The following is a 72089-nucleotide window of genomic DNA, read 5'->3' on the forward strand; positions in this document are numbered from 1 at the left end:
ATGTGTCACATTTCTTACTGAATACTTCATGCCATTGATAACTCTGAACCCCCCTCAGAGTTGAGTTGACATTCTCACACAGATGCAAGGTCATCTGTTGTCGTTGCTGAAGTCGATGTCGTCTTCCACAGACAAAACCATCAAACTATGGAAGATCAGCGAAAGGGACAAAAGGGCGGAGGGCTACAACTTGAAAGATGAGGACGGAAGACTGCGAGATCCATTTCGAATCACTTCATTACGGGTACGTCTCATTTTTACGGCCGTTTACTGGGGTGGGGGGGGGTCCATGTGTCGAGTTTAAGATCCCAATCAAGAAGATAAAACAGCATTTGGAGAGTCCTAACCCTTATCCCTTCTAACCATTTATATAGTGAATGTCTTTAGCTTCGACATATCTTCAACAAAGAGCTCCAGAGAGCGAAGCACTGATTGTGGGCCTAACTTATGTGATTTAGTTGTCTCTCTCTCTCTCTCTCTCAATCGCAGGTGCCTGTACTGATGCCCATGGACCTGATGGTGGAAGCGAGCCCGCGGCGGATATTTGCAAATGCACACACATATCACATCAATTCCATTTCAGTAAATAGTGATCACCAAACATACCTTTCCGCAGACGATCTTAGAATAAACCTATGGCACTTAGAAATCACAGATAGAAGTTTTAGTATCCTTTCCAGCAAAAGTCATTGATCAAGTTTTTTCCCCCATATGCCTATATAGCTATGTGTGTACTGTGTCTGTGCAGTGCCTATGTGTGTATTGCGACATCTACCGATGTGTGTATCTTTGTCAATGTGCTGTTCCTTGACCGTTTGACCTCCAGACATTGTAGACATAAAGCCAGCCAACATGGAGGAGTTGACAGAAGTCATCACAGCTGCCGAGTGCCACCCACACCAGTGCAATGTATTCGTCTACAGCAGTAGCAAGGGAACCATTCGCCTGTGTGACACGCGCGCTGCCGCCCTCTGCGATAGGCATAGCAAATGTAAGTCCACAATATTAGGTTATCGTAGATTGTGAGACAATGTTTTGGGTCCGAAAATGCCATTGTGTTGTGAGCTTTCATGTCTATTTTCACAATAGTTTTTGTCTGTTTAATGTCAGCAAGCTTATTACGTCACTGACAGAATTACATAATGAATCTCATGACCTTAGCTTTGCACTTTAAAACATGACAACTGTCATTGAGATATTTTAGGTCTGTTTTGCAATGGTACTGTTTTTTTGTGTGTTTTTTTTTTCTAGAATGTGTCTTATTCATTTTTAAAAATGATTTCATTTGTTTACTAGTCTTCGAGGAGCCAGAGGATCCAAGCAGCAGGTCTTTCTTCTCTGAAATCATCTCCTCCATATCTGATGTCAAGTTCAGCCACAGTGGGCGCTACATGATGACCAGAGACTATCTCTCTGTGAAGGTGTGGGATCTCAACATGGAGAACCGGCCCGTAGAGACCTACCAGGTACTGGTGTTGTTTCACCTCACGTTGTCCTTCCTAATCTGTCCCAGTTCCAATAACTTAGAAATGCGTCCTTCATTCCTCCATTCCTTGATATAATCACTGATCTAACATGAGTGGATTCGTCCATGCAAGTTTTTCATTGCATTGCTTTCATCTTTCAAGTCATGTCAGATCAGTTATTTCTTCCAAGGACGTGAGGAGGTAGGATACATTTCTTAAGTATTGGAATAGGGCCTATGTCTGTCTGTCAGCAGCAAATGTCATCCCCATTATCTACAGTTGAGTGAATATTGCTACTAATGGAAACAAACAGTGATTGTTTTCTAGAACAGTTACATTTACATCCTGTTTTACGTTTTTTGATTGGTTCATTTCCAGGTGCACGAATACCTACGTAGCAAGCTCTGCTCGCTGTATGAGAACGACTGCATCTTTGACAAGTTTGAGTGCTGCTGGAACGGTTCTGACAGGTCAGTTCAACAGCTCTGGCAACATCAACATGGAAAACATGCGTTTAAACTAGACGTAGTGCATCATGAAAGAACTCACCACAGAAGTAATGAACGATGATTCCCATCTGCAACCTCTGCACAGTTCAATTCAATGAGCTTCATTTAGTGCTACTCCAGACAACGATGAACGTACAGCATTAACAATCATCCCCCTGTGCTGTTTCATCACCCCTCTCTTCTGTTTCCTCCTCCAGTGCCATCATGACGGGCTCCTACAACAACTTCTTCCGAATGTTCGACAGGAACACGCGGCGGGACATCACACTGGAGGCGTCGCGGGAGAACAGTAAACCGCGCGCCATCCTGAAGCCGCGCAAGGTCTGCACCGGCGGCAAGAGGAAGAAGGACGAGATCAGCGTGGACAGCCTGGACTTCAACAAGAAGATCCTGCACACCGCCTGGCACCCCAAGGAGAACGTCATCGCCGTCGCCGCCACCAACAACCTGTATATATTCCAGGACAAGATCAACTAAAAGAAAAAAATAAATAAACCCCGACCCTATTTCCCCTCCCCTCCCCGCCACTGTACCGCGGACAGAAATCGTGTACTTTGCATAGTTAAAGGTAGACTCAGCAATGTGATCGTCGTCACGCGCAACGGGGCGTCTTCCCGCTTTAAGGCGTCAATGACGACAGAGTTTACGTCTGCCGCGGTTGCTGTCATTGGCTCTTTCTAACGTGGGGTGGTGCCTCAAGGGAGCGTGTGAGTTGGGATGAGCCGATGACGACGATCAACTTTAGCAATATTTGGTCTCCATCGTCGTTTACGTCTGTAAACAGGAAGCGGCCCTGTGGTGTGTGACAACGACATATCACAGAGTCTACCTTTAAGCCTAGTCGTTAAATCTGTTTTAAAGAAACAACGGCCTTGTTGTCCTCCTAATGAAGAAATTTGATGCACTTGTTTTCAATGTGTAGCCGACGGAGTCTCCAGACAGACAGCGTTTCTTTAGAGAGTACTATAAGGTGTTTGTTTTGAGTCCTCGTCACGAGGACGGAGGCCAGAGCCCTCCCAGTTCCCGGACAGGGCCCTAACTGCAGCAGAATTGATGGACAGCACTCAACAAAAGAGGCCAAAAAAAATGTCAAAAAAGTTTAGTGTATTTATTTCAAGTCTGAGCCTTTTTTTTTTTTTCTTTTTTTTTCTTCTTTTTTTTTTATGATTTGACGACCAAAATTATGGAATCCCGAGGAATGACAATTTTGTTGTCAGAAATGTAGAAAATGTCTCTTTACTGTAAATCTGGGCCTTTTGAGAAACATGAAATTTGCTTGTTGATGCCTGATAACATTCCTCCCCTCTGGCCTCTCGCTCAGGCCTCGGTGTTTTACCTTTTAAGCACTTAAAACAGGTCTCCATGTTTGGTCAGTGGACAGTTGTTTTTGTTTAGTTTTTTTCTCCTTTTTTTTTTTTCTCATGCATAATAACATTTACTCACTGACTGTATCTATATAACCACACCGTCTGGTGTCAACCACTTAATAAAAGTAACAAAAACTACAAAGAGATGCGTTTTTACATTTTCAACTGTATCGGTTTCTTTCTTCCGTTCTATTTTGCATGTATTTACATTGAAGAGTCAAATGGCAATGATAAATGTGAAATGTCATTCTCCTGGCCACCTAAAGGCACCTGATTTGGCTGTGATTCTCTGTGATGTAGCTAACTCCTTTCAGCTTACAAGAATCATGTTATTGGCTATGCTAAGTCAGTACTGTAACATCCTGATCCAACAAATTGCAATCCAGTATGAAAATACATAGTATGTAGATGGTTTTAGAAGAAGATTCTACAGCCTACATACTCTCTTGACTCTTTTGGGGGGGGGGGGAACCTTGCAAGTGTAACATTGGTGGTTAAGTGATCTAGTACAGCACCCAAGATGTTTTTAAAGACCACTCTACTTTGTTGTTTATGTCCTTGTCCTTGTAAGTACTGCCACTGGTAGCTCTCTCTCTGGACCTCTCCAGTCAGGATCCTGTGGTTTGCAGCAAAGGATAAGTGAGATTGCTGCATCCTAAACCAACCCCTAACCCCCTACTCCACCATTGTGCACGTATAGATTTGAGAGGATTGGAATAGGTGTAAACAATATGGATCAAATTCCACCTGGCCAAATTAAGCCTTAACTACCATATCAAATACAGTACCCCACACACCTGTCCAAATCCATCTAGATCTACACAAAGTGCCCAGGCATTAGGGTAGGGTAGGGCCTAGGGGTTGATTTAGGATCGAAGGCGTTATACACTGTCTAGAGTCCCACACATGCTGAGTGCCTCCCTGCGAACAGAGCTGGATAACACGGGCATCCTCCCAGTCGACTTGAGCAGAAACGGCATCATGACATCCAAGAAGAAACTAGGTGTGTTCTGGCGCACTCAGTATGCTGTACACTATTCCCCAGCACTAAATGCTGAAGTCAAAAATCACAAAACATAATCTTAAGGTTGAAAAGTACAACAGTTGTATAGTTGGTTGTGATGCTCTTTAAAACCAGGAACTTAAATAGGGTTCAAATAAGTATTCTCGTTGACCCTTTTCCTTGTTGAATAATAATGCTAACGTTGTGCAAATGTATACATTTGTTTGATTATTTTTGACCAAAGTTAAATAAATTTTAATTGTGTTCACTGGAATAGGAGTGTTATTATTTATTTATTTTTGTGTATGGTGCATGTTTGTATGATTCATTTTATTGTTCAATGATTATGATGACTTCTAAACGTGTAGGAAAAAGTAAACCAAGCACAGTTAGCTATATGATATTTTAGACTATTAGTGGTCTTACCATTTCAGTGTTGCGTTTTGCCATGAATGATGACAAACAGCACAGATTATTTTCGCGAAGGAACAATTTAATGTTCAGTTACAGTTCACACTGTTCATACAAAACAGTTCACATACACTTGACATGCTTAGAAGCTCTACAATACATGCAGAAATGCTGGAATCTAAGAGTGGAAATATCTTTTTTCATTCAAACTCAAATTCATACTCTGAATATAAGTCATCGCAACACCAGAGAAGGCTCACTCAGTTGCTCTCTTCAGTCTTCAACAACATATTCTGTTACGCTCTGAGGATACTGAGAAGATCTGGAACATAATTTCGTGAGTTATAAGGCAAAATAATGTTTTTCTGTTTTTATGTGGTTTCTTGATTTGGATTTAATAGTCACCCGAAAATGTCTAATACACACAATATAAAACATGTAAGCAAACATGGAGCCTCATAAAGTGATGGTACAAAAGTGGTTAGTGTTTCATATTCTCATTAATACCATATGCCTATATGTCACAAGGCAAGCAATAGAACTTGCCACCAATTGTTTTGGTTTGTACTTGGTACCACTTTCTACAATACAGCATAACATCCAGACCCAGTGAATGTGTGACATTGTTGTCGCTGAAACCATGATCCTGAGAGAATAATACAACATGCAAACTGAAAATACAGGTGCCAACAGAAATAGAGCTTACACTTTTGTTTGAAATAATGTGAAGCAATCCAGGATCCACAAATGCACGATATAAGATATAATATCTTAATATTAATATATCTCCAATAGTTTTCTAGAAACTGGGCTCAACCAAAACCCTTTGATTTTCAACACCCTTTCCTTATAAGGCCTCGAGACCATCAGTCTGAACATTTTGATTGGATGCTCCCTTCGATACAGCAACCACTACTTGGAGTTGAAAGCGTGAGTGCACTCCAAGTACAACTTACAGTTTCCTTTCTTGCTTGCTTGCTTTCTTTCTTTCTTTCTTTTTCTGTTTTCATTCAGACACATGACATTGGCAAATCAACTGTACTTGTTTCTGAACATTCACTCATCTCAAAGACCTGTTCTGTCTCAATGAGAGAAAGACAAAATAGCCTGATAGTGACACAGTAACAGCTAGCTGATGACAATGGCTCTGGAACCTAAAATGGCCGCCTACTACCCAGAAACAGTGACACAGTGACACGGAGAACGCTGAGAATTTCAGAACTTTTCCCAGTGGAACACATTTTATAAGCAGCACTGAGGACTAGGCAGAGGGAACTGGGGGGAGAGAAGCCATCAGAATTCACAGGGGTATACAGGCAGCATGGTCGACTGCCAGGAAAAAAGGGGGACGGAGGGTCACGTGACCATGCTTATCTGCAACTACAAAGCGTCACTTCAAGCCCAGCAGCAGCGGTGGTGCAAAAACAGTGTTCTTCCAGTCTGTGTGTCCTTTAGAAGGTGCTGGTGGAGGTAGTAAGGCGTCTTCCAATATACACGCTATGCGGAGAAGGAGGAGGAACAACATCAAATATATTAGAACATCAATATCGGATTTCTTTATCTGTTGTAAAAAAAAAAGTTTCTTATTTCACTGTCTGGGGTGACATTTTGTTAAAAAAAAAAAAATCTGCAAATGACTCAGATTTTCCACTCCACATGACCTAGTGCATAAAGCAGAGCTCAGAGTTTGGGACTAGAGAGGATCAACCATTCTTTCAACAGCAGCAACCGTAAAAAGACATGCATCTGGGGCCACACTCTTATCTTGATTGGAGGATGCAAAGTCACTCAAATGTCAACTCTGACTGTGTGTGCTCTCCCGCACGTAGATATGGCGGAGATGGGTGGGAGGAAGGGGGAGCCAAAATAGGAGTCACAGATCCAAACTATATTTATATGTTACTATAATATCACTGTGGGGTGTCGATTTAGTCCCACACAGACAGACTGTGACCTATTTAATTAGCCAATCCTCTGGCCCTGAGGCAGGGTACAGTAGGTAGCATCAGACCCTGATTGGCATTCTGTCATTGACCTCACAAAGCACTGACACTCCAACTTTTCCTCAATGACTTACGTAAGGACACTACAATGCACTACATAAAAACAAGTTGATACAATGTTGTTACTACAGTTTACAATTACACTGTTACAACACATGCAGCTTCATGTTGTTTTTTACCAAAAGTAACTAGAGGTTTGGATTCAAAGAACCCCATTGGTCACATCATTATGGAAAACAGGATCACTACATGACATCCAACCATAAAAGAAGTAGAACACTTTAGGATATCAGTGGCATAGATTTCTTGATATAACCAGAGATTTTAGAATACTCTGATATATTTATATGCTCTGTGATATAACTGTGATCAGTAGAGTTTCATTCACCTCTCATTCACTTATCTTTGTAAAGCATCTTTGGGTCTTAGAAAAGCGCTGTATAAATTAGATGTATTATTATTATTATTATTATTATTACCACCTCCAGTCCTCTGGTACCTTTATCACAACATCAGAATGCATCACATGGTCATGACTCACCCAAGCCCGACTGCCAATACGTGAGATATGAGCAGAGAGGGGAGGAACACCTTGAGGAACTCTGCCGAGAAGATGCCTCCTTTCTTCATGACGCTGGTGTTTCTGATGCTGAGGGGGTTGGTGCGTTTGGGGTGCTTGAGCAGAAACTCCCTGGAACAGACACAACATTAGGATAGCGTCTCAGCAGGCCTTGTTCCATGTGTGGTGTCTGACCTTTGCAAGCGATTTATCTCCTTGGTTATTCCATCAATTTGATCGAAAATAGGGTGTCTGGAGCACTGAATTGAACCGAGCGTCATTGAGGCATGTTTAAATTGAGATGTTAGGAGCTGAAATGTTGATGGAATTATTGAACGCTACTCACTTGGGTGGAATGTTCTCAGGTCGACTGGACCAGTCCCAGATCCAGTCTGCGTTTTTCTTCATAAGATTCTCGACTTCGCGTCTCCTTTCAAGGTAGTCTTCTTCAGACTGAAATCAGAAATGTGATACTGAAGACCGTACTAGTTGAAGCACAGAAATGAGGTGCCCATGTCACATTTTATTTTGGTATTTGTTTGTAATTTAATGTTTTACTGTTTATTACTGTTGATGTTTATATTTGATCTATTATCCTTATTATATTATATTGTTGATGTTGATTGATGTTGTAGAGCTGCTCTGCCTCAGGCACTTTGTTACATTGAATACTTGTATAAACAAATAAACAAGACTTGAAATACAAGAAGAGTCAGCATTTATTCGGAAGCAGCACAGTAAGCTAGTTCATCATTGAGCAATAGCTTAGTTACAGAAAAGGGAACTTGGAAGGCACAATACAAATAAATGGAAGTGGCACTGACCAATGGCCAACTTCATTTGTTAAATTCACAAGAACTTTCTTTACTTAGTTGAAATATGAACACTATGTTAGAGGCTAACCTGCTAGAGCTGCTGACAGTGTTGACTGTTTTAAGACCTTGCTAAAAACCTACCTGGCTTTTAATAATTCTGTATGTTATGTTGTTATTTATGTTCTGTGACTGTCCTCCTATATTTTTATGTTCATATTTTTGACATGTACAGTGTTTTGAGTCCATGAGAAAGCGCTATACAAATGTATTATTATTATAATTATAAATAATAATAATAATAATAATAATAATAATAATAATAATAACCTTGTAGTGCCCAAGGACTTTGACATTGTGCCCCTCTTTACCTGTGAGCTGTTCTTCTCTCCAGAACTGTGCACCTCTGAACCTCGGCGTAGGTGCAAAGGAGTCTGGGGTCTTGGAGGACTAGTAGGGTGAGACACACAAGGAGAGTAACAACATAAGTATTGGGACGGAAACTGTGATGGGTCTTCCTGTTGTTATACTGACTTGTTAAAATCACCTAAAATGCTCCTAGGCTCCTTTACCAGAACACTAAGTCAAGGATACAGAAACGCTGGTGGTAGATCTTCGTCAATCAAAAACATGACACAGCATCTTTGAGTCTCACCACTGACATCTTTGAGTCTCACCACTGCTGCTAATAATAATCCTGCTGCTAGATTCATTTATATTATTATTATTGTTTTTATTACTTGTTGTTGTAAATTGTTGTAAACTAGTTTTTATTGTCTTATTGTCTTTATTACATTCTATTGTTGCTGTTGTGGATGTTGAGAGCTGCTCTGCCCAAAGGCATTTTGTTGCATTGTGTGCTACTATTTAATGTCATGACAAATACATGGAATTGTAACTTGAACATGTCTACTCTGATGACAATACTGATTTCAGGTGGAGGTACCTGTCACAGGGCACACTGCCCCTGGAGCTGCTCCTGCCTGACTCGTGCTGGGCATCCAGCAGCATTTTCTCTAGGTCTACCACTCCCTGGGTGGAGCCTGGCACCGTCTGCTGCTCTCCTCCCTGGGCAGAGGAGACGGGCACCTGCTCCTCGGCCCCCTGAGCAGCAGAACCGCCGCTGCCATTGTTAAAGTGCAGCTCCACCCACGAACCTTTCAGAAGGAGAAACACGAAAGCAAGGGCAAGGCTTAACAGGCTTCATGAGGTGGGGGAACAATGTTATTCATGTGCCTCTAATACATGGTGTGTGTGTGTGTGTGTGTGTGTGTGTGTGTGTGTGTGTGTGTGTGTGTGTGTGTGTGTGTGTGTGTGTGTGTGTGTGTGTGTGTGTGTGTGTGTGTGTGTGTGTGTGTGCCGCGCAGTTTAAACAGCCAGCCATTGCGAAACTAGGCGGCGTGCTTTAAATAGCATCCAACCAGCGTGTGTCCTCTCTTCACATCAATTTGGGTTTTTTTTCTGCAGTAACCATCCAATTGGGAAACGAACTGCTCAGCATCCTCCCCCTTATTACATAATCGAAAGCGTAGAGGCGAAGGGGCAGAATCTGTGTTTGTTTTGTCTCTTATCAGTACCGCATTGAGGAACACTATAAATAGATAAACAGAATTGAGAACATGTGTTTCGAACTTCTGATTACATTGCACCAAGGTCAGCACTGACCTATATTACTACATGATTACATCCTGATCTAGCATTGTTATTGGAGGCCCATGTTGTACGTACAGGCGAGACGATTCACCGAGTAACAGAATTTGCGTCATAACACCGCAGGCATATTTTGGTGGTACTGTACAATGTTATGATTTATCGGGTAACATTATTTATACAATTCATAATGGCAATCCATCGTATCGTAAAGATCATGATATAATAACATGTGAGCTGTGCACAGTTTATTTGCATTGTTATTGTGTCCGCTATGAGACAATTGACACCTTACCCTGCAAATTCTCCTCGGTGACACTGTTCTCCGTCGACATGCTGAAGACGTCAACAACGTCTATCGGATTGGATCCACTTCGCGAAATCCGTCAAATAATCAAACGTAAGAATCATGTACAGTAGACTTAAATAACGAACCAAACACGACTAAACGGTTGTGTGTTTGTATCTCAGAACGACAGAGAAGTTTATCGTTCAGATGAGACGCGCAGCACAGGCACAACAATAAGCATACGATACAATGTATCAAAACTGGGCCAGCTGTACGTACATAAACGCCCCATGAATAAAAAATCTGGACCATAATATCAGTGACGCAGCTTTGCTGTTGACCTGTAGTAACGCTCCGTGTGATTGGCCCAGACGCGGACTTGACGCGGCACAGCTGATTGGAACAAAACAATTGCATGCCCTGCTCTGCTCAGCAGGGTTGCCATGTTGGGACACAGTATTTGTCAGTCATTTTACTGGTTGATGTTGCTCCTTCTTCCAATGTAACACTCTATTCCATGTCAATAGGATCGACGTATTTACCCAATATCAGTCTCAATAGGTGAAAGCTATGTTGTTTTGTTTGTTTTTACGATCCTATATGCCTTTTCTACTCATTCAGGTGGCAGGTCTTAACGATGTCTGGAACCAAACGTGGTGACACAAATTGAAATGAACAATAAATAAAACTCCTAACCGTTCAGGAAAATGTACAGTGGTTCATTATCAAAGGTGATGAAGAGGAACTCGTTTTTTCATCTATCATTTGGAATGGCTGAAGTATTTCCAGAGCTGGCAACCCCCACTACCTTGCAACAGTGTTGTGCAACATTTGTTGTGTCCACTTGAGCCCGCCGTAAAGTACACGCCAAGTCTGTCAAAACAGATCCAGGCCAATATGGCGACTGGCCAATTAAACAAACCCATACATTGAGAATATTTACTTTAAGGTTTAATCTTTTATAGATTCTGAATGCTTGTGTGTACACACATCTGACATACAAGCATAACAACCCATTCACTTATATGTTGGGTTTGGGTGCAAACATCATGGTGCATGTGACCTGATATTGTCAAGACAGTGTCAAGGTATGTATTAAGTTATTAAGACAAAACTCATAATACATATGTTTATTATATCCTATATGTAATGTTTGTGTCAGTCATGGATTCATTGTTATGGCAGTGTGCCAGACAACTGCAGATGCAAGTAGAATCATACAAAAATATTGCCGGCTAAAAATTGCTGCGGCTGTTCTTGGCTAAGAATACCACAACTGACCAACTGACCTCTATTTAAAATGGCATGTGCTCAATTATCTCAATTAAAATGACGTGTGACAGTTAGGCACAATCTAGTTTCAGCCAATAGAGAGGCAGAAACACTTAATTATACGGAACTTTCGACCTATGGGCGAGCTAATGGGCTAGGTAGATCCCCTTAATAGACAGACAAGAAAGAAATGATCTGATTGGGCATGCAGGTGCACACCTCCCGTACCCATGCGCAAAAGGTTATTTGAATAACATGCATTTTGAAACACAGCTTCTTTCCACACAACATTGGTGCCTCCCATTGCACAGGGACTTGCTATCCCAATCGCAGGGCCAAATATTCCACCCGCACCCCGAGTTACTGGTTACAGGAGGGCTTGGGCCCCGAATGTGATTCAGCCACGATTCGGGGTGCTAGAGCTCCCTCCACAGCAAGTCTATACGACCTCAAGTGGAGGTCGTTCAAGGGTTGGTTTGAAAGGGGGTGTGTGGTGCCTTTACAGCCCTCCCCTTCTTATAGGACCTGTCATTAAAGGCTACCTGGCTGCCATCTGGCATGTCATGCTGGCCCCGGTGAAATGACTTTCGGGGCACACCCCATTGTCTGTCTTTTGTGAAGGGAGGGGGCCGCATCTGTCCGGTTTCTAGACCACCTGTCCTGTTGTGGGACTCATCGCTGGTTCTTAATGCGCTTACGAGGGCTCAATCCAGCCTTGGTGACCGTCGATTTAATTAATATTAGCTTAGCAAAAGCGCGAATGGATGTCCCTTGTACTCCGTACCTGACTTTAGAGTCTAGAGAGGCCCTCTTCAATGTTGATGACATGGTGAGTGCCCTACGCTGGTTGGTGTACCCCTGTATGGTTGATCTTGTGTCTTTTGTAATTGAATGAACCATGAGGTAGGTTTGTTTTCAGAACCGCCCCCAGCACTTTTCACTCTAACTAAAGGAGCATAGAACAACATGCCTTGCCCCAAATACAAAGTATGTGAGAACCAATCGTTGCGCTTTCTCAGAAGCTGTCACGAATATGGGCCCCTTACATGGGAGTTCATTAGAGTGAGGGAATGTGGATTCCTAGACAGCGTTCGCTGTGCCACATCAGTTTAGCTTCAGCTAGGCTACACTAATAACATCAGGGTTTCATGTAGCAAAGAGTGAGATATCAAAATTCCAACGCCCACTCCCATTGAAAGTCTATACTTGTATTCCTGCTAACATCCTCGTATTTACACATTGATAACGCTTGTTGATTTCACATCTTATCATCCAAGTTAAAAATGATGATGATTTTGAAAGTTGTTGTGTCTTGTGTATATCTCACATATCTCTCATACCTTGGAAAAGACAAGACAAACAAATATCAGTGTTGATAACAAAAAAGGATTTACTGTGTGGAGGTCCAAAGCAATGTCACTTTATCTCTGGATTTATGACATTCTGTTCCAATTGAATTTGATCATAATAAGATATGTATGTAGTGTAGAGCTGTTTGGTTATTGTGAGCCTAACATTGCAGTGCAGATAAAATAACAGAGTGTAATTCAAAGTCATCGACAGTGCTTATCATAGCTCCAGGTGGTAAAGGCACTCATCTTTTCATTGATCAACCTAATATTGCTGCCCTTGCCTCTAAGCACCTAGACTGAACTGTATAACAGAATTCCTGAAAATAAAAGAGGTACTGTAGTGTATCTATTTCTGTTTCAAAGGGTTAGAAATGCAAGTTGTGGCATGTGAGTTGGTTTAATTGTGTGTCTCATGCTCAATGCGTGAGAGTTGGTGGCCCAGAAACATCAGATGCATTTTAAATATTAATAACACTCTGGAACACATCTTGAAAGATGAACTCACTGCTGCACGTTTCTGTCTCCTTTCAAATCATTCCTGTAACACCCTCTGAGATTAGTACCTTTGAATTATCTTTCTGGCTACGTTCTGCTGCTATGACGCTAGTCAGCTGTCACTCTCTACTTGTGCCACCGACTCGCGCTGGCTAAAGCAAGTGTCCGGAATTATAGAGTATTTCATTTGGGGGCCCTTAAACCATTGTAGAGCTCTAGGTTATGACCTACTCCACCTATGCTTCAGGCTGGCCCTCCTAGTACCCAATATTCATACAGGGTAGCTAGCTACACATGTGCCATATCAAATTTCAATTTAACTGAGCTGCTAACTGTCTGTTTTGTTAGGTATCGATGACTGTGAAATGAATTAGCACAGATTAATCTCTCTGACTGGAATCTGGTCAGTGTATGGAGCATAACTAGTGATGATGTTTTGTTTTTTTAATTTCACATGTTCACAGTTTCATGTGGAGATATGCTCGCTGATGGCCAGAGTTTTCTCTCCCTCTCAGAATCGGGTGTCTCAGCTCAGCCTCCATTACAATGTCACCCTGCCCTAAAAATACTGTGGAGATTAACATAAAAGATCATCCACTCTCCAAATAAACCCTGACAGCCCAGATGCACTCACAGCAATGTTGCAATGCTTTTTATATTGCACAGTCTGTTCAGTCTACAGTATATGGTCAAATGCAAGACTGTTATTGTATTAATACTGTTATTTTTGGGGGATGTAGAATTTGTTTCCCCTGTATTATTCAGGGTGGATCCCCCTGTGTCTGTGTGTCTGTGTGTCTGTGTGTGTGTGTGTGTGTGTGTGTGTGTGTGTGTGTGTGTGTGTGTGTGTGTGTGTGTGTGTGTGTGTGTGTGTTATGTCTGAGCTGCAGTGACACTGTAGTGGCCAGGGGGTGGCTGAGGGGCGGCTGGTGGATGCTGGCAGTGAACTCATTCTCCCAGGAGGGGAGCCAAGCTCACAGCGCATCGCATCACTGGGCATGCAACAGCAGCAGTAGCGCACAGCCCCCTGCTGTGGATGCGCATGCACACACACACACACACACATACACACATGCACCCAGGCAGGCAGGCACGCATGTACGGCGTGTGAGTGTCAGGCGCCCGTGCGCTTGCGCTTGCACATGCAGCAGCGACATCCTCCACTACCACCGCCACCACCGCCCCCTCCTCCTCCTCCTCCTCCTCCTCCTCTGCTTCCTCTCGCCTGCCGGGCTCGTTGCTCTCCTCTCTTCGTCGGGGAGGGGGGTGTGTTCACGGTAAGTACACAAGTCTGTTCTCTCTCTCTCTCTCTCTCTCCTCGTCTCTCAAACGCTCCTCTGAGCCGGTTTTTCTCCCCTCCTTCTGCTTCTGCCTCCTCCTTTTTTTTTTCTTTTTTTTTTGATGAATCATTCTCCAATCCAGGGCTTGTGTTATTTTCAGGGATTGTAGCGAGCCAGCCAGGGACTGCATGCAGCCTCCTCATCTCGTTCCTTTCTGGTTTTTGCAGTGTGATGAGGTGCTGTGAGGATGCTGAACTGAACTGAGCTGAGCTGAGCTGAGCTGTAGGCCAGAGGATATAGAGGGGACATGCACACAGATCTGGGTTAATTTTTTTACAGCATGTGCCACAGCTCACAGTCTCAGGAAATGGTTCTGGGCATGATGATGCTAGGACAACTCCCCAGCTAAAAGCAGCCTGACAACGTAGACATCACAAACCGGCATCATGAGCTTAAGGTTGGTTTCACCCCCCCGTTCTTTCGTACGTGTTATTTTTTTCTGTCGGGTTTTTGAGTCAGAAATGCATGCCCAAGGGGCCGGTGATGTCGCATAGCGGATTTGTTGAGATTTCATTGGAGCAGATCTGCAGCGAAATGTGAATACCTGTGAATGATACCGGGCCTGGCTATTGCTGTTGGGTAGAAGCTGCAGCATCCCTATGCGAAAAAATATGGATCCAGGGATCCTCACCGGCCCCTTAAATGTTCCGTCAGGCAGAGACATGATGTAATTGTTTGACCATGTGCAAAGACACTCTTTGATGCATGAAATGTTTCTCACATCATGTTGTGGGAGACATGTTTCAGATTTCTTTTCCCGTGTGTTGATGTGCATAGTAGTGAAGTCATGTTGTCTCTGAAGCAACTGTGTCACTGCAGTGTGTCCTATCCCTAGAGGCTGTTGTGTGTCTTGTTACTTTGTGAAGCTCATACATTCTGTTGAAATCCCTCCCTCCTCAGGGGCTACTTTTCTCACTGTCATATGAATCACTATATGCTGGCCTTTCAGTCCCTCATTTGTTAGATGATCATGTAACAGCGTGCTCATCCAGTACCGGTAGAGTAATTACAGTGTTAGTAGCCATATGAGCAACTTATTGCTTAAGTGTTACAAATATATGCAATGTTTAGATCTTGACAGTCATTTAGATGCTTTAGATGGGAGGAGGAAATCGACACAGACTTCATCAAGTTTGGCCACAGGATGCTTGGTTGTATGAGCACATATTCGTTCAAACCTTGTTATATTTGTTCTCTGGAAATAATCAATTCATTTGGGGGAAGAATGAATTGTTGAGGTCAGAAAAGTCAACAAAAGTGATCACAAGATGTGCAGGTTGAATTGATATTGATACTGGATAATGATGATTCATTCTTCATATTGGGCGACCGTTATGGCTTGGTTATGCCTTCCATTGAAAATGCCAAATTGTTATCGCTAATTTCTCAGCCGTTTGACCACCGATTTGTATGCCATTTCGTATGTCTGCTCACCGTGCCGATGACTACACATCCCCTGAATATTTAACATGTAACAATTAGCATGTAACAATTAGCATCAATCCTGGAGGCTGATTGGGGGCTTCTGTGCCCCAGCTTTAGACTAAAGGCTAAGGAAACACTATTGCAGGTACTGTATATGTTTGGTGGTTTACACACATCATGTATTTGTATGTAATATAATTGAAGTCTATCCATATTCTAATTGTAACACGACCAGACTTAGTGTGAAACAGACACACATACAAACACTATGACTACACAGGCATTATTAGCCTACTTGACACAGAAGTGATGTCTATCCAATGATCTGAAAAAGTACTTGGGTAATTATATTTACAGACCATGTTTCTTCTTTGTTACACAGTGACTGATATAACAGGTCCAGGAAACCTTTACACGATCTATGGATAATTACTGTAATCTTTGGTAGTGAGCTTGATATCACATATGAACACATACTGTATGTAAAGCTTCTATAACCTTATACTGTGACAAAGGCATGTGACTGTACCCAAAACATTACCACGTAACAGTGACCAATGAGAGGAAAAGGATCCTGTGTTACATGGAGGGCAATTTACAGTGCATTAGACTATATTGAGTTGTCTGTCTTCTATTCATTGTAGTTTATGTCAATGACTGTAGAGTTCTCCACCATGCTGTACTGAAAAACAATTCCACCAACCTAGGTTGTGTGGCAATAAAAGGAACTAGTATCTTGTCATGCAACATATACATTACTATCTTGGAGAAAACACACTCTAAGAGGATGAATTAGACTGTTTGAGAGAAGCTTTGAATCTGAGCTTTGAATTTGAACTTCTCACTTAAAACATAGTTTTTGGTCATTAATACACTATAGGGCTTGAAATTGATTTAAAGGGATTTGGAAGAACATATGGATGTTTTGCTTGGTATTTTTTTAGATTGTCTCATTCAACCTGAATACTGTCATTTTTAGCTGGGTATTAGCTGGGTTTTGTATGATTCAAATCCACATTAATTCAATAATTCCCATTCCAATTCGCTGTCAGCAAGGGATTAACCACTGCAAGGCATTACTAAAAGAGAGTACTGTCTGTCTGTGCCTCTGCCTCAGATATGTACTGCAAATACAGAAAAAGATGCTTCCTGACAGTTATTTGTTGTGTTAGGAAATATAGGCTACTAGCTAGCTGATTCTTCTAGGGTTATTAGGTAATTGATATGCTTCCGGTTTCCATAATTTGAGTTAAATTGTACCTTTCACTTGTCATCTGAAATATTTCTTTATCGATGTCTTTCAATCATGCTCTGGAAAATAGCTATGGGGATAAAGCACAGTTTAAGATGATGATGCAGGTTCAAGTTAAGTGTAAAATGATGGCTTCATATATACCAGGAATATTGCAAGTCAGTGGTCTGCAAAATATATTCAGTGGGAATCTGATAGATTACATCATGATGTCATGTCCTTAAAATATGTTCTCGTAGGAAGTAGGGCTGTACTCAGGGCCAAACTGTGTGTTTCTCAATGTCTAACTTTATCCTCTACCATAATACTTCTCATCTATCTATATGTCTGTCTGTCTGTCTGTCTACAGCATCTATCTAGATTAGATAAACTGTATTCAACAATACAACCCTATCCAAAACAATAATTATCATCATCATAGTTACGGACTAAGATACGTCATGTAGTCTGATTTATGTCTGCTGGCACAAAAGACTGGCCTCAGAAAGCTCTCCTAAGGTCATTCAAAGTACCATGTAGGGTGACCATCATGTTGCATTATAGTTTGCACCTTCTTCCTAGTTCTCTGCTCTGTGGTGACCTGTAGGGTTCTGGGGTCAGAACAGACATAGTGTCCCTCCACTTTAGAATTCAGTTCAGGGAGTATGATTGGCCCTTATGGCCCTTACACAAGAGAGGATGGCGTTTAGGCGACATTAGATCTCTGCAATGTTTATAACAGAATGGCAGCTTTACATTGAGCTCATCAAACCAAATTCAGCAGTGTTCCATAAGGAGAATGGTAGGAATAGGGGCTCTTCTCAGCCCTCGACAGAAGCAGGAGACCATATGTGCTATCCATTACAAACTCACAGTGGATGCTCATGGGGTTCTCTCTGGAGAACTGACTACAGCGCAACAATGTTGTTGTCAGGATGTAAATCACTGTTGTACTTGTGTCTATAATTCATGAAATGTTGAGAAAGCTCTTTTTTGGATAGTTTATAAGCATAATACCCAGTATGTTACAGGGTATGGACTCAACCCTTCACCACCAGTCCTATGTCAGGCTAAAGATAAATGAGTCATAGACGCATTTGTCTATATCTACAGTAGGTCTAGTCTAGGCCTAGGCTTTCAGTTTTGAGAAGGGCCTGTGTGGGTCAGGATAACGCATTCATAGTTATTTCATCTGCAAACAAGCTCACAAGACTTCTTCATTTTGTATTTATGTACTCATCCAGGTAGTGTCATTGAGGACAAAATACCTCTTTCTCATAGGAGACCTGGCTCTCTGTAGTAGTCACCAACATTACCTATTACTTTATTAATGCTTGGTAGGCACCGGACATTTAGCTCCTTAATACGTTTAATGACAGATACATTTAATTAATTTACATCTAATGTTGCTGTTAGGGTAATTGGGGTATGTCTGTCTGTCTCTCTGTCTGTCATTTAGAAGTTTATCTTAGTTGGTTGCTTGCACAGCTGCCAGTGGTGGTAAGTGGATATAATACTAGCAGACTTGCCCCTCTGACTGTAACCCTGGGAGATATGGTCATTTAAAGAATGCTGCTTCAGCTTGTACAGGCCTGTGTCAGAAGAAAGTCTAGAAACATTACAATGCATCACATTGCCTGCGTATAGAAACCACCCGCACAAATCACATTTCTTATCACTCCTGGCGTCATTTCATGAACATTGTCATATTTTAACATTAACATTAACCCTTAAACATTTCTTTACAAAGCAACACAATGTTGAAATACTAGTCTGGTGGTGTTTATGATGAAGCTATTACAGATGTACGACTAGCACTTTTCTCTGGGAAGCTGTCGTCAAGGAAAGGTGGCTGTTCACACCGTCATTAATGTGCAGCTCACATTCTCTCTTTTCTTTGGAAAGAGAGCAGTCACATCTGTTTGAGGGCTAAATTATAGCAGCACTGGCCACTGAGACACAAAGTAGCCAAGCATAGGGAATATATTACAACTTTATTCGGTCCAAGAAAGACCGAATCGGTCCAAGAAAGGTTTCAGCTTAATTGTGCCATTGCATTGAATTGGTCTTGGCCGATTTCAAGTAGTTACTCTAATTGTTAGGGGGGAGGTGAAACTGCTTGTTCTTAGAAACAGACAGTCATTTCGGATTGATGCAACACATTTTGTTACATCACTACATTGAATATTCAGAAATATGGTTTCCTTGATGGTCAGTAGTACAGTGTTCTGCTGCTGTGACTTGAAAGATATTCCCAGTGGCACCCTTGCGCAGAGAAACGTTATCGCTCATATTGGCCTATATATTACACTATCATGGTTATTACAGCGTTTGAGGGTCACGCATAATTTCTCACTTGTCATGGCAAGGTTCTCAAGTGAATAATAAGTTGAAGCAGACATCTCTCTCTCCCCTGCCTTCCCTCCCTCTCCTTCTAAACTGCGCTCTCTCTGTCTCCATCTCTCCTCCCCTGTCTCTTTTTCTCTCTCGTCCTCCCTCTCTATCCCTCTCTCCTTCCCTTTATACACCCCGCCCTCCCTCTGTCCCTCCCCTGTTCCTGCTAGCTCTCAGTGATGGATGAGAGGCATTACTGCAAGGAGATGATCCAGAGAGAAGTACAGACCAGACTCTATTCACAGTTTTAACCCCTTACTTGTTCTTCACACCATGTTTACAGGGCAAAACAAATAGGATACACTTTGTTTATTTGTTGATTAGGCTGTGTCTTCAAGAGTTTGAAGGTGTATTGTGTTTTTTCATCATTTCATTCTCTGTTATGGTGTGATTTGATGTATGTAATTTGCCTAAACTGACTATATTGTATGTAATCAACGCTGTGATGCATACCAAACAAGCATGTACACTCACTGAACACTTTATTAGGAACACTATATTAATACTGCGTAGGGCCTCCCTTTGCTCTCAAAACAGCCTCAATTCTTTGTGGCATTGATTCCACAAGATGTTGGAAACATTCCTTTGAGATTCTGGTTCATGATGACATGATTGCATCACGCAATTCCTGCAGATTTTTCTGGTGCACTTTCAAGCTGTGAATCTCTCGTTCTACTACATCCCAAAGGTGTTCTATTGGATTTAGATCCGGTGACTGGGAAGGCCACTGAAGAACACTGAACTCATTGTCATGTTCATGAAACCACTTTGAGATGACTTTTGCTTTGTGACATGGTGCATTATCATGCTGGAAGTAGCCATTAGAAGATGGGTAAATTGTGGCCATGAAGGGATACACAATACTCAAATGGGCTGTGGCATTCAAGCGATGATTGATTGGTATTAACGGGCCCAAAGTGTGCCAAGAAAACATTCCCCACACCATTACACCACCTCCACCATGAGAAGGTGCACAGGTGTTCCTAATAAAGTGTTCAGTGAGTGTATATTCTTGACATTTGAACAGAATTGCACCTATCGTCTTGTGATTTATTTGGTAGAGGCTGGATCGGCCCATGTATAATTCAGACTGTGGGCTGTTCATTTGGAGAGTTGTGGCTCAAAAACATGTCACCGTATTAGATTTCTCCAACGCAAAACAAAGTGCCTGTGTTTCAGTAAGGCTACATTCAGCCTAGCGAGCAGTGTCCAGTAATCTAACCAAGAGGCTTGATAAGCTAAGCAAATGCATGCCACACACCTAGCTGGTCATACCTGGACATACTGTTGTTATATTATTGATATTTAAGATGTAAAGCGACTTGGCACAGCCTTGAAATATGCATTTAGCATTCCAATTCAAAATGGTAGTGTACTGCACTCTTAAAATCAAGAATGCGGGTGGAATTCACTGGACAGGGACGTCACAAGACAGGGACGTTTGTAGTGGAGCTTGAATATTTTACACTGACACCAGTGAATGTTACTCAGAGCTGACCAGGGGAAACCTGGAGAGTATGGGAGGCTTGGGTTTGACATACTGCAAGTTGACCATGTTAAAACAGGATTACAGTGTTCAGTGGTCGAATCCAAACATCTTCTAGTCTTGTCATTAAGAGCTGCTAGTTTTTACTCATGGTGTTTTCTTATGTCACACGGAAGCCATTTTCCTTCCCCTCTCTCTACACTTCATTAGACAAGAGATGCGTTTCTATCATTCATCATACCAAGTCCCAATGAGTGGGTGGCCTATCAATCTTAGGCAAGTAGGCAAGAGGCTCCTTCTGTCAAGCAGTGTGGGTCAAGTCTCATACACCTGACAAATATTAGCAATGTAGTGTTAGTGTGTTAGTGTTACACTGGAAATTATACAATGGGTTGATAAAATCAAACGTTGTGATTGGCTGAGAAGCATTTCAGCCATTCTGATACTCCGCTGCACTGAAAACCCACGAGCACCATTGCTTGTTGTTAGAATTGTTGCTGTCAGTGTAAACCTGTTGTATAAAAGCAACTCCCACGATGGTACAGCTGTTCTGATATCCATGGTACAGCACACTGTCTCGTGTGTAATTGCTTAATGATACCACATGTAGTGCAGTTCGGATAAAACATTGACAGAAAACTGTCTTTTAGGAACAGATAACAGAGCACAAAATACCAGTAACGAAAACGGAGACAGCAGCCAACAGGCAGCGCCATCAGGTAGGGATTGGAGCCCAATGATCGGACTCCTGCTTGTCTACATCTCCTCGCAAGATACAAGAGTGCTTTAGCAATGCCTCCTACCTTGAACATCCCTATCTACAACTCCATCTTAGTTTTGTCTGTTTGTTGTTGTTGATTCCAGGTGGGAAAGAAGATGTAGCTGAGGACCCCGAGGGTGACAGAAGGCTGACACTAGCAACGCTCAGGTCGTCCCTGCGGGGGGGCTGTGGTTGGGGCCCGTGGAGCAGGCTACTGCTTTACCATGTCCAAGAAGGGGCCAGGGGCACGGGGCAAGGGCGAGAGGGCCGACACCATGGCCGCCCTGCAAGCCGCTAACGAGGAGCTGAGGGCCAAACTCACTGACATCCAAATCGAATTGCAGCAGGAGAAAAGCAAGGTGGGCACTTCAGACGACAGGAAAGGCACTGGTTTTTGGTGTTAAATAGAAATATGACACATTGTAATTGCATATTGACGCGGGTAAGAGGTTATTGTTATTGCACAAATGGGAATGTTTCTTTTCCACTTGTGTAATAACAAAATCCATTCAACTCCTTCAAGGGGCAATCAGGGACTGGTACATCCATTGTTTTACTTATAAATTAATAATATATAGACACTGATTCTTTAAGAATATGAATTATAAATGCATCATGAGCTTAGTTCAACGATCTTCCTTGAGAAGAACCCAAAATATTAGCTTGTTTCTAAGCAATGGAATTGTAAACAAACATGGTATAGCATGACAATTGCTTAAAACTATCATTTTGATCTCATGGATGGTCAAGTCTTGGATCCATCGCTCTGTCTATGAATTTGAGATTGGTTAAATTTCTCCAGCCCCATCCCTCAATTGTTTAACCAAAAAAGGGTGTTTGAATCCCAGATTGCCCTTTTACGAATGCAATTACAAATCAGTCACTATTGTACTATGATACAACATGTTAATGCAATGTTGTTACTAGAGTAATTACAGCATTGTTACACAGATATACAGCAACTTGTACACATCACAGAGCAATAAGAGAGACACAGGGGCAAGCAAGTCTGTGATTTTCCATACACGATAAAGAATTGAGTTCAAATTCGAATTCAACTAACCTCAGTTATGTGGCAATGAAATAATCTTGCAAGAGGATCTTGTGAATTCAGTCACATGATAGGAAATTTGGCAATAAATTATGAGTAATAATATAATATATAAGTAAAACCTCTAAATGCCTCCCATAAGCTGACATTCCATTCACTGTAGATAATGACTCCTCTCTATGTAAACGTTCTGCTATGAATGGTCTCCTGCATGTTTCAGTTCCACATGAGTCAGTAGGAGACATGAACATGCCATCACATCACAGATTGCCTATACATATCCCTGTCAGTTGAATCGCTGTATGATAGCCTGGTTCAATGTCAGTTAACTCTGCTGAATGACAGCTCCAGGAGCTAATGGTGTAGCTGGTCCATTACTGACATGTATGTGTGATTGTCTATGTGGTTAGAACCTTGCCCCAGGGGAGGTCTCACAGATCACAGAGCTGGATGGGCTGTACCCTGTCCATCCAGCTGTCAAAGTGACTGACATAGCTATTTTAAGAGATGAGAGCTGTTGGTGCAGGGTTCATGTTAATGTCATTTACTGTATGTACAGTCACCATAGACCGGCAGGAATTGGAGTTGTTGGATAATCCAACATGCCACTAGAATTGCCTTGTTTGTTTTGAGGACCATGCAGGGAAAATTACTCATCATTATTGAGCAATTTAAAGTGTATCATATTTATGTTTGGTTGATTAAGACACAAAACTCTTTTATCTGTGTTGCTATCCTACATGTTGCTATCCTACACTTGTACTGTCAACCCATGCACAGAAGAAGAAAATGACCGTATACCACGATATTTTAGACTACAGTGACTGCCTGCTAATAGTCAAAAAAGAGATTCAGACACAGGTAGATTTTCATGTATCCAATTAAAGCTGAGCAGGTGGTAGGTTTGTGAAGTACAAGGTGGGAGGACAGGACATTGTTGTGTGATTGAGTGGGTGGGGTGTAAGTCTGATATTCTATTGTTTGCACCCTGGTACCCTGTTAGGTGTGGGTGGTACCCATTATCAGGTTATTAGCACTAGCACTGCCTTGTGTGTTTGCTTTGATATGACCTGTGATGAATTTTATTCTCGACCAATCATCCTGAGTTATGAACTCAGCTTGGCTCTTGCACATCATTATTGACATGGGATATACCAGTGCTAATATGCTGTTATTTACACTTAATTTTACATGATATCATACATGTATCACGTATCTCTCCCAGTAGAGTGGTCGCTGGTTGTATGTGGTTGGAGGTGGGTTGGTTTTCAGTCGTTATCCCAATGTTATCCCTCAGAGCCCCAGTGTCTCTCAGAACTGGTCTCTGTAGACCTGGATCAATCAGGATAGACCAATGAAGACAGAGAGAGCCTCGGCAAAGATGTGAGCACTTGTATGGAATAGTCTATAGAGAACAGGCGTAGCCAAATGTAGAATGTAGGTTGAACAGGTGTTCAGAATATTTGATATTGGTTGCACTCTGCATTGTATCTGTATTCTGTGAGTTGTTTTGGAAGGTGGAGACCATGATTGGCTGGATTTTGAGGCTATAGTATACATCAGGGGTGCCCACACTTTTTCGGCTTGCGAGTTACTTTCAAAATGACCCGGTCAAAATGATCTACCTTCATTAAAAAATGCTAAATATATATTGCGAAATATATACATGCGAATGCATGGTGACACGTGACCCGTAGAAGAGAAGCGATCTCAGACTGGCCGCATTGTACGTCAATCAAGTGAAAAAAAGAAAATCAATGTCACGCGATCGACCCGCACTACTCTCGCGATCGACCGGTCAATCGTAATCGACGTATTGGGCACCCCTGGTATACATGGACAATACATCAACTACATGCAGTACCTATAGTTTAGATGTATCTTTACATGACCTTGGTCTCTCTTGGCTTTCTGCTTTTGGGTCTTACAGAATACAATGTAACTGTTGAATTTCTAAGTGAAGGGCAAATTATCCGGAATAATGTCTTTTTCTTTTCTGCGACTGCATGTCCTTGCGGTAATTGGGCAATTTTATTCTAAAAGGTTGACCACTGCTCAGCAGGAATCTCATTCGCTTCCCATTCTGGTTAATGGCTGGAAGACAAGAGCATTGGGTAACTTTGATCTGTCTGAGATGTTGTTTTTGCAGAAATGGCATATAGTGTATTCACTGGTGTATCTTCAGGGGTGAAAGGAGAGCACTATGCACATTGTAAAAAAAAAAGAAGAAGAAGAAATGTTGCTCCCAAACTTGATCTTTTCATAAAGAATGATGGTTACCTGACGAAGACCATGTCATACGACGAAGAAAATGTTGGTCGATACGTATACGTTTGTATCATTAATATTTATTGAAAGATCACGTTTGTGAGCAGCAAACAGGGAGTGTAGATATTACTTCTTTGTTATCTACTTCCAAATCACCAATGGCAACCAGAAATGGAAACCCAGAGTGCTGCAAAGACTGCTGGCACTTTACATTATGGCTCAGAAAAGGTGGGTAATAACATGGTAATAAACTACAGTCCACCATCCCGTTACATTACATTTACAGTGAAGTTATTTAGCTTTTATCCAAAGCGACTTACAATAAATACATTTGTCTAAGTAAGTGAATAAACTATAAGTAAAACCTTTGATAAGAACAAAGTAATTGTCTTTCTTGTTACTACTAACTACTGGTAACTATTGATAGTTAGCATGGTTATTACCATGTTACTACCCACTGAATCAGAGCTGTAATGTGAAGTGCTGCCTTGATGATAAAGGACAAAATGCATTGAAATGTGTGTTGACTCAAATAATAGCCCTGTGAAGATACCTGCGATGAACAAAACAATCGATTCCACACTAGCTTAGCTGGTGCTGGTTGGTGATTAATGTTTGTGTTCAGGGCTGGGCAGCACAGCAGAGACATCAGTGTGACTCAGGGGTTTTGCCCAGTCCTGCTGTGCACTACAGATGTTCTGTTACCCCCAGAAACACTACCATGTCAATGAGGCCATTGTAATGTCTAATGTTAGACTCACTGTCTGTGGAGGCAACGGGTTCTACTCCTTGTTGTTTCCCTTCAATGAACAATACTCTGCATGTATGACACAAGTTTTTGAACTCGGTGACATCCACGGGTTAACTCCATGTTAGTCAGCTATTATAGTACATAGCTAGCATTTTCTACGGTTTTACTAGCCTGTGTGTTTCATTCCTCGAGGTAAAATACCTACTGTGGACATCGCTGTTTCCACCATGTTATCTTCCATGTAGTTACTGTGTAGGCTTTTCAAATGTGTGTGGCTTTTTCTTTTGGCTCTAATTAACGTTACAGATGACTGGGTCACCGTCGGACACACATGGGATACTTACCCTCTGGCTTGCTGTACTGAATGACTCCAGCCCCCTGTGCTAGTTATAACTCACAGTGCATCTGGCACCTCATCTGTAATCTCATTTAACCCTAACCCCTCCAGAGGGCTGAAAATGGTTGTGTGTATGTACATGGTATACCTGAATTTTTCAGGTAAATCAACACTAATGAATATACAGCAACATTAGGAGTGGCCAAATCAACAGTTTGGTATATTCTGAGAGAAAAAGAATGCACTGTTGAGCTCGGCAACACAAAAAGGCCTGAATGTCCACAGAAGACAACAGTGGTGGATGATCGCAGGATCCTTCACATGGTAAAGAAAAACCCCTTCACAACATCTAGCCAAGTGAAGAGCACTCTCCAGGAGGTAGGCATATCATTATCCAAGTCTACCATAAAGAGAAGACTTCATGAGAGCAAATACAGAGGGTTCACCACAAGGTGCAAACCATTCATAAGCCTCAAGAATAGAAAGGCCAGATTAGACTTTGCCAAAAAACATCTAAAAAAGCCAGCCCAGTTCTGGAACAGCATTCTTTGGACAGATGAAACTAAGATCAACCTGTACCAGCATGATGGGAAGAAAAAAGTATGGAGAAGGCTTGGACCTGCTCATGGTCCGAAGCAGATCACATCATCCATAAAACACAGTGGAGGCAGTGTGATGGCATGGGCATACATGGCTTCCAATGGCACTGGGTCACTAGTGTTTATGATGTGACATAAGACAGAAGCAGCCGAATTAATTCTGAAGTGTTTAGGGATATACTGTCTGCTCAGATTCAGCCAAATTCAGCAAAGTTGATTGGAACGCACTTCACAGTACTGATGGACAATGACCCAAAACATACTGCGAAAGCAACCCAGGAGTTTTTTAAGGCAAAGAAGTGGAATATCACCTGATCTCAACCCAATCGAGCATGCATTTCACTTGCTGAAGACAAAACTAAAGGCAGAAAGACCCACGAACAAACAACAACTGAAAACAGCTGCAATAAAAGCCTGGCAAAGGAGGAAACCCAGCATTTGGTGATGTCCATGGGTTCCAGACTTCAGGCAGTCATTGCCTGCAAAGGATTCTCAACAAAGTATTACAAATTAACATTTTATTTATAATTGTTAATTTGTCCAATTATATTTGAGCCCCTGAAAATAGGGGACTGTGTATAAAAATGGTTGCAATTCCTAAACGTTTCATACAATATTTTTGTTCAACCCCTTAAATTAAAGCTGACAGTCTGCACTTCAATTGCATCTCGATTGTTTCATTTCAAATCCATTGTGGTGGCGTACAGAGCCAAAATTATGAAAATTGTGTCACTGTCCAAATATTTCCGGACCTAACTGCATAAGACAGTGGGCAGCAACGACCACCCATCCATAGTCAGTGGAACAATGGCCAACAGAGACAGAGCAGCTCTAACACCAACAGCATTGATGTAGACAGAGCAGTATGGAGTTTGATAGCTGCCAAAAGGTTGAACGAACATAATATTACGATCGTAAATAATTCCACACGTAAACCATGAAGTGCAGATGTAAAATCAGCACTGTAAACGTAAAAACTGCTTTGTAATCTTATTTCTGCAAATACAACCCCTCTGTTACGATTACTAACTTTTGTCAGTTATGTGGCACCTGCAAACAACACAAATCGTATGTACATACAAAGCTAGCAACATTAAGTGACTATTCTAAGCCAAAAGTAAGACATCTTCTCTCTCTAATTTCCAAAATAAAAGTCCAAGATTGTAGGCTACATCCAATTTAATGTCAGCAGCGTAGGCCTATGTAACACAGCAAAGGACTGTCGCTCTGAAAAAGGGGTAATGGGTAATCTGTAAATTAATATCATTAGCAGTGTTGTGTTTTTTTTTTTTAAAGGTTATTTTTTGGAGTGTGGTAGTCCCACACTCGTATTTTCCAGTTTTTATTGGATAGAGAAAGTAGAGAAAGACAGGAAAGGAAGGAGGAGAGGGTATGTCAGCAGGGCATGGGCCAGATTTGAATCCATGCCGACACAGGCATATGTGTGCACTGTAGGCCATGGTGGTAGACCACTGGCCATGTTGTATTGTATAGTACTCTACCTAACAACAAAGGGTGAGCTATACAGGGGAAGGGAGAAGATTGACACTATTTTCTATATGAAAGGAAGCCATCGAGGGAATAATGGAAGAAAGCTTAATGAATAGAAGGATTACAGAGTTAGGAGAGAGAGAGAAGAGTTTCAGGTGCAAGCAGAAGACGGCCAAACTCATATGGTAAAACCTGTACCAAGAGCCTGCATTTCCCCAAATCCTATCACAAACGAGGTTGGAAGGGTGTAGTGAAATATCTTGCCACAAAATTTGTATAGCATATACAGTATAGAGGTTTTTGTCTACACTACTTTAATTCATAATTTCATAACAAGCTGTATACCCAACAGGGTAGCCCTGCGTAAGTAATGGGATAGTGAAGCATTTTTCTTCTTTTTGCAAAAGTTCGGATTTGAAATCAAACAATTACTATATGGTTAAGATTCTCATGTATTTGTGTACATATTGGTTTTACCATTCAGAAATTACACCACTTTTTATGCGTAGTATTATCCTATTTCAGGGTCAGACAGGGACAGATTCAGGAAATATTCAAATTAAGCACTCATGTTTAGTATTTGGTCGACAATCCTTTACACGCAATAACTGCCTGAAGTCTGCGACCCACTAATGCTCTGCCAGGCCTGTACTGCAGTACTGCAGTCTCTTTGCCTAAAATCTTACAGAAAATGAAATGCATGTTCACTTGGATTTAAAACTGAAGATTGACTTGGCCAGTCAAGGACTTTCTGCTTTTTGGCCCAGAAAAACTCCCTGGTTGCTATGGCAGTATGTTTGGGGTCATTATCTTAGTGTATGATGAAGCGCATTTTTTGGAGGAATTTGCTTGTACTCGAGCAGACAAGATGTTTCTGTACGCTTCAGAATACATTCTGCTGCTGCTTTCAGCAGTAACATCAGTTAGCCAGTTATTATGGCAGCCATACATGCCCAAACCATAGCACTGCTTCCACCATGTTTCACAGATGAGGTGGTATGCTGTAAATCTTGGGCATGTCCTTTTTTCTCCAAACGTTCCTCTTGCAATCACTCTGGTCCATGATAATATTCGTCTTATCGTCCACAAGACCGTTGTTTGCCGATGTATTCTGCGGATGGTACTGTAGTCTTCGACACATTCACGCCTTCCTTCTGGAGAGGGTTCTTGATCTGTTGTTTTGGGGGGTTCTTCATTAGCATTTAATGAGCATTCTTTTGGTCATCCACTGTAGAAGTCTTCCGCGGCTTACCAGCCTGTTTGCAATTGCTGAGCTCACCAGTGCTATTTTTTCTTTTTAATAATGTCTCAAACTGTTGACTTTGGCAAGCCTAAGGTTTTGGCTATGTTTCTGTTATTTTCTGATTTTTCAGACTAATAATGGCTTCCTTGACTTTCATTGACACCTCTTAGGTCCTCATGTTGACAGATACCAATAGCAGACTCGAAAGGCAAACTCAAAGCCTACAGTCAATGCTAGACAGCTCTCTTATGCCTACACAAATGATGTGACGGAACACACCTAGCCAGAAACATCTGTCAAGTCAATTTTCCAATGCTTTTGGTGCCCTGAAATAGGGAAGTATGTATACAAATGGTTGTAATTTCTAAATGGTGAAACCAATCTGGAAAAAGAAAACATTGAATTCAAGCTGAGAATCTCTACTTTAACCTCGGGTATAGAGCTAAAAGAAGACAAAATGCATCCTCTTTCCAATACTTATGGAGGGCACTGTATCTACAGTCCAACACTTATCCCATTTAACTTGTTATTACTGCTATAGTAATGCAACAGCGAATAGAATACACAACATATTGTGAAGCTGTACCCTAGCCAAGTTAAAATGGTGACCTCAGAGAGTGTATGCAGTTGTTCAATGGGGAGTGTTTATAGGTCTATTTGATCTGGAAAGTCCACTCTCTTTCTCTTTCTCTGCAGCATTCTATAACCTTTTGTTTCTGGTGGCCGTACCCAGAGCAGAGTGATACAGCCTTGGTAGTCACGGTCAAAAAACAGGCTATTTGCGGTCAGCTCGGGGCTACACATGTCAGGTTTTGTTATGACACAGTATGACCCCAAATAAACCTGTGTGAGTTACTAGGGTGACACATACAATGTGCATTGGCTGCCGCGAGCCTAGCTGGAATTCCACTGCATATGACCCACGGTCTGAACAACCTCACCATGTATTTTCCTTATGTCGATTGACAGTAATGTGTAGATTGAAGGCCTGTGGGGACTTTAAGTTGAAGTTAATCCGACTGCATTTGTTGCATTTGATGTCTCGTGCTGCTCTCTGGTGTACAGCACTAGGAGACTGAAGATAAGGAAGGAGAGGAGAGGATTAGTGAGAGAGAGAGGTTAGGGAGGGGGGAGGGAGAGAGGGAAGGAGACAGTGACAGAAGAGGAGATGGATGAAGTCAGACAGATAGAATAGAGGGAACGAGACAGAGAGAGACAGAGAGAGAGAGAGAGAGAGAGACAGACAGACAGACGGACGGACAGACAGACGGACAGACAGACAGACAGACTCAGTCTTACGGGAAGGAGACAGAGAGGTGAAGAGAGGGAAGATGAGTTTTGTGATGTGTCATACAGGACTCTCTCTCTCTCTCTCTCTCTCTCTCTCGTGTGTGTGTGTGTGCGCGCACGCATCTGATTTGTCTTATGCTTGCTCTCTCCTATCGGTCTTGTCTCCTCTCTCTCCCCAGGGCGGAGTGAGTTCCCAAAAGCTTCATAGCACTACAATCATCTTAAGTGGGTTACGGGAGAAAGACGATCTTAGTTCTCTGAAGCTTTCAGGAATCTCATCCCAGATCATTAAGCTAGTGTGTCTGTGTCTGTGTGTGTGTGTGTGTGTGTGTGTGTGTGTGTGTCAACCTAAACCCCTTGTTACATCTCCCCCCCCCCCCCCCCCCCCCCCCCCCCCCCTAGGTAAGTAAGCTGGAGCGGGAGAAAACCCAGGAGGTGCGTCACGAGCAGCACCGGACCACAGTGGCGGTGACGGAGCTGAGGGCCAAGCTCCACGAGGAGAAGGTCAAGGAGGTGCACGGCGTTCGCGAGAACCTCCTACGCCAGCACGAGTCGGAGCTGATGCGCGTCATCAAGATCAAGGACGGCGAGATCCAGCGGCTGCAGGGGCTGGTCTATGCACTGCGCGACGGCTCTGCCGACAAGGTCAGAACGTACGGAGAACACAACGCCATTCTTAACAGAGAGAGATTACTGCCGATATGATCGTCAATAAACAGAGTACGACTCACAAATGTGTACCATGATCCGCAAACAAAAAACACAAAGCACACATATAATTGAAGACCTACCTCTTAACTGTCCCTCCTAAAGACCTCTTCACCCCCACTACCCCCTTGTACAAGTTTCTCTCTTGTTAATAATAATTTATTGACTGATGGATAGATGATTCACTTACTTAAACAAATGTATTTGACAAACATCTTTGCAAAGTTATAAATAAAAGGGTAATACTTTACGTTAAGGTCCCATTTGGGTTTATAAATGGTTTATAATTTGTTAATAAATCACTTATAACCAGTTTATTATTCAATTATAAACCATTTACAAACAGTTATAACTCAATAGTTTAGATTGTTCAATATTCACTTGGTGCTTCCCAAATCGGGAGCTTGCTATCAGGAACCAGTTATTATTGCTTTATAAATGCACTTATAAATGCTTTGAAAACTAACCCTGCAAAATCATGCAACATTATTTGCAATGGTTGCACAGTTGGGAAATTGTATTTGCTAGTTTTTATACTGGATTTGTTTAATTATGGGTGTAATTACTCTTAATGAATGTAATCTATCTATCTATGCCTCTGTCCTAGCTTTTTCACTTTGACTTTGCATGATTACTTAAATGGTTAGGGTTTTAGAGTCAACCCAAGGATCTTGTCATCTACCTGTGGCATAGCTGTTATTCTGTGTTTATACTTTTTCATAACAAAGACGACCAAAATTGATGTCTTTGTGACTTCATGCCACCCTCTGAGTATAAACTGTAGTAAAACATCTATGGTATAAACCAATTTAACGAGAAAGGACGTTTTGCAGAAGCCTTTCCAGCCTTTAGCTTCTGCCAAGACATTCTCGTGAAATGGAGATAGTCAACTGAGATAAAGCCAATGCATTTGTGGATCATTTCTCTATAAACACTCAGAATGTTAGTGGCAAAATTCTGCTAAGAAATTAAAGCACATACGCGAATGCACAAATGCTAAAGTGTTGTATTGAAATTAGTGGATACCTACACAAATCAATGCTTTTGTTCATAACACTGTTTGTTACTGCTTTTGTTTCTATTTTATTCACAGATTATATTTATTCACAAATTTAGCCATATATACAAATTATTTTGCATGTATTAAAATAATGTTTGTGTGTGGATAGTCAATTATATTTGTGCTTTGTGTTTTTTTGTTTGCGGATTATGGTACACAATTTATTTACATAATAATATGGAGTTACTATTTATTTACAATAATATTTACATAAATCTATCTCCATAAGAAAGGGCATTTGTTTTTTTTCTCTGAAAAGTTCTGTCGCTGAACCCTGACTAGAGCTCATCTGACAAGATGCGTTTTGAGTAGCATAGTTGGTGATTTGTTTCTTTGGTGTGTGTGATGTGATGTCTCACTCTGCTATCTGGCGCTGTGTGTGTGTACATTTATGTGTTTCTGTGTGTGTGTGTGTGTGTGTGTGTGTGTGTGTGTGTGTGTGTGTGTCCACTTCGCTCCAACTCCAACAACAAAGGTGAAGACGGCGCTGTTGGCCGAGGCGCGGGAGGAGGCTCGGCGCGGGTTCGAGGGCGAGCGGAGCCGACTGCAGCAGGAGATCGGGGAGCTGAAGGGCGCCAGGCGGCAGGTGGAGGAGGCCCTGGGCGTGGCCGTGCAGGCCGACAAGACCAAGGCGGCGGAGATCCGCACCGTCTTCCACCTCCACCAGGAGGAGATCAGCCGCATCAAGAGGGAGTGTGAAAGAGAGGTCCGCCGACTGGTACGCTTCCTTCTAATCCCGTCCATGCTCACATCTCTAGATGTATCATTAAAGTGTACCTTTGAGTTCCCAATCAACCCCTAGCCCCTACACACTTGTTGTGATCCGAGAAGATTGTAAGTGAAATGGAAGTGGTTTAACCTCTTCTGCTGAATGCCCTATATGACTAATTTCCGCCTAAAAAACCAGACCCAAACTAACCTGCTGAGAACATTAGAAATATGATGATCAGATGCAAAAGCAGGATGCCATTTGATATCTAACACCAGTAGCCTTTCCTGAGATACAAAGACTTTGGTTAGCACCCTAAGCTAATGCCTAGGCTTTAGCTCTGTGGAGTTACATTGTATTGTGGAGCATAGAAGACCTGTCATTTATCCAACAGAGGAAAAGATCCAACAGAGGACAAGACAGAGCTCACTTCCATATTGCTTACACCTAACCCTAACCCTAACCCAATCCTCTCAGATGAACACAACTGCTATAGCGCTACTGTCTGATTGGGGACTCTCTAGCTAGGGTACATATCATTGACCCTGTCACATTGTGTACCCATTGGATGAATGAAGATGTAATGGGGGGTGGATGAGTGTCTGACGTGTGGCGGGTTTTATGGGAGTTGTAGTAAGTGGCGATGAGGCGACTGGCGATGAACGATGAGCAGTTTGCCCTTTCTCTTTCGTGTGAGCAGCCTGCGCAGGTCTACCTCCCCCCCCGGGCGGGGCATCACTCTGCCAGGTCAGTGGGTAGCAGTGGCAGCCATTCCTGCTGCCTGGTCAGTCATCCGTGGGGGTGAAATATGGATGTGTGCCCCTCTGAATTGCACTGCTGGCTCCAGCAGTGGTAGAGCTGCTCAAAGAGAGAGATGTACAGTAATCTTAGGCGACTCTAAGCCTGTCTGATGCAATGAAAAGCTTTTCTGTTGCTATGTTGGTATCTGGTAGCGTAGCAACCGTATCCTCAGCTTTAGCTCAGATCAGTTCTCCTTGGATCAGTTTATTAGTAGATTCAAGTCTGAATTATATTTCGGCTTCACCAGTGCAGACTGGATATGGGTGGAGGATGGGCTCGTTGTAATGCATGGAATGATGCGTCATGCTGAATTCAAAGACGGTTTAGAATCAACCTAGTACACATTGCAAGACTCTTTGGTGTGTTGAGTCTTTTCCCTGCAGACACTGTAAAACGTAGGTCTTTTTTTGTAGGGGTCGAAACACCTCTGTAGGAGTGCGGGTAGTCTGTTGTTTTTCGCTGACTACACGCGCACACAAAAATCGAGCAATTTAGTATGAAGTGATGGGATCTGTTAACAACGGATAAGGTCATAACACTGGATAATGTAATAACGTGTCATAATGTAATAACTTATTGTAACGTAAGGATGCAGTGTTATTATGTTGTACTATTATGCGCGTGTAGTGCCCCGACACAGCCTCAGAGTTTGCCGAGACAGCGAAACACCTGAATGAAATGGGCGGTCCTACTCGTGTTGTTCAGTGTGAAAGACCTATTGATCGGCCGGCTCCCTCTCCGTCCTGTATCTGCTGACAATAACAGCAAACAATGTCCCCTCATTGTTAGTCCTAATCATAGAACGGTGCTTAGCAGACAGGCTAGCAAGAGGTAGGGCACGCCAAGGTGAGGGCTACGCTAGTGTTGCCACGTGGGTTCTGCTGGCACGTGGGGAGGAAGGGAGGAGTGGGAGAGAGGTAGGGGAGTGCGAGATGAGGGGGGGGGTGAGAGGGAGAGGGAGAGGGGGGAGAGATGAAAGGTAGAGGAGGCGAAAGAGAGAGAGACAGAGAGAGGGAGGGCGAGAAGGGCGATGAGAGTGAGGGAGAGAGAAGGGGGGTAAGAAAGAGGGGAGGGGGTGGGGTGATGAGAAGGAGGAGATAGGGAGAGGAGGAGGAGAAGAGGGAGAGGAGGGTGGAGCTCTAGAGAGCGTGCTATGACATCACCACAGTCCAGAGATGAAAGAAAATGGAAATCACCAATTAAAGGAGAATGTTTTAAAAACTGAGATGCTTATTCTCTCCTATTGCTTTTAAACATGAATATTCACTCACTACAATGTGAATGGCATACTGAGGACAGTGGACAATGACTCTAAGGCAAATTGAATGGAGATAGACAAGACAGACATCTGTAGAATAATGCAGACTATTCTTGCCTTGATTTAGTGCTGTTCCTAATAGGGAGTTCTATTTGAGGGTATGAATGAATAGAAGCTTGGACTCCAAATAGACTGTGGATTTGTCTCTGCTAAGGAATGAGACTCCATATTCAGTGAGCAAACACAGAGCACAGTCCCGAGCAAGGAGAGGCATGGTGGTTTCCAATTGTCGAGGAACTCAAAGGATCTAGTCATAATGAATGGGCTTCAGAACATGACTTTCATCAGCGAAAACTGGCTAATTTGCATGTTTCATTATTTTTGTTGTGAAGACTTGGGCTCGGAAGCAGTGTTTTCCTGGGGGTGAAGGATGATGCACATCGGTAGTGAAGAGTTAGAAAGGCCCTGTCAGCAGTTAGGCTAGTGAGCGCCTAATTCTATTAGTTCTTCTGGACCTTGGGTATCTGAACGCTGCTGGATATCATACATATATTTAATGATGCTTCCCAACCATTTTGTGTCATGTAATACCATATTGAACTCTCTCTAATCTAAAGTACAACAATTATGTATTGTGTCTGAGAGATATTATTAATAACATGGAGTTTTAGCCATAGATCGATCAAGTATCATGGTCGTTAATTCACTTATTTTTCAAGTCTAGTTTTTAGTTTTTTTGTTTTTTTTAGAAATATTGATTTATGGCCATTTGTGGCTCATTCTTTTCAATTGGGAATGTTTCTAAATGTCAGACCAGCATGAATACTGGCAAGGCGCTCTCACCAGGCACTGGACCTGAATAGCAGATCTGCCGTATTCTCTGCAACGTTTCTGTACAGCCCTTCATCTGGCATGGAGTCAACGCAAGCAGCTTTCCTTGCAAACCAGCGAGCTCATTTCAGCGGGAGTTTCATTTCACATTTGATCAAGATTTACTTTGATATTCTAGAGGTGACACTGTATTTTCAAAAAGAAACGTACGTGTTATTTTCCATTTCAAATAAATAACACACACCAGCACGTATGACAGTTTGAGTTTGAATTTTTTTTTTGATTTCCCAAGAATGATTGTCGACATTATATTTTCTTCTGACACAGACTACATAACAAATTAATTAGTGGTTTTGACATGGTAATAGTTAAAAGCGTAGGAGAGCCAATACTGTCTGGACTTGAGATAAGAGCTGGAACAGGATTAGTTGCAGCGAGACCTCCTACCCTTGCTAGTCAAAGATAATGGAGCTGTGGAACAATTATGTCTGGGAATGTCGTTTGGTGTCTGGAAGTGTAGGCCTTCATAATGGCACACAATAGTGAACTGAACCCTTTCAATGACTTGAATTTGGAATTGTATTCATATTACACTTTTCATTAAAAGCAAAAATCTCAAAGTGCTGAGTGCTCATCCGGCGAGATGGAGGAGAGGCAAAGTGTCCTTTCATTGACAGAATCCTTCATCTAATAATGACCAAAAACGGCCTTTTAAGTCCGAAATTATGGCTTGGAAAGGACAAGAAATTCAAAATGAGCACCACCACCCATAACTTCACCTATGCACTAACAAGGTTTTCCAGCACAAAGCTTTGATACCTGCTCAGTGCTGTATGTTGGTCTACTGTTCTTCAAACAAGAGTACAGTACTCACCACTGGACAGGTTGCTTAGGATTCAAAGCTTCTCTCAAACAGCCTAATTCACACTCTTCAGAGTGATAATACAAACCCATAGAGGTCAGGCTGCATACAGAAGAATATGCAGGCCAGTAATCCATAGAATAGGTCTGTTGTGCCCTACCTAAAACCTCAGTCCTATACTCTATCAGTCCTAAAAGTCAACCCTGGATGCTGATTTAGGGGCTTCTGCACCGCTGTCTAAGACAAAAGGCTAAGGAAACACTGATGCAAGTCTCAGTTTGAGCTGCTTGTAAATGCCAAGCAGTACACAGAGCCACAGACAGGGAGATAAAAGCCTCTGAAAACTCTCATCTTGAGAGCCTGCAGATGGTTGCAGCAAATCAGATTTGTAAAGAACACAGTCGATGCCAGCTGGTGGAATCATCAGACTCCCAAGTCATATGTCAGTCTGCTGTGAAGTGTGTGGTGCTGTATGCCCATGTTACAGTGGCTGTTTGGAAATGTCAGCGCCAGGCTTTTATATCTGAACCAAGGATTAACCTCAAGATCACATCTCAGATCTGGAGCACCGGGCGTTGAGATTGATTTACTAAAATAGGCTTCACTGCAGTGTACTGTAGAAACAAGAGTGGTCAACCAATTGACAGCCTCTCTACCTGCAGTGTCCAGTAGCAGGCTAATCCCTTAAGTCACTCACAAAAAAAGGAATAGAAAGCACTCCAAATCTTGAAAATAAAGGACAAAAAAAGCCAACCCTAATTCATCACCTTTTGTGTTGTTGTTGTTGTTGTTGTTGTTGTTGTTGTTGTTGTTGTTGTTGTTTTCCTCTGCCGGTGATTGACGGCTCTCAGCATTAGCTCAACCTGCTAAGACTCAGAGGGGGAGAAGGCAGGTCGATGCGACAGTAGACACAACAGGATGGGGGGGGGATAGAGAGAGAGAGACAGAGAGGGAGGGGGGGGGGGGGGTGGGCGCCATTGATCCGTGCCAGAGGGCCTGTCTCCCTTCATCTAGAGCCCCTTCATGCAGGCCAGGCACAGTCTCCCGGGGCTACGCTGATCACCGTGGAAACGCCCTCCTCGCTCGTTGGTGCTGCTGGCAACGGCTCGTTGGGTATCATCTGGGGCATCATCGCCAGCGCGATGAGTCATGTTTTCACACCATGGCCCACCCAACGATTCATGGTCTATGTGGGTGGGATAAACACTTTGATACCCAGGGATGTTTTTTTACAATGTAATTCATACTGTGTGTGTGTGTGTGTGTGTGTGCGTGTATGTGTGTGTGTGTGTGTGTGTGTGTGCGCATTTTAGCTGTTGTCCAGTGTAGTTTCCAGTGTAGTTTAGTTGCTGTGCCAACAGTTTGAGTCTGGTATTGTTCCAGTGTCTAATCCTGATATATTTCACCTGTTACATTTCTGACAACAGTAATACTATTTTTGCTCTAACAGCGTGGGACAGCAGGGAGAGTTCTATCTCATTCAATAACTGCATGAATGACTGACGTCATCAGTTTAGACAAATAACAACGCAGTACTCTTTTTCTGTTCCACGTTCCATGGTGTCCTGTAGTCTCAGCTGTGGTGAGAGATGCATGGGTACATTGGTTCTTCCCTTTAGGTTTATTTATAGTGTGGCTTAGATCTTTATTGGTCCACGAAAACTTGATTAGAAAAGCAGTGAGGCTGTGCATTTGGCTTATTTACACATTCAGATCTGTCACCAAAATGCCATTTAGTTGGTCGTCATAGATTGTCCCTCTGAGGACTTCAATGAATAATTATCTTCTTGCCGTCTTGAATTCCGGGAAAAGCTCAGGCTAAAGATTGGAATGTTACTCATGTATAATACAGCGGCAGTAAGAAATAATGGTCTGTGTGGGAGATGAGGAAATGGAGAGTGTGAATGCGGGTGTAAAAAGATCCTGAGAGGTGCCTAGTTATCGAGGTGAGTACGTTATGGAGAGAGAGACGTGGGCGATAAAAGACTGGAGGTTATCGATGTCGCTCTCAGAGAGCTACCCACGGGGCACTCCTGTGGGATGTGTGTGTGTGTGCGCACGCATGTGTGTTTGCCTGCTTGTATGTTTGTGTGTGCTAGTCTGTGTGTGTGTGTGTGTGTGTGTGTGCCTGCCTGCTTGTTTGTGCGTGCATGTCTGTGTGTGTGTGTGTGTGTGTGTGTGTGTGTGTGTGTGTGTGTGTGTGTGTGTGTGTGCGTGTGTGCGTGCAGGCGTGTTTGGATTTTCAGCCATGAAAGGACTGTACCGAACCTCTGAGCAGAGTGTTACAGTTCAGAGCTGTGTTACAGTACTCTTCAGTCCCTGAATGGACAAGCAGACGGGATTTCATATTACCTGCAGTAATATTACCTGCATATTACCTCCACTCTGAAAGGTATGTGGGGAATACTGAGAAATGGCCGCTGTTCACTTTCTTATCTGTGTTACTGCACCGGCGTTGTGATTCTTGTCTCTGGTACTTCCACCGAAATAAGCATGAGTAAGTATTGCTGTTATATTCGTAAACTGTTTCATACTGAAGTATAGTCAACTCCTGATGCAGGGGTATGGAACTGTTGCGAATGTGTGCTTTAAACCTGAGCAGAGAAATAATCTGGAGCAAATACAGAGAATGTGTTGGAATTGGGACTGGGGAACTGAACTTCGTCAGTGTTTTCCATAATGCAAGAAGTTGAATGGAAGATGTTCAATGTACTTATACCATAACATGTGACTACAATGACAAAGTGGTGTTTGTTGCATGTGGTTACTTGCTGCGAGACTAACATTGGATATTTGTCCATCATTCGTCAGGAGAGACTCAGTAGGCCTAGATGTTGATGTTGTTGTTGTTGTTGTTGTTGTTATCGTTGTTATCGTTGTTATCGTTGTTATCTCAAGGTATCCTGATTGTGTTTCTGATCCTTAGAGAAAGGATGCAGGCAGCTGCTGCTGTGTGATAGTAAATCAATTTGGGCGGGGCATGCAGCTGGCCTTGCCGACAGGTTTCCATGGTGATGGCCGAAATGAACAGTTGCCTACGTGTGCGCGACGGTGTGCGTGTGCGTGTGTGTGTGTGTGTGCGCGTGTGTGTGCGCGTGTATGCTCGCTCGTGTGTGTATGTGTGCGCACATGTCTGACGGCGTATGCTCGCGCCCGTGTGTGTGTATGTGTGTGTGTGACTATACTCTGTTCCCCCTCCTTTGTAGATGGATGAGATTAAGGTAAAAGACAGAGCATTCTACATGCTGGAGAAGGCGTTGGGTATCCAAGCCGGCCACACTCAGAGGCTGCAGCTCCAAAAGGAGGCAGTGGATGTGCAGCTGGCCCAGTTCAGAGAGGCCGAGCGCCATCTCCAGGGCCCCAAACGAGAGAGCCCCTCTTATGCCAGTGGTGCAGGAGACCCTTCAGAGCGCACAGGAAGCCCTGTAAGAAACCTCTCCTCTACTTCCTCTTCCACTTCTCTCTCTTCCGCTTCTAGACACAGATGGAGCTCAACACTCTTAGAAAAAAAAAAGGGGTGCTTCGGCCACCCCCCTGTCGAAGGAGCCTTCGAAGAACCCTTTTCCGGCGGTATGCCACCTCCCTGTGGAAAGGGGGCTTCTGTTCCGCGGAACCGAAATATGGTTCTACTGTACATGGAACCGAAAAGGGTTTTTCAAAGGGTTCTCCGACAGGGACAGCGGTAGAAGAGTTTTTGGTTCACGGCCAAACCTTTTTTTTTTTCTTTTTTTTCTTTTTTTCTAAGAGTGCACTGGCTTCACCTGGCTGATTCTAGTAGATGTAGATTATAGTTGCTTCGCTTCCCCTTCTGTTCCACCCGGCTTGCACTTAGATGTAGCCTAGCTTCTCCCTAGCCTCGCTCGCCCTCTCCACTCTCATCTCTGCTGCGTGTACAGCGTACATGTAGCCTAGCCTCTCTCTCACCTGCTATCAACTGTAGCTGTTTCTAAACATAGATGTACTGCAGAGGAGGCTGGTGGAAGTAGAAATCGGAGGAGGGGCTCTTTGTAATGCATGGAATGGAATGAGGAATTCCATTCCAGTTTGATACCATTCCTCATTCTCATGCATTACAATGAGCCTGGCCTCCGATGTCTTCCTCCACCAGCTTTCACTAAATAACAGTACTGTAGATTAGCCTCTCTCTTATCTACCACCCAATTGCTTCTAGCCACTCCCTTCGCTTCCACCTACCTGCTTCTACTGTAGATGGGTAGATGCTAAGTGGGATCCTTGGGACGACCCTACCCTTAACCTCAACCCTAACCCTATCCCAAACCCTCACCCTAACCTTAAACTTTACCCATATCATAAGCCTAAACTTAACCATCACCCTTACCTAACCCTAACCTTAGCCGTTTTAAATCTTCATAACTTCAGTGGGATGACATCAGAATCGGGCCATCCCAGCGATCCCAGTGAGCGTTTACCATCTAGATGTGCATGCAGTAGCCTAGTCTCTTCCTGTCATTGTTTTTCTTTACTAACACTCCGTACATGGACTTGTTGATTTTTTTTACAGTCTGAAGTCTAAGTTATATAGATACACTTTACCGAATCTGCACAAACTTCTGGGCTCGAGCTTTTACCCCGTGCGCATGACATTAGTGTATTTGCCGCTTTGCAAGTCTTTTTTCGATACATTGTATGTATTTTCTTTGGTGTGCAGTTTTTTGTTTATGTCTTTGCAACATGCAATAATATAGAATGCAAAACAATACTGTGTGTTGGTTGTAGCATTGCACTTCTAGTATGACAACACGCTCCCCCCCAACACTCCTTGTTTTTTCCAGTGGCAGACGTTCAAGTTTCCTTCTAAACATTAGCCAAAGCAACTAGATACACCCGTAACAGACCAACACACTCTGTGCCAGGACATCTAAGGAAACAAGCACTATCTCTTCCTCCCTTCCTCCACACAGCACATAATAGTATCCTGCTGTCTCACGGTCTGTTCCACCCACTCACCCCCCTTCCTTCCTACTGTACAAATGCTTTTAAATAAAGTTTGCTTTGATTTGAAGGCCACAGTAACCCTGTAAGGATAGAGGGCTGTAACTAACCACATATTTTTACAGAGAGTTTTTCCAACCTCTCTGCTGTAACCCCTGGGCATTTATTGTGCATATTTTCCCTGTTTGCCTGCATGTTGTGGTAGCTACTGTATTTCGGTTCCTTTTGGAGTTCTGTCTCTTCCCTTGTGGCACAACAGAATCAAAATGGGGTTATTTTTCCACCAAATGTTGTTTTGCGACCACATGGGGGTTGTACTAGCATGCAGAATGTTCTATACTTAGATTACAGTGGAGTCATTAGCATTTAATAATGACTGCATTCTTATGCTGTTGCTGCATATGGCGTCATGAAATGTTTGGCACATTTCGTGTTGCTTTTTTTGTGCTGATTGATTTTGGTTGGCTTACGTAGCCTCTGCAATAAGCAATACAACCGCAAATACAAGCTATTCTCAAAACATTTTGGCTTGATATATTTGAATATTTGCCCATTGTTGAAGGACGTCTCCTGCACCACTGAATGAGGAACCCTTGAGAAGAGTTGAGATGTTGATCATGATCAACTTATGAATATGTATATTTCTCTTGGAATATCCAAAACAGTGGCTTCAAAGACTGCTAAAGCGAATTCTGATAAATATTACAGATCCAATTATCTGTATTATGTTTGTATACTGTATCTGTAATATGCTCATACAGAAGAGCAATGCAAATGGCAATAGTAATCTTTGGTCATTTGTAATGTAGTTGAGGATGGATTTCCCCAATCTTTTAGCAGCACTCTAAGCTTGTCTGAGATTCACCAGTCTTTACTTGAAGCGAAACACCTGCTCTTACACACCCACCCGTGCACGTATGCACCTACTCATTATGGTACTGTGCATGAATACAGACACCTGTTGTGTCTCAACAGGTGAACATGAGTGCTAGCAACAAAGTTTTTTTTGTGCAGTTTATAATTTGATGCTTTGAATGTGTCCACTGTGATGCATTATTTTTTCAGGTCTTAAAATGCTATTTTAGCTTGAATTCAACACATGTTTGACTGTAAGTCTATTACCCTTATGCAATAGACTTGGTTGAGATGATATTTCCACTTTGAGTCTTTACAGCAGTTCCCTGGGGCCTTCTATAAGGTCTGTGCAGAGTACAGAGTACTGTATCGGGGAGTACCGGTATAGATGAAAGGTTGGTTTTCCAGTTATCTGCAGTTGGTCTTTGTTCCAGGAACAGCAGTTGGATGAGAAAGACGTTCGGCGCTTCCAACTGAAAATCGCTGAGTTGAGCGCCATCATCCGCAAGCTGGAGGACCGCAACGCTCTCTTGTCTGAGGAACGTAACGAACTGGTGAGTATCGTGTAGCGATGTTGACCTTCCCTACCCTGCTGCTTCATGGTCGTTTGGTTGTGTCCTATTCATAGATATGGATAACATGTTATCAGTTGATATTTGTTGCCAATGTTGTGTGTATAGGCCATACATATACACTTGTTAATACATAATAACTATGTCATCATGTAATAAATCATCAGAATACAGTTAAATCATGTATAGGTCTAGAAGGAATATGGACTCAAGCACTCAAACTAAATGCTAAGCTTCCACACCATTCAGAGACCACAACTAAAATACTAAAAGTGTCAGACGTTCTCCAAACGTTATCCATTGCACATACGTACACACGTGTGTCCTGATATGATACACAAGTGTCCTGATATGGACACAGTTTCACTTTCAGACAGGAGACATTTGCTGAGACCAGGGTTCATGTCATGACTGAATGCTGCCATGACATATTTCAGTCACCCAAAGTGTTAGTATAGGATAGGTGAGAATACCTCCTCTATTTATGGCATTTCTTCTGGTGTGAATCACCGATTGATAACTGTGTCTCCACCTCAATCTAATGCTGCTGCCGGAAATCAATACTGACTGCCCAAGAAATGAACTAAAACTATCTAAAAACTATAGCTTCTGCTCTTGGTATTGTAACTGTCATTGGTATTTGGTCATGTTAGTTCATGACATACTGTAGCTCCATATGCAGTTCAGTTGGTCTGAAATGCAGGTCCGGGAAATCTATTACAATATAGCGAGTTTGACAGGCACGTTCATTATAGCCCTGTAGAGAAAACAAGCACTACAATCAACCAACAGATGGGCTTTTCTCAGTAAGATTTCCTCTCTAAGTCGGAGTTCACTGCCCTAGCCCTGCTTGGACCCCTGTGTACTGTATCTGGCCTAGCAGTCCATGAAGTTGCGGATCAGAGGGGATTATGCAGTATCACTAGCACCATGAAGAGAATGCAATCAAAGGAAAATATGATCAAATTGCATTTATATGCTGTAGGCCATTTTGATTTGGATGGAATTTATGCATTGTTGGTGACCAAAACCTGTGATATAGAGAAGAGGAAAAAACGTCTCTGCTATCATACAATAGATGACATGGATGATATTGGATTGAGCATGTCAAAATCACAATTCCTGTGACTAACAATAGATTTTGGACATAGGATAGTCACTACACACTGGCTTTATGGTATTAGATAGACAGTCCAGAATATACTGCATGGCATTATGCATGTTAACTAGGTTGAGGGTTGATGGCGCAGGTACAGACAAGGGTAACATGCCCAACGAAGATGCCAGGGATGCCTCTGGGATTGCCAGTGACCCAGAAACAGGAGAGAGAGAGACAGAGAGAGAGAGGGAGGAAGAGAGAGAAAGGGGGAGACAGAGAGAGAGAGAGAGAGAGAGAGAGAGAGAGGGAGGGAGGGAGGGAGAGAGAGGGAGAGACAGAGAGAGAGAGGGAGAGAGAGAGAGAGAGAGAGACTCAGACCTTTTAGCATACCTGACAGTCTGATTATCACTGTAACCTCTAGTGAGAGAAACTCAGCTATCATCTATCATACTGTACTGTTCACCTTGTCAGTGCAAAGTTATTGTTCTCGCCTTGATAAAGCAACCAGCCAAGTGTGTCTTATATGGGTACTTTAAAGGCATGACATTGGATAAGGAGGCCAGTTTGTACAAGGCACGCATCCGTTTTGGTGAAGGCACACAGAGGAAAAATGTACTTCTAGTCAAGTCAAGTCTCGTTTATTTGTCATTACATCATATACAGGTATACAAGGCAACAAAACCCCTGAGGCAGAGCAGTTCTGCAACATCAATCAACATCAACAATAGAATGTAACCCGGGTAATAGATCAGATAGAAACAGAAACAATAAGAAAACAGTAAATATAAGAAAAGAAAATATACAGGATTATTATAGCAGGAGGAGAGTGAGGAAAGTGTCGAGAGGGTCACTGAGGGGGTGGGGGGGGGGGGGGGGGTGGAGGTATAGTCAAGTTCTAGGTTCGAGTTCAAGATCAAAGTTAAGTATTTGTCCTGGGAAACAAGGGAGTTGTAACTATATGAAATTCTGGCATGCCTGTGGGTTTCCTCACCATGTGGTTTCACTCGCTTAGTGATGTGATAAAGACAAGCTACCTCGCGGTGCGCTTTTGCATTGGCGTTAAAGTGAAACAATGGCTGAGTGCAGTAGACAGCCATTGTGTGGTGTTGGAAAGCTGTCACGGTGTCTGGGTTCGGCTGCATAATGGATTCCCTCGGATTTAGCTCCAAGGATCATGGGGCTGAGGAGACCGCCTCGACTCGCCGATTGAGAAGAGCGACAACTCAATTCGAGAGGGAAGGAGCGACAGTGTGTGACAAACATGGATATGCAGGAATGTTACAGAAGCGTTCCATATGTTTAACTTAGAAAAGACAGATGGGTGCAAGGATCACTCCAAATAATAAACTGACACAATCCTCATTATTATTTCAATATTGTTGGGGAACAGTAAAATAATGTTATTCACGTGTCTTTAATACATATTCTGTGTGTGTGTGTGTGTGTCTGTGTCTGTGTCTGTGTCTGCCTGCCTGCCTGTCTGCCTGCCTGTCTGTCTGCCTGCCTGCCTGTCTGTCTGTCTGCCTGCCTGTCTGTCTGCCTGTATGTCTGCCTGCCCAGCTGAAGCGTCTGCGCGAGGCAGAGAGTCAGTTTATGCCTCTCCTGGACAAGAACAAGCGCCTGAGCAGGAAGAATGAGGAGTTGGCTCACGCCTACAGACGGATGGAGAACAAGCTGCGCTTCGTCACCCAGGAGAACATGGAGATGGTACGCTCCTCTCTGCTCCGCAAATAACCCGGTTTCCCTCACGGGGAACCACACTGTTAAATCTGACTTAATTGGTATCAACATTTAGCTACCTGCTGCCAATTTTGGCAGACACTTTTAGAGATTTTTCTCAGGTTCAAATTCCCTTTTTTTCGACAAACTACTTTTCGATTCAATTTTTTTTGGATAGCTCAAACGCCTGACATTATTTGATATTCCTTTTGACGTTTGCTGAAGTCTTTTAACAAAATCACTATAATTATCTGCCAGGATATCTTACTATGGGAGACACTGTGCATAGTGTAGCGGAATATCAATGCTTCAGTCTCCTCTATGAACACGCCAGAACCTCCAAGGTAATGGAAGGATATTTGCCTGAGCATATTGCAGTAGGCAATAAGGTTTGAGAGGAACATTTTGAGAAACAAATTTCTCTCGAAGAGAGGAGATCCATGTATCTCAAGTCGTGTTCATTAAGCCAAGTCCCATATTTGAACCTGTACACTGGCCACCTGTAAGAGAGTATCCATATTTTTGGAACACACTATTCCTTTGTAGTAATGCTGTAATCACTCTAGTAGCAATATTTATCATTGTCACCCCAAAAAAGTAAATGCATTGTAATAGAGTTGAGCGCTTTTGTTATGGCAGCAATGGACTAGGGACTAATCCTTATTCCACTTATGTAATAACGAAACTGCTCAACTTCATTACAACAGTATACAATGACTACACAGGTATAGTAGCCATGAAATACGACTGAAAGGATATTTGTATACGGAATTAATGGATTCATGGAGGTACAGCGGTGGCATGTATAAAGTGTTGGGCCGTGTTTTTAAGCCGTTGCCTTTCTTCACAGAGGGAGAAGGTGGGGACCATCAGGCGGCCCAGTTCTCTGAACGACCTTGACCAAAGTCAGGAGGAGAGGGAGATTGAGTTTCTACGGCTGCAGGTTGTCGAGCAGCAGAACATTATTGACGACCTGTCAAAGGTATTACCATGCGCCACCCTGTGTCCGCGTCTGTCGCTCCATGTCACGCTCTCTCTGTTTCGCTCTCTCTCTCCTTCCCTCTTTTTTTTCTCTCTCTCCTCCGTCTTGTACCCATGTCTTTCTCATCCTTCCACTTCCACAGTCAGTCGGCGACACAGTCACACAAGGATGATTTAAGTTTCTTTTTGGTGTTTTTTTTAATTTATTTTTTCATCAAAGGGACATTTGAGGGATGGATTTCCTGTCATGAAACACAGTGTTAGAAATTGTTTAAATGTCCTATTTTGACAACATGTCTTTTTGATTCCTTTCCTAGGCACTTGAAACTGCTGGCTACGTGAAGAGTGTGATTGTAAGTTATCTTATAATTCCACCGAGAGTATGCATGATTAAAATGTTATTAGGGACAAACTGGGATTGGTACATCCATTGTTTTCGTCTTAAATTAATGATATACAGCCATATAACGTGCAGTATAAATGCCTAATCAGCTCAGTTCAACTGTCATCAGAGCCCAAAATATAAGCTTATTTTACTGTATTGTTTGTAAACAACATAATTGTAAATACTGTACTGTTTAGCTTCAAAACATGATTAAAACTTTTTTACATTTTGATTTCATGGATGGTCAGTCCTTGCATCCATAGCTTGTGGTTACATTTCTACAACTCCTAAAAAGACTACAACTCCTAAAAAGGCTAAGTATATAAATGTCCTTGAGCACTGACAGTTTAATTTTATTATTTTCCTCCAAGGTAGCATAAAATCTGCGTCTTTATTGTTTCAGAGGGTACAGGTCTGTTTAATGTGTATCTCTGAGCACAGCATAGTTAAAGTTATTCATACCTCGCTGAATATTAAAAACTGATTTATGACTACTTGCTGCTGTTTGGTGAAATGATAACTATTTATATGGTATCTGTGTAAGCTAGTACATTTGTCAAAATCCCCATGTTTGTATTAGCAAATATCCATGTATTAATGTGCATTACAAAATGAAAACACATGTTAGGTTTGTGACAAATGTAGTCCAAGTTAGTAAATGTTGTTTTCTTAACAGACTGAAGGCAATTTAAAGGTATAGTTCACTATTTTACAACTTATAGTCAGATGGTTCTTTAACATGAAAGTAGTCTATGGGGCCATAGCTTTATTCCATAACTTTATTCCATACTCTACTAACTTCAACTTTAGCATAACACAGTATCTTTGTTTGCGGTGACTAAAGTTAACTGAAGTTTGTAGTGGCTATTTAAACAACTCTGAACCATGGATAACAGTTTCTTGTGGACAACTTTTAGGGTAAGGAACCATTTGACTATAAGATGTAAAATAGTGAACTATCCCTTTAAGATAATATAGTCCAATCACCATATTTTATTTTACTTATTTTAGTACAGCCGGTTATTGGAGACCAGTGCTTATTCTGTCTAACCCTCTGTTGCCAAATTGCTGCTCAAACCCGCAATATGACAGAGCTGAATATATACCATACCGAGAACAAATATCCACCAACATTTTAAACATGATTAGTCTACAATTAATCAGTCAAAACCTCCTTCTTTGATAGATATGGTCATTTATTATCGGTTCCATACAAAGCTACCACTGTCAGACTAGACTGCATACCGGTAATGTCGTCACGGTCGCCCAGAAGCAAATATGTCACTTTAATCATCTCCTAATATCAACAGAGAATACATATCGGTAAACAATTTATTTTGACCCAGCCTATATTAGGGACCGGCACTTATTTGCTTCAATTTCATGGCCCGGTTATTATTGTAAATTGGCATTTGATGGAGACTGCGCTTATTGGATGTTTGACCGTATGCTATTCTCCCTTCTGCCTGAACTACTCACTCCCCCTCAAGGGTTTACAAGGAAAGGACTGGTGTAAGAAATATGGTGGAAACTCCCATCGAGCCCATGCTTACACCAATCCAGTGCTTTGAAATCCTTGAGGGCGAGTGAACTCCCGGACGTTCTGGGAAGAAGGGGTGGACATGGCCGTTCGAATCAAACTCATTCTGTTTCTATGGATGGAACCTGTGTTTTCTTGAATCGTGTCCACGGTCATCAGTGTGGTTCTCTGTTGTTGAAGGAGAGGGACATGCTGCTGAGGTACAGACGCCAGGACACTGGGAGGAGGAAGAAGGCCGTCAGGCCGGCGAAGGTACGATGCAGAGACATAGAAGTATCTCTTTGACACTCATTTTCCAAACTGGTTATACTGTAGGTAAATGTTACAGGGTACAGAAAAAATCGATATAAAAATGCCACGTTATTTTACTGCAATACAGTTATGTTTTGTACTCTCATCAAACCCTGTGAAACCATCAACCCTGACAAACCCTGGATGAATGTCTAGCTATGCTCCAATACCCACACTACCACAACACATACTGTATAATAAATCCATGTATTGATGTATTCTAGTGTGGTGCTATAGGGGTATTGGATCAGAGCCTCTGTCTGTGGTCGTATCAGCACTGGTCTGGGCCTCTCTTACCAGCCTGTGTGCGTTTGCGTGTGCTTTGTGTGTTTGTGTCTGTCTTTGCCCAGCAGCCAGTGGTGGAGACGTTCTTCGGCTACGATGAAGAGGCGTCTCTAGACTCTGACGGCTCCTCCATCTCCTTCCACACTGACAGGACCCCCTGCACGCCAGACGATGACCCAGAGGAGGTGAGAATGGAGACGTTAGATGTTTTTGCCGTGTTTAAGAGCCTTTATTCGTAGCCTGAAACCAGACTGAAGTTTGCTTTCTCTCACTTTCATGAAAGTCTTAAGACCTGATTTAATAATCAAGTTTGCAGGTTTAAAACCGAGATGTAGTGTTTTTTTTGTTGTGTTCTCCGATCTCTCCTGACTGAAATCTTTTCAGTTCAGATGTGAGTGAATTATATTATGGATGAGCATTTCAAATATTAATATTTGGCACCGCATTTACAGAGATGCACAGTAAATAAGCAATGTAACGCTTATTTAAAATCAGCCGTCAGGTACAATGAGGTAGGTATTTCATATGTTATTCATGCTGTTGTGCTGTAATGGTCACGATGACAAAGGAAAACCTTTGGGGGAAATAAAACAGTTGACATACTGTAACAGAGACGAGGAAAGGGAAGTTGTGCTCATTAGACTCTGACTAACCCCATGTTTGTGTGTGTGTGTGTGTGTGTGTGTGTGTGTGTGTGTGTGTGTGTGTGTGTGTGTGTGTGTGTGTCTGTGTGTGTGTCTGTGTGTGTGTCTGTGTGTGTGCGTGTGCGTGTGTGTGTGTGTTTGCGTGTGTCTGCCTGCCTGCCAATCTGCCTGCCTGCGTCCTCCAGGGTATGATCAGAGAGGAGACAGAGATGAGGTTTCGCCAGTTGACCATGGAGTACCAGGCCCTCCAGAGAGCCTATGCACTATTGCAGGAGCAGGTCGGAGGTACATTCGATGCAGAGAAAGAACTAAAGGTGAGTATAACAGTACATAACCCATATGAACGACTTGCCATACAGGCTCCCCTCACAGTAGATCTTAGGTGAGCCTTCTGAGAGGCGATGGGATGAATTCCAATCCCTTTCCCCCCCACGAGATGACTCAGCGAGAGACTGAATCAGATAGCGAATAGGTTATTTTACCAGTGATTCTCTGTATCAAGGGTATGTGCTGGTTTTTCCTTTCACTCCACACAGACAAGAGAACAGTTACAGGCAGAGCTTATTCGTTACCAAACCAGGATACAGGACCTTGAGTGTGTTCTCGCCCAGGAAGGCCAAGTAAGAAACATACCTGCATGCACGCACGCACGCACACGCAAGCATGCACACACACACGGGCATGCACACGCACACGCGCACACACACACACACACATACTTGTCCCTTGCCCCTGATTCCATTCCCTGTGTGTTTGTAGGATATGAAGTGGGTCGAAGAGAAACAGGCCTTGTATCAAAGAAATCTAGAACTTGTTGAAAAGGTCAGTAGAGAGTTGTTTATTCAGGAAATAGTGCTTATAGCATGTGATTATTGTTCATGTCTAGTATAGTGTGGCACGTGATTGTACTTGTCTGTCCCCTATTCAATGTCTTTATTAACAGATCAAACACATGGAGACGGAGGAGTCTCGCTTAAAAAACGACATCCAGGACGTCAAAGACCAAAATGAACTCCTAGAGTTCCGGATTCTTGAACTTGAAGTTAGTGAACTCTTCATATTTGTGGATATATCACTGTTTTTTTGTGGAATAACAGTGCCTTAACCATAACTTAATCTAATCACTATATTACCATGTACAGCAATAACAACATAATGATTTAACTGTTACAAGAGTAACAATGTTACTGTTCTCTAAGCATTCTGCTCTTATTTCCTCCCCGAGGAGCGGGAGCGGAGATCTCCGGGCATCAACTTCCACAACATCCACTTCTCTGAGGGCATCAGCCCCCTGCAGGTCTACTGTGAGGCTGAGGGGGTCAATGTGAGTGTCGTGCTCAACCTAGATTACTATACCGTTAGAAAGTCATTACTGAATTCCCACGGAAGAACTCTACGTAGGACAGGCAGGACATGAAATGGTCAATCTATTTCTGGACTTTTTAATTTATTATATATAGCCATTGATTATTGATTCTGTCAGAACCCCAATCAGAACCCAAAAAAATGAGATTGTTTTACTCTATTGTTTGTGGTTACATTTCTCCAGCGGTTACATTTGGGTTACATTTCCCATCCCTGTTCACCACAAAAAAAAAGGTGGCAGGGAGATCACTTTATTATTGTGTTAATCCCAGATTGTCCCTTTAACCCTTTAATCTCTCCTCTCCCTCACAGGACATCATCATCTCCGAGCTGATGAAAAAGCTAGATATTCTGGGGGATAACGCCGTAAGTGTATGTTGCATTTCCTATGTACATGTATGTACATGTATGTGTGTGGGGTCTGTATGTACATGTTTGTGTGTGGGAGTCCGCGCCTACATCACTGGATTCTGTTTGTCATCTGGCTGTCTGTGTTCAGTTATCTACCGTGTGTTGTGATGACTATGTTTCCCGTCTAATTTGTACACAGAACTTGAGCAATGACGAGCAAGTGGTCATCATACACGCCAGGACCGTTTTAACCCTGGCCGAAAAGGTATTTCTCTTCCCTTTTTTTTTAAAGTCGATTACATCTTAAAGGGATAGTTTACTCAAAATAAAAATACAAAATAAAATGTGCTATTACCTTTAGACCTTAAGTTTAGTACTAACATATCATTATTTTGTCATACATGCCTTATTGGAAAAAAAAGTGAGATGATGCGTCTCATCTCACCAGGAAGTAAATATAAGCTCGTCATTATGATATCTATGAAGCTTGTATGCAAAAAATAATTACATTTTGGGACCATATCAACAGTGCACTGATGAGAAATATACCTGAAAATGATTCCCTTTAGCTACTTTAGTCATGTGGAACATACAAGTGTTTGTACAATGTTCATTGACACCGGGCAAATGCTTCTTTAAAATGTGAATGTTGCCATAGATAGATAACAATTATGATCCAACATGATTTTCTAATTCTAATTTAAATTTTTCTAATTTGCAGTTATTGTACTTGTGTAATTTACGTTGTAGGCTGCGATTATATTACCCAACGCATGTAAAAACATACAATTACAAGAAACAAACATAGTAATCAATAATAAGTTCCATGCACCACATTGGCATATCACCAACCAAGTTTAAATACTTAACTAAAACCCTGCATCCTTCCCCTTTCAGTGGCTTGAGTCTATAGAAGTCACCAAATCAGCTTTACAACAGAAAATGCTGGACATTGAAAGTGAGAAGGTAAATAGCTGTTCGGTTAGCTTTTTTTTATCCCCTCATTTAGTTTGCTAATTACTGAAGGTGGAGTCCTAACTTGAGATCCGTGCGCGTAAATCGAATCATCGCGCAAATTTCCCATGACATGAATGCAAGATTTACGCACCCGGATCTTGAGTTAGGATTCCACCCTAACCCTGTATCTGTTGCTGTCGCATGAAAGTATGTTTTATATGCTTTACTTAGGCTCAGTTTACATAGACAATAGCAACGGTAAAATACCGGTGATATAATGGGAAATGTCTCTGTGTACACAGGGCTTTACAGTGTACTTCCTAAAATGCCTTGAGAAGTGTGTCCTGCTGATGTTTTAGCCCAACATACTGTTTCCATACAGGTGTCTTGTTAGTGTGAATCCATAATCGGACTTCAACAGAATGTTGTTTAGTTTGTTGTGTGTTTTCTTTTTCCAAGCATCTCTTCAGTAAACAGAAAGGCTACCTGGATGAAGAGTTGGACTACAGGAAGCAGTCCATGGATCAGGCGCACAAGGTGAGAGTCAGTGGTAACAGAAGGGCTTATTGTAATGCATGGAATGCAATGAGGAATGGCCTCAAAAACAAGTGATACCATTCCACATTCCATTGTATGCATTATAATGAGCCCGTCCGCTTTCTACCTCCACCAGCCTCCCATGAAATAAACAAAGCATTGAGTGAAACATTCCCCGAAGCAGGGGGTTTAAACAGCATTCACTCAGGTCTAACGGAACGAATAACCAATCCATTATAACAACAGGTTACTACAGTGCACTTCATCGAGTGCAATGACGCCCCCACCTCTCAAAATGGAGCAGTGCTCTCTGGTGGCTGTTAGATGTAACAGCAGCTCTCATCAATTCCTCTTTCCATTTCTCCCACTCTCCCTCCCTTCCTCCCTCCCTCCCTCCCCCTCCCTCCCTTCCTCCACGCAGAGGATCCTGGAGCTGGAAGCCATGTTGTTTGACGCCCTGCAGCAGGAGGTGGGGGCCAAAATGTCGGAGATTCTCTCGGAGGAGGAGAGGGAGACCCTGAGGAGGGCTGTGGAGCAGTGGAAGAGGGGGGTGATGATGGAGCTCCGGGAGAGGGACTCCCAGATCCTCAGGGAGAGGATGGAGCTGGTGCACCACGCTCAGCAGGTAAAGGACTCTACTGTACTAGAGTGGTATATGAGAAGATTGGTGCCAATTCAATTACTGGAGGCTTGAAATAGTTCAAAGAATTCCTTCCTGATGTACTTTTTTTATTTTTTTATTATTGGACTAAGATATGTGATAAGACTTAAATAGATGGAAATAGGCGGTTTTAGACTCAAAACGTCATGGCTACTCTCAAGTAAAACACATGTGAAAAAAGCAATATATCCACACGTGAAAAAAGCAATATTTGTCAGACTAGCCAGTCAGACTGGCAAACGGTTGCCTGGCAACTTGCTCCATAGGTTTGCGTGAAGGAACTGTTTGAGTCTCCATAAGCGTTAGCCACTAGAAAATGGACCCCTTCATTGGCGCCACTCTTCTAATATACCACTCTGTACTGTACTGCTGTGCACCAGACCTTTCAAATGCTTTGCTGTGCTTGATTGACTTTGCCTGGCACAATAGAACATTTACATTTACATTTATGGCACTTAGCAGACGGCTTTACCCAAAGCGACATAAAACAAATACATTTGGTTCCATAAGTCCCACAAGTGCAAACCCCGCCCATCTGGTGCTCCAGGCAGGCTCAAGCAAATGCTAAAAGAATTTTAAAGTGTTTGAAATACTTTTCGAAACACCAGGTCGACTGTGTACTACTGTTGAACTGTGATAGACCCAACTGTGTGTTCCCTGACAGAAGCAGGCAAAGGATACCCACCCCACTCTTGTTGTTGTGTTTCGACTTGCTACTGCTATTGATCCTTATGTTATTGTTCTTATTGTTCTTATTATTAGCATTATTATTATTACTTTGTTGCACTGTTGAGCAGCTAGCTTACCCTAAGCATTTAATTGCTCCGTCTACGGCTGTATTCTGTGTATATGACAAATAAACTTTGATTTGATGATTTGATTGGATTTGACGGTGCTGCTGCTGTGGAATACTGTGTGCGACTGTGTCTAACTGTGCCCAGATACCTGGAGATTTACTGTCCCACCCTTGGTGTGCTGCTGGTATTATTGGCTTGAGTTTTATGAAGCAGGAAGCATCCAGGCTAGAGGGACAGCTCTCATCTCCCGTCAGTCAGGCTTTGTGGGTATGAAAGTGACTGAGGAGCCCAATCTGGTGGAGCACAAGTTCTGCCACAATGGGGACATGTTGTAGAGCTCGGCAGGGGGGGAGTTGGAGTTCAGGGTTAGCCTGTCTCTCCATACGTTGTATCTTCCGAGTTGCTTAATTTTTAGGCGCAAAAAGCCTTGTGCCTTGAGGACACAGGATTTTTTGCCAGGCCAGGCAGTTTGTTGCCTTTACTTCCCAATTGCTGGTGATGATATCACCTTTCTTGAGGGTGGCCTTCAGGGTATTTTTCTACCTTTTCCTCTGAACCCCCCTGGGTTCGCTGAAGAGGACCTGGCATGGGGGAGGCGGTCCTTGGCCATCCTGACACAGTGGCCCATCCAGCTCCACATCCACATATTTTTCCGTTTTTATTGGACAGAGACAGTAGAGAAAGACAGGAAAGTAAGGAGGAGAGGGTATGTCAGCTGGGCATGGCTCAGATTTGAACCCATGCCGACATGGACATATGTGTGCACTGTAGGCCGTGGTGCTAGACCACTGGACCACCCCAGGCCACATGGCATTAAATGCTGATGGAATTGGCCTCGTGGAGTATGCTACCTTTGGTTCTGCGATCGTCCCATTCGATGCCAAGGATCTGCCTCAAGCGCTCTCTGGTGGAACCCCTGGAGTGTGGTGATGGTAGTCTGTCCAGGCCTCACTACAGTATGGGAAAGTGGGAAGACCAATTGTGTTGTACACAAGGATCTCTGTACCCTTCCAAAGGTCCATGTCAGTGAAGACTCACTGGCACAGTTTGAAGAAGGCTAAGCTCGCACAGCTAACTATTTTTTTTTACACACACACACACACACACATACACACACACACACGGTGACACACACACACACACACAATTTCAGTACACACACACACAGACACACAATATTACTGCAGCCATGACAGGTGGATTTCAGTCCACAGATGGATCCATGTGGAGGAAAGAGAGATCACCACAGCTACATTTTCCATCCTCACCCAGGGGTTTACACAGTCAGCTCACTCAGTCACAGAGCACTCAGGAACAGCTGGCAGGATGCGGTCTAGTTTTAAGCATCACATCATCCCAATGCACTGAATACAGAGACTTTCAAGAAGGTTTCATGCTATTCAATGTTACAGATAATGCATTGCACACCCCACAGTGTGTCCCAGCAGTCTTTCCTCTATTCCCCACATCCTCCTTCCTCGCTTCCTTCTTAAAACCCATTGGAGGAGAAAATCAAAGGCTCCTCCCCTTAGACATTCTTCTCCAAATGCTTTTTGAGAAGGAAGCAAGGAAAGAGGATAAGAGTCAGCAGAGGACTATAGGGACACAACTCCGGTCATGTCCTTTCACCGTATTATTGTATACCAGCAGTGAGTGAGTGACTGCAGTGTCCTGGCTGGCTGACTGCCTGTTTGGTTGCCTGCTTGTGGACCAGGCTCATGCCATGTCATGTCTAGCTAGCTAGCGAGACAGAAAACTAGTTGACTAATAAAGGAGAATCTGTTAATAATATCCCCAGCTCAGAGTCCAGCAGTAAGCCCCGAACACAGCTCAGAAGTCACGACAATAAGCCCAGCCAAAGTGGATTGGCCACCGCGTCAGCTTGTTTGAGCTAGATTTAGTGAAGGCCTATCAATTTCAGTGGAATGACTCACAAGGATTGACTGTATTTGACTGGCTTGACTGCACTGATATGTTGTTATATGATATGTTATCTGTTGTTAATAAAGTTGGGAGGTTTTCAATATCTTTTTTATTACTGTTGTGTGGAATATGTTGGGGGGGGGGGGGTTTTCTTGTTGTATAACAACATTATAGTTTGATACCATGTACAATATGCTTTTTTATTTTCACAGAGAGTCAAAGAGTTGGAGGAATGGATAGAAGCACAGAAACGACAGATAAAGGAATTAGAAGAAAAGGTAAATACTTTTTAGCTTAGCATTTCCAAAACTTGGGGTCAGGAACTCATGTTTGGTCTCCTGATAATAACTTTCATTTACTATATCAGCCCTTTTATAAACAATAAATACATGATTAACTCACTATTAACAAATTATTATTCCAACGTCTGTAAACATTTATAAATGCAAATGATTTGTTAAACAAATCAAAACACATTGCAACAATTTATAAGCCATTTGTAGACCTTGATACATATATTGTTCATGTCATTACTGACACCTTTTCCTAAGTGTTCCTCGTATTTTAGAATTTATTTGTAAATACATTCCTCTATCATATATTAATCATTTTTAGAGTTCATTGCCATACCTAATGTAATGTTGCAACTATTCACCCATACAACTATTCACCCATACATACTATTGTGAAAAACTACAACTTACAAGAAAACAAACAGGAAAGAATGTTGAATAGTTGTATGTGTGTATTCTAGTACTGGTCTTACTCACTATTTCTATCTGGCTAAAATGACTCTTTCCCCTCTCTCTCTCTCTCTCCACTCCGTTCTTTTCATTTATGTCTTTCTTCAGTTTTTATTTTTATTTTTGTTTTTTTCTTTAGCCTTCATTCTTTGGTCGTAGTTGTACTGGCAAGTCAGATCAAGGTTGGTGTATTTGATCATTCTCTCTCTCTCTCTCTCTCTCTCTCTCTCTCTCTCTCTCTATTTAAATACTTCTTTATTTTGTGCAAGTTTAATGACCATATCATAAATTCTATACAACAGGTTCGCAGAATGTTCTCTTCAGATCAAGCATATGGAATTTGTTTCCTGAGAGTCTTTCTGAAGAGTCTTTTGGTGTGGGAAAACTCTCAACTATGGTGCAAGACTGTCTTCAAAGAGAACACTATGACCATGGACTTACAATGAGCTGTTTTAAAGACGTAAACTGCTTTTTTTTTGTTTTTTTTTACTTCAGTAACCTTTTAAACCTGGCCAGTCCTCATTTGGAGTGATGTGTTGAACTCTCTGTGGAAGACTTCAGTGGAATTTAAGGACTCTTAAATTGAAGCCATTTTTCCGTTCTTTTTCCCTGCTAAGCAGGTGGTGCTCCAGTCTGCTTCCCTTTGGAAGCATGAAGAAGTGAGAATTAGCCGATACCTTACACACAACAGTGTTTACACGCTCACACACATCACTGTTTACACCCACACACACTGGCACACATATGCACGCTCACACACACACACAATGCATACATATACACATGTGCACGCACACACACACACACACCACTGTTTACACGCTCACTACTCTGGTACATTCAGTCCAGCCATGCTGTGGAAAACCTACTAACTCCTCAATCTCAGTGTTTTGAAAATGAAAACAGAAGCCAAACCTTGGTATTATATTAGACATGTCTTTTTTAAATGTATGGGGCAAGATTTCAAATAAATTTCTCTGAAGAGAAATTGGATTTTGAGGGGGCATCTTTTTTTCAATTAAAGCTTTTGGATCAGATATACAGTGCCTGCCATAAGTATTGGAAAGAGGAAGCATTTTGTCTTCATTTAGCTCTATACTCCAACAGTTTGTTTGAAATAAAACAATTACTATGAGGTTAAAGTAGAGATTGTCAGCTTTAATTCACAGTTTTATTTTTTCAGATTGGTTTCACCATTCAGAAATGACAACCATTTGTATACATAGTCCCCCTATTTCAGGGAACCAGTAATATTGGAAAATTGGCATTTTTATTATCTGTTACGTCAGGTGTGTTCTGTCACATCATTTGTGCAGGCTGTCAATGTCCAGTACTGATTATAGGCTTTGCATTTGCCAAAATTAACAGTTTGGAACATCATTAAAAAGAAAAGAAAAAGCACTGGTGAGTTCAGCAATCGCAAGCAGGCCGGTAGGCCAAGGCAGACTTCTACAGTGGATGACCGACCATTATTCTCACCATAATTAATAAAAAATAAAAAAAAACTGTCCCACAGATCAGGAACACTTTCCAGGAGGTAGGCGTGAATGTCTCAGAGACTACCATCTGCAGAATACGTCATCAGCCGAACTACAGAGACTTCACTGCAAGGTGCAAACCACAGGTTATCCTCAAAAAGGATGGTCAGGTCACAGTTTGCTAAAAAGTACCTAAAAAGCCTGGAGATTTACAGTATACCACCTCATCTGTGAAATATGGTAGAAAGGGTTTATGGCAGCAGCAGAATGTATTCTGAAGCGCAGAGAAACATGTCTTCCGTCGAGTCCACGCAAAAGCCTCCAAATTCATTGGATGGTGCTTCATCATACAGTAAGACAATAACCCAAAACATACTGCCATAGCAACTAGGGAGTTTTTCAGGGCCAACAAGTTGAATGTTCTTGATTGGCCATGTCAATATTCAGATTTAAATCCAATTGAACATGCATTTCATAAGCTGAAGATGGAACTTAAGGCAAAAAGACCTCAAGACAAACAACAACTGAAAATGGCTGCAGTACAGGCCTGACAGAGCATCACCAGAGAAGATACCCAGCATCTGGTGGGGTCAATGAGTCACAGACTTCAGGCAGTTAATGCATGCAAATGATTGTCGACCAAATACTAAACATGAGTGCCTTATTTGGACATTATTTGATTTGTTCCAATACTTTTGGAGCCCTGAAATAGGGGCAGTATGTTTAAAACATGTTGTACTTTCGAAATGATGAAACCAATCTCAATGAAAAAAACATTGAATTAAAGCTGAGAATCTCATATAACCTCATTGTAATTGTTTGATTTCAAATCCAAACTGTTGGAGTATAGAGCAAAAAGAAGAAAAAATGCCTCCTCTTTGCAATACTTATGGAGGGCACTGTATATAGTAAGTATTTCAACCCCATGGTGCTGGGAAGATGTTCTGAATACTCCAAATGGAGACCCTGGTTTGTTTTCTGACTGTTATCTCCAGTGACATTTTATGACAGCTATTAAAGATGTATTTATGCATAATGTTATTATATTAAACCAGATGATATCCAGTCAGATCATACTGTATGCTCCTATTCAAGCACTCGCATAAACCAAGGACCAGAAGTAATGGACAAGGGACCACCACACATTCAGTATGTTATTGCTGAAATAGATTATATGTTCTGCTCCTGAAACCCAGGATCTCCTCATAACAAACAGATCCACATGGGTAAGTTGTTTGTTCTAAATAGGGCATATTGTTTTTTTCTGTTGAACCTTTTTTATATTCAGTCCTTGTATGCGTGTAAGCATGTAACAGACATAGTTACTTCCAGGAGTACTTCCAGTAGATGGCGCTACACCACAAACAAATGGGAAGGAATTTTGCGGGTTTTCATTGCATTTGCATTGCACGTAGCAATTGAATGACATTCTAAAACTGATTTCTACAGTATCTCATTTACTATGTTCAAAAGCATTGTGAACTCATACCGTGGAATGACAAGTCTGAACAAATACCTGCCTAAAATATATTTACACAAACTACAGTATTGTCAATGGAATCTTCTTTTTATTTGATTCCTCAACATCTTGTGGTTATTAGAGCTCAGTCAGAGTTGTTCACTCTTAGGCATATTACGTTGAAACCTTTAAACATCCATCCAAAGCCTTGCTCAATAGAGAATCACTGTGGATAACTATATCCTTTACTATCCTGTAACTATATCCTTTAGAGAAACAGTTATTTTGCTGCTGGTGAGATGGAATCCTCAGCCTGTGTACTGTACAGTATATCCTATCTAATATGACCCAGTAAGGATGAGAAGGAGAAAGAGAAAGAGGTCTTTAATGGAATCTATGTCTTTGCCAGGGGGCATATCTCTCTCCAACGATGTGACCCCTTCACAGTCATGCATGCTATCAAGCCCTATCCCTGATGTCTTAGACGGGAATTATCACAACCTTCAGATGTTAAGTGGATCTCTGGAGTGGAAGACTCTCCTCGTATTATGGGATGTCTGTCTCTCAGATAGAGAGTGGCATCCTGAGGGTATGGTTGTATGGGGGGCGGGGATCAATATTGCCCAATTATATCTGCCTTTTAAAGTTGGTGCCTGGAACTTTGGGCTGCGTCCTTCCAGTTTATAGTGCATGACGAGATATGATATGAAATACAGCGCCCTCCATAAGTAATGAAAAGAGGAAGCATTTTGTCTTCTTTTCTCTATATTCCCAACAGTTTGGATTTCAAATCAAACAATTACTATGAGGTTAAACTAGAGATTCTCAGCTTTAATTCAATGTTTTCTTTTCAATCAATCAGATACATAGCCCAAACCTTAGATGTACTAAAATCAACAGTTTGTAACATCATTAAAAAAGAAAGAAAGCACTGGTGAGCTCAGCAATTGCAAACAGGCTGGTAGGCCAAGGAAGACTATTACAGTAAATGAATGAAGAATGCTCTGTCCCACAGATCAGGAACACTCTCCAGTGGTGAATGTGTCAAAGACTACCATCCGCAGAATATGTCACCAGCGAAACTACAGAGGCTTCAATGCAAGGTGCAAATCAATAGTTATCCTCAAAAAGGGTGGTCAGATTACAGTTTGCTAAAGAGGGAACTTTAGCAAACTGCAATCTGAACTTTAGCAAAACCTCAAAACAAACAACAACTGATTGTTGTTGTACAGGCCTGGCACAACATCATCAGAGAATATACCCAGCGTCTGGTGGAGTCAATGGGTCACAGACTTCAGGCAGTTATTGCATACAAAGGATTGTCGGCCAAATACTGGACACGAGTACTTTATTTGGACATTATATTATATTTTTCAATACTTTTGGAGCTCTGAAATAGGGGGAGTATGTTTAAAAAATGTGCTTTCTAAATGGTGCAGCTAATCTGGAAAAAAAAAACAATTGAATGAAAGCTGAGAATCTCTACTTTGACCCCATAGTAATTGCTTGATTTAAAATCCAAACTGTTGGAGGAAAGAGCTAAAAGAAGACAAAATGATTCCTCTTTCCAATACTTATGGAGGGCACTGTATATAGGCGTTTTTTATTTTTTTAATCCAAGCATTCCGTTTTTAATTTAAAGAAATAGACACTATGGTTAAACTTAGTGATAAATGAATGATATGAACAAGTAACATTTGTAGTCAAAGTTTTTTATCGTCTAATAACTATGTTTTTATGATGGTAAGATGGATGGAGCACTTTACTGACCCTTGACAATATGACTGTCTTTTAATATTGAAGCCATAAACATTGCCTGCATTCATTGACATATGTCGTATTGTCCTTCTCCTTTGAGATACTGTGTATGAATGTGCTTCGTTTTTTTTATTGTCAAATCTTTAACATTTTATTACCGTGTGTAGTATCATCTGTGTGAGTCCCATACTTGCTACTTGACAGATAGAATGTTCTTTGAAACACCATAACAATAGAAATGCTCTTTGGAAACATTCTGTCAATAAAACATCATGACAATAGAGTAACTGACCAAACACAGCAACCATGACCTCAGGTGAGTTTGACCTCAGGTGAGTTTGCTCTCAGTTCAGTTTGAAAAAGTGCTAAAGGTGGTTCGGGCCCAAGCCGTTGCTATTTTGAGCCGGCGCAAAACAGATGCAGGTCCAAACACTAGTATTGGAATTTGTGTCAACGGTAACAGGTGAAATTACTACAGTGCTGGAATGCTGTCTCGCCTGCAGTCAGGTGGATTGAGTAGTGGGAACAGGGTGTGTTCATGACAATTGGTGTCCACGTTTGTGCCAATACTTTTTTGACACTGTTTAAATATAGCCCTATGGCTGTGGATGAATACATTCTCAAAGTCCAGGACACTGATACGTTTCAGGGAAATTAGTCAAACAAAGTACCAATGCTGTAGTGCTGTTGGACAGTATCTAAACCTCTACCTGCAAACAATGAAGCCTGACAATGAGATGACACCCAACTTCCCTCAAATTGGATGAGATCAACCCCCTCTTGTTATTTTCAGAGGTCAACAGCAAGCCAAAGAGAAAGAACATCTACAGGATGCTGGGATGCTGAAGGCAATGTGCTGCTGCTGCTGCTGCTAATCTTCCAGTGACTGAATTTTATCTATAAGTCAGCAGGCCTGACTTCCGGAAAATGGTGTGGCAGGTGGCTGGGAAGGATAAGTCTCTCCAAGAAAATCCCATGGATTTTATCTAAATAAACACAATTTATGAAGCACACTGGAAAACAACATCAACATTTGGCAACTAGAGAAGTTTATTGATGAGAAGTTTGATATGAGCAAGGTAAACAAGCAAACATTCTCAAAATGTATTGAGCTCAAATGACGAGGAGGAGCCAGTTGTGGCAAGCATGTCCACAGAAGATCACCTAACATTGAGAGCGAACAGCTGAAGCAACTCCAAAAGCTATATCTACTCCAAAAGGTAATGCAATATATACAGCGCCCTCCATCAGTATTGGAAAGAGGAAGCATTTTTGTCTTCTTTTAGCTCTACATTCAATCAACACTGTACGAATACTGGGGAGGGCCTCCCTTTGCTCTCAAAACAGCCTCAATTCTTCGTGGCATTGATTCCACAAGATGTTGGAAACATTCCTTTGAGATTCTGGTCCATGATGACATGATTGCATCACACAATTCCTGCAGATTCAAGCTGTGAATATTCCGTTCTACAACATCCCAAAGGTGTTCTATTGGATTCAGATCCGGTGACTGGGAAGGCCACTGAAGAATACTGATCTCATTGTCATGTTCATGAAACCAGTTTTCGACGACTTTTGCTTTGTGACATGGTGTATTATCATGCTGGAAGTAGCCATTAGAAGATGGGTAAATTGTGGCCATGAAGGGATGCACATGGTCAGCAATAATACTCAAATAGGCTGTGGCATTCAAGCGATCATTGATTGGTATTAATGGGCCCAAAGTGTGCCAAGAAAACATTCCCCACACCATTACACCACCTCCACCATGAGAAGGTGTACAGGTGTTCCTAATAAAGTGTTTGATGAGTGTATACTCCAACAGTTTGGATTTGAAATCAAACAATTACTATGAGGTTATGGTTGGGATTATCAGCATTAATTCAATGTTTTCTTTTTTCAGATTGGTTTCACCATTTAGAAATGACATCCCTTTTTATATATACAGTCATGAGAAAAAGTTAGGACACCCCCCAAAATATTAAGTTATTCTCTTAAAAATATGGACATATCAATATGTTATCTTCTTTCTAACAATGTCTATAGATAAAGGGGATGTAATTGAACAAAAAACTATGAAAATGTAACTTTGTAATCATTTATTTAACGAAAAATTAACAATAATGCCAATTCCTACTGAGGAAAAAGTTAGGACACCCTATGCCCTAATAGCTAGTATTGCCCCCCTTGGCTGAAATAACCTCAATTAGACGTTTCTTATAACTGTCTACAGGTCTCTGACATCAATTGGGAGAAAGTTTTTCCCACTCCTCCTTGCAGAATTCTTTCAGCTGTGTGATGTTCGAGGGGTGTCTTGCATGCACAGCCAGTTTCAAATCAATCCACAGCATCTCAATAAGATTAAGATCCGGGCTTTGACTTGACCATTCCAGAACTCTCAATTTATTTTTCTTGAGCCATTCCTTGGTAGATTTACTGGAATGTTTTGGGTCATTGTCATGTTGCATGGTCCACATCTGCTTCAGCTTCAACTTTCGAACAGATGGTCTCACATTTTCCTCAAGCACCCTCTGATACAATACAAAATTCATAGTGGATTCTATGATGGTGAGCTGACCAGGCCCTGCTGCAGAAAAGCAGCCCCAAACCATGACATTTCCACCCCCATGCTTCACAGTTGGTATGAGGTTCTTGTTCTCAAATGCTGTCTTGGTTTTGCGCCAAACATGTCTACTCTTACTGTGCCCAAATAGTTCAACTTTGGATTCATCTGTCCAAAGCACATTGTTCCAGAAGTTCTGGTCTTTCTCTAGGTGTTCTCTGGCAAACTTTAGTCTTGCCCTGATGTTTTTTTTTGACAGCAGGGGTTTCCTCCTTGCACACCTCCCATGTAATGCAAACTTGTTCAGTCTCTTTCTTATGGTGGATGCATGTACTTTGACATCAATTGTGGCAAGAGATACCTGTAGGTCTCGTGATGACATTCTGGGATTGTTGGAGACTTCTTTAAGCATCTTTCGGTCAGCTCTTAGGCTGAACTTGCTTGGGCGGCCTGACCTGGCCTTGTTGGTGGTGGTTTTAAATGTTCTCCACTTGTAAATTATTTTCCGGACAGTGGAATGGCCAATTTCGAATAGTTTGGAGATCTTTTTATATCCCTTCCCAGACTCATATGCATCTACAATTTTTCTTCTGAAGGCCTCAGAGAGCTCTTTTGATCTCGCCATGGTGATGCAACTCACTTCAACAATCAAGAGCAAACCAAACTAAATATCTGAGGTTTAAATAGGACAGGCTCCTCCAAAATCCTCTGTAACGCTGTTCTAATCATTTGCACCTGATGTGGTGCTCTTTATTATAATTTTAGGCATTTTAAGTGGAACTAAATGTGGGGGTGTCCTAACTTTTTCCTCACAAGAAGATTGCATTTCTATTAATTACATTTTACCAATCATTTTTTAAATAATTTGTTTCAGTTGTATTTGTTTAGTTATATTACCTCAATTTTTCAATATTGTTCAAATGAATATCAAATGTCCATATGTTTGAATATGTTGAAGAAGACAAAGGTTTTCATAGGGTGTCCTAATTTTTTCTCATGACTGTAGTCCTCTTATTTCAAGGCACCAAAAGTATTGGAAAGTCCTTAAATCCAGGCAAAAAATACCTCGAAACAAACAAAAACTGACGATGGCTGCAGTACAGGCCTGGCCGAGCATCAGCAGAGACGACACCCAGCGTCTGGTGGGGTCAATGGGTCACAGACTTCAAGCAGTTATAGCATGCAAAGGATTGTTGACTAAATACTCAACATGAGTGCTTAACAAAGGCTTCGACCTCTTGCTTAAATGCCAGTTAACCTTCACTCTATGCATATCGCCAGGACGTCCACCTCAACAGTAGCTCCATCTTCAGCCATAAACTGGACAGTCGCAGACGGAGCTAGCTGTGAAGCGAGAGCTGATTGTACTGAAGTTGAGGTGTTATAGGATGCTACGCTAGCCAGGGACGGACTAAGACAACAAAACAGCCCTGGACTTTCAGCCAACACGGAAGAGGGGGGAGGGGGGGGGGGGGGGTGCTTCTACAATATAGCGCCATGTAAGGCACAGGTGGAGTTTTCTCAGCAAATATCTGTGAGGCTTTTCTTCAACCCTCTACACTGACCTTCATTGTGAGGTTTGAATTATAATGATTATAATAACTGACAAGTGGTGTTTCTATTTGATCATTCTACTTTCATTGCTTACATAAGTCAATTTACAAGAAATAATGACAAGAAACCTGAGCTCAAATGATCTGATTTTATTGTTAATGATCAATGCTTGATCTTCTTTGCGCAGCATCCAAAGCAGAAGGCCTGTAAGGCAGCAGCAGCGAAGCGGCGTGCAAAGCCAGGCTTCTTGGACGTCTGTGCAGCTGGAGCGTCAGCTGAAACAAAACAGTGACAAGAGAGTGATGATTAGGCTACTCTGATATTCAACAAGAACACCTAGGCTATATCTCCCCCATTCTCTAGCTGCTGAATTTGTATCTTTCTTATGCCTGTGCTATTGTTATGGAAGAATGTTAACTTACCAGGCACTGGTGCCATGGAATTCTTGGAGCTCTGCAAAAAAGCAAAAGATGGACAAAAGACAAATAATGTTAGTATCCCCCTAATAACAAAACACAGTAAAAGTGGAAAGTGAGATTCATCAATGACATTTCTGTACAAGTTTACATTTGGTAAGTGTTCTATTACCTTTCCCTTGCAAGACTGTCCCTTGGATTTCCGGGGTATCTTCAGCTCCTGAGAATCACAGAAGCAACATTACGCCAGGAAAGCAATGGCATTCATTTGACATTTGCCTTGTATGGCATTCTCTGAAGAAAACACTTCAATGTGTACTGTAATTCTATGTTGGAGGAGGGTGATGTGATACCTTAACAGCAGGCCCAACAGCCTTCTTCTGCCGGAGGCATGGGCAGAATGTGTGGCAGCAGCCCGCCTCCATGCTCTCAGCCCTGGTCTGGGTCTCTGGGGTGGTAACCCTGCTGTTAGTGGTGGTGGAGCTGGTAGAGCTGGAGATGGAGCTAAAGGTGGTGATGGTGACATATGAGCTCACATCACTCATAGATGCCACAATGGGGATGAACTCCATGGAAGCGTAATGGCTGTGCTCTGGAACTGCAGAAGCCTCCAACACAGTTCTGGAAGTTTCCGCTCTGGAATCCCCCTGTCCCCCTGTCTGTGGGACTGTGTCATCAGCATGAAGGGGCAGCATGTCCACGCTGATGAATTCTTCCAAGCAGAACTCTTGCTTCCCTTCCCTGCTGGAGATCTCAGACTCCTCCAGCATGGTGTCTGAAAAAGCACAAGGCACTTTCTTAAAAAACGTATAACATAAATATTGCCACTTGTAGTCCAGCATGTAGAATACTATCCTATGAAATCGATACAATTAATTTTTTCACACTCACACTTGCTGTCACTGTCACAAGAGGAGTTGGGGGAGACCACCCAGTTCTTCTCCTCCATAAAGCTGTAATCCTCCAGATAGTTGGCCTTGATGGCCAGCTCATTTGTTACCTCATCACTGCTGTCTGAGGAACAACCTGTTTTCACATCTGGGATCAGATCTGTGTGGGAGGTGGGGTTGTTATCCCTCTCGTCTATGACCACAGGGACCTGAGCATCCAGAATACGCAGACGCTTGAGGTTTGCCTCCATAGAGTTGACCAGGCTTTGGCCAACCTCCTTCTCCACCTCCGGGCTCAACATGTTATACTGAATAGCGTCCTCTACGCTCTTGGTGCCATCCAGGAGGAAGGTCACACTCTTGCTGGCGACCATGTTGGTTGTCGGGGTGGAGCGCAGAGAGGATGAGGATGAGGATGGAGACGCCTCGCCAAGGTCGATGGATCCAGGGGTTCCATCGCTGCCCACTGTGATAATCTCCTGGATCATACTCTCCTTGGCATCGGGTGAGAGGAGCTCACCTTGACTTCTACGGCCTGAGGAAGCCCTACTTCCCATTGATGTCTGGCTGCTGTGGGAGCAAGATGACCTCCTTCCACGCCCAGAGAGAGGCCTTCTGCGAGGGGAAGCACTGCGCCCAGAGAGAGGCCTTCCTGATGTCTCCTCCCCAGCAGTCAGACTGGCCTGGGGGCTCAGACTTGGAGGAGATGGGGTGACATCACCAAACAAGCCCAGAGACCTGTCCTCCCGCATGGACACTGTTGCCTTATCGTAGGCGTCGTTCACTGTGTCGGAGCAAATGCGTCTGATGCACTCGTCGGACAGGAAAACAACTCGGTGGTTGTTCTCACCACTGTCGGATGGTGGCAGTTGGCAACTGGCTGTTGCACCCAGGGTGGAATCCATACTCTCTGGTGACATGGACTCAGCCTGAAGATACATGATCATTCACATGAGTGTGACTTCAGGGCTAAATCACAGACACATTCTTATTCAGTGGTTTAGACTAGCCTAGCTATCACCAGGTTTACACTACAAGTACAATAGAATTTGTATTGTTGAATGAATGCCAGATTTTTGTGGTGGTTCGATCTGCAGTTTCGTTTAGCCTGCAGGTATGTGTAGATTGTTGGGCTAAAATGTAATATTATGTTTGCAATGTCTTCATAGCTTTACAACACTTTGAGATTCTTCCCTGCAATGAAAAGTGCTCTACCAATTCTATGAATTATTATTGTTATTATTATTATTCACATATAGCCTTCTCTACTTACATGTTCATGCTGGTCCTTTGTCTCCACATATTCATGTTGTTCATCCATTATTCACTCCTGGATTTACAGAAAGAGAAAAGTTAGAAAACATGCCAACAGAGAACCAATGAGGAGAAATGGTATGGTTGGGTTTTTAGGTGGGTAAACTTACAATGTTGATAGGAATTACGCATTTGCTGAAGAAACATTAATCTAAAACATGTTTCTACGATGACAGGTAAGCAGGATCTGAAAATGATTAAAGGGGTGACATGAAATGTCATTTGATTTACAACATTTCGTCACAATACTTCGCCCTTTGTTGACGTCACACATAAAAGAGATGTTGCGGGCTTGCGAGCGCAGTCTTGTTTTGGGCACCAATGATGGTGCCGCTGCCCACAAAGCCGCTGCGCCGGCAGGTCATTTCAAAAATCATCAGTCGGTTTACTAGTCCAACGTGAATATACTTTTACATTTCGAGTTTGCAGAGAACGCATGGTGATGTATTATTGTAACACGGAGCTAGCTAGCAGTCCTGGAAAGCGAGACTCCTTTTTGGTAGCTCGTCCGATTCCAGATGTAATGCCTTACAAGGCAACTAACCCCGGACGTTATAAATAAAATGAGGTTGCTATTTCCACTAACAGGGATTAACGAAGGAGAGCTAATTGACACAACGTTAAACAGAGCGAGAGCGTCTCCTATAGCACTCCATGTGAATCTGACCAGCCTTTCCTGGTTCCTCCTAGACCCCTGCCCGAACCCATCCTCTTATTATTCCTAAAATGAACACCTACCTCCAATTTTGTTCACATAAAAACATAAATAAGCAATAAACTGCTTATTAGAATATACCACTCTGGGTTGTTGTCATTAAAAATATCATACTAAGAGGAGAGCGCACCTCAAACCTCACCTTTGGGCCAATTGACTGTTTTCAAATAAAACTGTCAAATCCATGAAAAGGAATCAAATAAGCACCACAACCTAATTTTTAAGCTACCTCAAATCCATGCATTAATCCATGCAAATAAACTGCCTTCAAATAAACACAAAGCTGTAAGAATTAAGTCTGATGATGAATTAATAATAATGAATCAAAGAAGCACTATACATTCAGCTCTGTTCTCAAATGGCTCTTCGTTCAAATCAGCCCAGTTATGCGAAATGTTGACTTCTGATTGGTCCTTGTGCATATCTTCATTTAAAATGTTCAGTTGAATTTAAATGATAGTACCTGCTAATGATCAAAATTACATTATTTACCCTATAAAAGCTGTAAAATTAGATTTAACAAAAATGGAATTGTCCCATAAAAAAGCGAGACACAGTGTTCTTTCCAAATTCAGTACAACCATTTATTGAATGAATACAATTGCTGCATTTTATTTCAGTCACTCAGTGTAATCTTCAGACTTTGTTATAGATGTATTCGTCTGTCTCTGCGTCCTGCTCACTCTTGCTTTATGGGTCATACCTGTGGGAAAGGAAAAGTGAAGTAATTAGGCAACACATCCATACATCAAAGTTCCACTTTGTAGAGTCATGGATATGGGCTCTATTCAATCAAACATACAGACAGAAGCTTCTCTCTTCTTCCCATGGTCAACAACAACAACAAAAACAACAACAACAAAAGTCTGGCAAAGCTCATTTAAAATCTACTTTGTGCCATTTCAATAATAAGTCTCAACCTGAAAATAGCACTCTAGTATCAGACTGGTTGATGTTATCGCTCAACTAAACTGCTCTTCAGGCGTTCATCCATTGCTAATTGTTTGTTTGTTTGGGCATGGTTGAGATGTTATTTACCTCAGCATTGACTAACTTTTGCCCTCTTCTCTGATAGGCCTGCACTCTCACCAATCCTGAAGACTGTTCCTCCAGTTTATGTAGCCTCCCTTCATTTCTGGAACAAAACAAATATGGAACATGTAGTAGTGTTATTGCAGAGGTGTTACAAAAGTTTGATACAGGCGATATAGGACACATTATTTAGAGCAGTGACCCTCTATAAGAGCAGTGTATCCTCGTCCCACACATCACCATGGGCACCACTGTTCATAGCTGATTCTGATTTGTATCATAGCATTGCTCCAGAGCAAGGAAAAGAGGGGATCACAATTGGGTAAAGATCCAGAAAGATGGGGAGAGAAGGGAGACAGAGAGTGGGGGAATGTAGGGTGAAAGACATTGTGTCAGAGACAGTTGTCCAGACTCTAATTAATGCAACCTATTTACTGTCTCAACTGTCTTAGGGCAGAGTAGTAGAGTTCATGATGGAAGGACAGCTACTGATGCTCAATGGTGCACGAATAACACAAGGACAACAGACAGCCAGACAGACCCTGCATTGAGGGGTTCTACTCATCTCCAACAAGGCTTACATGGAGAGAGAGGGGGGGGGGGAGAAGGAGAGAGGAGAGAACAAGAACATGTTGATGGGTGTAGTCTGAATCTAACAGTGATTAAACTATGCTATGCAGCAGAGGCAGGTCCTGCCACAATAAGTTGCAGATTAAAAGTTGTCATATTCTCATACCGGCCCCTGTGAAGTCAACGCTGCTGCAAAATAGTATTGCTTCCTTGCAAACCAGCTGAACCACCAAAAAAAGCGAGCAATTCCATGCTGTAGCTGGTTTACATTGGGTGTTTAGGTAGGCAGTCAAGTCTGTTTTGGCAATAAAAAGGCTGCAGGTTTGAGACTCTTGTGAGCTTGTGTGCAAGGAAGCAATACTGTTTGTGGCAGCATGATGCCTGTTACATCACGTCCGTTCCTGAGAGTAATTAAGGTTCAGTCAAAGTTCATAGTTTGATCTTGGTACCAGCCACACAGCCTCCTTCAAAATGATAATACAGCTCTGTCAAATCAACAAAAATCAACATACATGTGCATATTTAGTGGATATTGGTGTGAGGTACTTGTGAACCTGAAGAATTGTAAAAAAAAAAAAAAAAAAAAAAAACAGTGATTG

General features: G+C 42.2%; 3 protein-coding genes across 3 annotated transcripts in view; 2 read left to right on the forward strand and 1 right to left on the reverse strand.

Annotated features, from left to right (window-relative positions):
• ppp2r2d (protein phosphatase 2, regulatory subunit B, delta) overlaps nucleotides 1-4619 on the forward strand; it is an 8268-nt gene extending 3649 nt beyond the window's left edge. Inside the window, exons 5-10 of the mRNA XM_083687687.1 lie at nucleotides 132-244; nucleotides 490-667; nucleotides 827-991; nucleotides 1297-1466; nucleotides 1845-1936; nucleotides 2173-4619. Coding sequence (XP_083543813.1) covers nucleotides 132-244; nucleotides 490-667; nucleotides 827-991; nucleotides 1297-1466; nucleotides 1845-1936; nucleotides 2173-2452 — 998 coding nt within the window. The 3' untranslated portion in view covers nucleotides 2453-4619. The remainder of the gene's footprint in view (nucleotides 1-131; nucleotides 245-489; nucleotides 668-826; nucleotides 992-1296; nucleotides 1467-1844; nucleotides 1937-2172) is intronic.
• Nucleotides 4620-4830: 211 nt separating this feature from the next.
• On the reverse strand, nucleotides 4831-10397 carry bnip3 (BCL2 interacting protein 3). The gene is made up of 6 exons (XM_083687347.1): nucleotides 10076-10397; nucleotides 9077-9287; nucleotides 8502-8580; nucleotides 7665-7771; nucleotides 7301-7450; nucleotides 4831-6253 (listed from the first exon to the last, which is right to left on the reverse strand). Exons 1-6 carry the CDS (start codon nucleotides 10113-10115, stop codon nucleotides 6208-6210), a joined length of 633 nt encoding a protein of 210 aa, XP_083543473.1. The 5' UTR covers nucleotides 10116-10397; the 3' UTR covers nucleotides 4831-6207.
• An 11651-nt stretch (nucleotides 10398-22048) lies between these two features.
• Nucleotides 22049-58176, forward strand: jakmip3 (Janus kinase and microtubule interacting protein 3; the record flags this gene model as incomplete). Its single annotated transcript, XM_083686938.1, has 23 exons — nucleotides 22049-22183; nucleotides 31257-31499; nucleotides 33098-33340; nucleotides 40290-40508; nucleotides 43326-43445; nucleotides 46123-46269; nucleotides 47132-47263; nucleotides 47580-47615; nucleotides 49368-49439; nucleotides 49832-49948; nucleotides 50593-50721; nucleotides 50944-51027; nucleotides 51167-51229; nucleotides 51351-51449; nucleotides 51633-51731; nucleotides 52085-52138; nucleotides 52323-52388; nucleotides 53021-53089; nucleotides 53540-53617; nucleotides 54039-54242; nucleotides 57211-57276; nucleotides 57850-57923; nucleotides 58044-58176. The coding sequence occupies 22 exons, from the start codon at nucleotides 22049-22051 to the stop codon at nucleotides 57898-57900; spliced, it is 2526 nt and encodes an 841-aa protein (XP_083543064.1). The 3' UTR covers nucleotides 57901-57923; nucleotides 58044-58176.
• Between the last annotated feature and the right edge of the window lie 13913 nt (nucleotides 58177-72089).

Source organism: Argentina silus, assembly GCF_951799395.1.
Source record: "Argentina silus genome assembly, chromosome: 16".
NCBI classification, from domain to species: Eukaryota; Metazoa; Chordata; class Actinopteri; order Argentiniformes; family Argentinidae; genus Argentina; species Argentina silus.

What these genes read in the sequence shown, in the direction of transcription:
- bnip3 (XM_083687347.1), bottom strand. Translation starts at nt 10,115, where the DNA reads ATGTCGACGGAGAACAGTGTCACCGAGGAGAATTTGCAGG. An exon ending in CACCGAGGAGAATTTGCAGG is followed by an intron (nt 9,288 to 10,075) that starts GTAAGGTGTCAA and finishes TCCTTCTGAAAG; the next exon opens with GTTCGTGGGTGGAGCTGCAC. An exon ending in GGCAGTGTGCCCTGTGACAG is followed by an intron (nt 8,581 to 9,076) that starts GTACCTCCACCT and finishes TCACCCTACTAG; the next exon opens with TCCTCCAAGACCCCAGACTC.